General features: G+C 35.0%; 1 protein-coding gene across 1 annotated transcript; it reads right to left on the reverse strand.

The window, feature by feature from the left end:
* Positions 1 to 34,428: 34,428 nt before the first annotated feature.
* Positions 34,429 to 53,820, reverse strand: LOC142353356 (PAN2-PAN3 deadenylation complex catalytic subunit Pan2-like). Its single transcript, XM_075405591.1, has 3 exons — positions 52,592 to 53,820; positions 48,331 to 48,549; positions 34,429 to 38,118 (listed from the first exon to the last, which is right to left on the reverse strand). Exons 1-3 carry the CDS (start codon positions 53,467 to 53,469, stop codon positions 35,217 to 35,219), a joined length of 3,999 nt encoding a protein of 1,332 aa, XP_075261706.1. The 5' UTR covers positions 53,470 to 53,820; the 3' UTR covers positions 34,429 to 35,216.
* Between the last annotated feature and the right edge of the window lie 18,269 nt (positions 53,821 to 72,089).

A 72,089-nucleotide genomic window follows, 5' to 3' on the forward strand; every position in this document is an offset into this window, starting at 1 on the left:
TACTTAGCCAAATTTTTCTACCTTCTATAAATAACGAACAAAATCTAAGGATTAAACCAGATAACAGCCTAACTACAAAATATATATCAATACGGAAACAAAATATTAAACAAACTGTTTGTAACAAACTTTTTGTAACATAAATATTAATAAACAATAAACATAATCTAGATTAGACTAACCATGTTTGAGTTTTAGCATTCAACAATGGCATCGAACATGGACTACGAATCACCATATAAATCAGACTCGCCATTCTCATACGAAGTAGAGGACGGAGAACTAAGCTGTGAATCAAGCAGATCCAGCCCCGGAACAATTCGGGACTGTGCGTCTGAATGTGGAACACAGACTGAAAGCAACATGATAACAGATAACGAGAAAGTCACCACATTTAGAGTCGAGCTGGAAAACAACCAGGAACACGTACAGACACCACAGGAGATAGCACGGAAAATAAACAACAAATTTGGTAATAGACGAAATCTTCAATCCTTTGATACCAGTAATAATAGTACTAGTAACATATCAGAACAAAGAACAAACATAGCTGTACATAGTTACCAGAACACAAGACCAAGACAAAACTATAACCAAAATACTAGCAACACATATATGGCACCACCTCTACCAAATTACCCCCCGCAAGTACGACCACCCCCACCATCAGACAATTACCCACCACAAAGCAACGTTGGACAACGTTTATTTACAAGACAAACAGTTCCAAATACTAACAATCTACGATTTCCATATGCGGTGAAACCCCGCTCAAATAACAGAAAGTCTTTCTTCCACCAGTCGACAAATGAACAAACTCCGACCGAAACGGTAATGGAGACGGTCTGGTTTCAAGATAAAGACCCGAAAACACTAAGTAATCCACACGGAATAAATTATAATCCACTTTTATCGTACAGAAATTGGTCGGAAATGCCTTTTGATTCACGATCATACAATTTCTTCATCGCACCATTACATACACTGAAAGACCGTGTATCAGAATTTTTTCCACCACTTCCGTCGGAAAATACAAACACTGTAAAAAGGAGCACGAAAAATATGGGCAGAGATAAAATACATCAATCTCTGTACCCCAAACTTAAGCAATTTTACAGTCTTACGGAACGCTTCCTCTATGATTACGATTATGAGTTCCGTTTACCAAGAACTTGTAATTTTGATTTCCTAGTGGCAAAAGCCTCTCAGGACCTTTCGGCGTATAGCGCATTCACACAGCAACATCAGATTTTTCAATTAAGCTTCAACCTACTCCACCCTACGCCAAAAGATGTACAAAGTAACAATTACAGAGTACATGAGACAAAGTTGATACATAACTTAATATATTATACATTCTTACGAGACAAACAATATACAGCTTCTAAAAGTTTCATACACATCAATGATCAATTGACTTCCCCGTACTTTTTAAACTACAGCTACAGAATAAAATGGAGCTATACAATAGGGACGTTGAGAAACTTCGATCCCATTAAAAATTATTACGTATTTCAATCCAAAGACGAACCAGAGCGACAGCTCATGGTTCCCTTAGAAGCACTCGAACCGTGCGAAGAATATCACGTTTACCACCTGACAGGGAGCGTGACCAATAAGGCGATCACGAATCGTTTAACCTTCAATAACGAAAGAAAGATACCACAGACAGAAAAAGAGATTTGTAACGCACTACAAGCATCGATAACGGAAACTCCTTTACAAGACGTAATTAACTTACTTGGATACTATCTTTCCAAAGACGAATATTTCCTGAAGGAATACAACCATTATTGTGAAAGGGGTAACTATCCAAAACAAACAGAGAAACTGTAACAACAAAAGGAAAGTAACAAGTAACAATTCCCGGACTCAGTAGGTAATAGACTTCAATCTCCATCTATAACAGACTTTAATATTGATTGTTTGTAAATCCTTGCATATGTTTGTTAATCTTTATTATCCCAAATCTATTTCCCCAACTATTCAATCCATATTGTAGATCACTGAATTTGAATCATAATCTTTCAATTATAATACCATTAACCAAATTTATTTCTATCACTAGATATTAATCAGTTTGAAATAAACAGTATAAAACCAAAAATATGTTTTTACTTATACAAAACCTAACCTACTTTTTAAAACTGTACATGTAAATATGCAAAGATTTCTCCATAGTTAGTTATATGCAATGCAAACAGGCAATTTTGTAAATAAAGCAAATAGGCAAATAAAATAAAAAAAAAAACAGAACAAACAAAACACATGAATAATATGCATAACATTTGAATAAATGACTCATAAGCCATGTTAACAACACTGTAAGTAACACAATACTATAGGACATGACATTTTTTCATAAAACAGATTATAACATATTGAATACCTTAATACAATTTACAATCTAACCATACAAAAGGTACATTACAAATTTATTATTTATAACAAACTCTAAATTTAAAATAGAGTAACATATACGAAACAGTCAGGTTAAAAACAAAAGAAAACAGAATTTTCACTCAAATCGAAATTTTCACATGCAAGTTTGTAAAAGTGACAAAACAAAATACATGAAATATATGTAACTCAAGCAGCTACTGTACGACGTTAGCTATAGTAACAACTAACAATCCAATATCATTGTAACAATTCACATAGAAAACAGTACTCAGATCTCGGGAAACGTTGATCCTTAGATCGTAAGCGCGCAGACAGAGACGTTAAATTAATTCATGAAGTTGAAGAAATAACTGTTAATTGGGATTAGGAAATTGTCATTCGTGTGCATACCCATTGCAAACTACTATAAGCGAGATCTGTAACCCTTTAAAAAATTCATAAGAGACTAGCAGCTAAATGAAAAAATATAGCAAAGTGATAAGCAGCATTTTCACAATCTTACAGACACGGAAAATGTTTCCTCAGTAACAACTCACAAATGGGCAATCGTAGAAGTATGACAAAACAATTGTAAGAACTAAATAACTCATGACTTTAAACAGGGGCATTAATTAATACATGTTCAACTTCTATAACAAAATTAACAATCAGCATGGTCGACAAATCACATGTCACTGAAAACAAAAACGTTATTCGCCATTTCGTTGACATAATCTCCTTTATGTCACCACCAAAACCATAGCTTGTTAAATAACAATTAACACAAAAACATATAACATACATCTTTAAGTTTTCTTTCCAACCGGAAGGGATACTACGTATATCTAGAACATATAGTGAATCTAAAAACGATTCTTAACATCTAACAGCTAACAGAAACAAACTAAGCAAACCAGGTAAGTCAGGTAAGTCGACGCCGGACATCAGGACGCCTACAACATCAACGACGGGCCTACCCAGAAGGATCTCCGCCCACTGGATAGTGTGGTGGTGGAATAGATACTTTTGTGGTTGTTGATGTTCACTCCTTGCTCTTTGGGTAACCGATGTTTCGGAATCGACTCACAGACGAGCCGATCTTCAAGCAACACAACCAAAAAAGAAAGAAAATCCTTCAGAGAGACTACAGAGAAATTAATAAACTATATTCTACTATATTCGATTGGAAGACTTTCAAAACAACTCTAAACCCCGGAAAGATGGAGTCAGGCATGACTTCCAAAAAGGAATATTTAATATTTGAAAGACTTTATTCAGAAAAAGACTGAAATACTCTTTCCTGATTGGATAAAAATGATATATTATTTTATCCTCCTTTCCCTTTATGTGTTTACCCATCTACCCTCTCTCAGCAGAAGAGAAAGTAATTTAGTCAGTACCAGTCACCATCCTGATTTAATAATAGAGTATATTTCTCTCTCTCTACTCCGCTCTTGTTTTGTATTGAGATAAATGTTAGACCGTAGCATTGGGGCCCGTGCACCGTCTACTGAAGCTCAGATAGAAGAGTAACAGACTAGAGGAATAGAACTTTAGTTAGTCAGGTAAGCCTTAAGATTAACTAGTATTCTTGAGACAACCATAAGACAGTTCAGGAAGTACCCTAACAAAGGTAAGCTCTAGAACACGTCTTATCGGCGTGAAGATATTCACCAACAAAAGTCAGTCGAAATCTGGAATGTCTACAGACCACCTGTAAAAAGCAGCCACGTAAGGGACGGCGCCATATACAGCAAACTCTGGCCCAACAAAGCAGACTTCATTGGAGATTTAAACGCCCATGGATTCTGGTATTCAAGGGGCGCGGGAGAAGACGAACACAGCCTCGAATTAGAAGAATGGTTGGCCAAATTAGAAGAATGGTGGAAAACCATGGACACGTTAGGCTCCGATCATCTGCCCCTTCCGATCCCGCCTCAGCTACAACACAGCCCGAGTACAGACCAAAAGAAGACACATTTTCATGAAAGTAGACACGGAACAGTTCAAATCTTTCACCAAAAGACTGGAGGAAAGGACCAGCTGAATGAAAGTTGACGGTGAAACCAGAGTCGAGGAAGATGTCAAAATCTTCACGGAGCTGATCTTAGAAGCCGGGAAGGACGCAGCACCCCTAACCAGTTCCACACCGAAACGCACCTGGTGGAACGAGGAATGTCAGGACGCAAGAGCAGAGATGAAGAAAGCCTTCAGACGAATGAGGAGAGACCCGACTGCAGAAGCTCTCCAGGAATACAAATCCAAGAAAGAGCTATTTTAAAAGATCAAAGAAGGAAAGCGCAAAGCATGGAGAGAGTTTGCCACAACATTGCAGCTAAAAACACCCGCGAGCAAAGTAAGGAGCACCATGAGAAACATGGACGGAAACAAGAAGTCCAATCTGCCTGATACACCGATAAACGCAGGGCGCAAAATGGCAATAACGGCGAGATAGAAAGCCAGCTTGGCCGTGAAAACATATGCCCCTGTCAGTAGAGTGCAGGTTAGTCGAGAATAGTCCAAAAAGGCCTATATGGATGTAATGAAAGCCCTGAAGGAGAACGCCACAAACTGTCTCGACAATCGCATTCACAATGAACAGTAGACCTAGACTAAAATCAAGAGGAAAACAGAACTACAGGCCAGACTGGAGACAATCAGGCAAAAACTACTACAGGACGCTGAAACCACAACCAGGCCAAAGGAAAAGTGCCGTGCACGCGAACAAGAAGAAAAGAATGCACGAATCATGGTGAAAGAATGCACCAAGACAGACCCTCTCTCAGACTACCACAAGTTCTGCAAAGGCTGCGAGCCCCCAGTTTATAAAGAAGCCGTAACGAGACACATGGAAACCACGGTCTTCAGGCTGAGGACAAATAGACTGACAGAACTTCAAGAATGCAGATATCGCTTCGGAAGAGAGCACAGGAATATGCCCACGCTGCGAAGAAGAGGAAGAGACAGCAAAACACTTCCTTCTGAGATGTCCGAAGTGGGAATCAATCAGGAAGAAATGGGGAATATTCAAATCCGACCCTTTTGGAGACCCCGACAAAATCATCGGATTCACAATCGACATCGATTTCTCAGCATACCAATAGCTGACCAGTACAAGAACAAGAACAGGGTAGCCTAAGTTTAAAGCTTCGGATCCAGTTTTTTGAGAGTCCAATAGAATAATGGAAAACTTATTTATGCAGTTGTCGAGATTTGGAAGCACCCAAATTCCTAAAACTTAGCGGAAAGAATTACAGAAACTGCTCGAGAAAACAAAAAACAACTCCTTCAGAAAACTAGCACCTGCTCAAACAGCTAAGAAGAATTCAAGACAATAAGTCAATTCATGAAGAAATCAGCTCGATGAAAACGAGCTAAAAACCTATAGAAAAATAAAGAATTATTTCATTTTACAAGGGAACTGAATGCCAAAACAAAACTGTTTAGAGCAAATAAGTTTTAAGATGTTCGCAAAACAGAAGGCAAGTCATAATAGGCCAAGAAATTCGTCTAAGACTAGAGACAAAACGAACTGCAAAAAAAAACATAGCTAAAAATTCTCGATATTTTGACTTATTTTTCAACCAAAAACCAACCAAAGTGTAATCTTACTGTATCAAAAAACCGCGCAGATAATAGGCGTCTACTTTAATTTCCACTAAAGCCAAAACAACCGACTAACATCAGGCACGTTAATCTCAAACGACCTGCGAGCGGGTGGCTTCGTCAGTACCTTGCTAAAACTTAGTGAGGCTAGCTTTATCTTAATTGAAGGGAACGTGAGGTCAGCGCAGCCAGGGGTATTTGGCACGGGGCCACGTCCTTACGGCCTGAAAGCTGTGCAGGGGTGGGGATTGGCGGTGGAAGTGAGGGTGGACAGAAGTGAAGTGCGAGAGAAACCAAGTGGAGAAAAGGGGTTAGGTTGTGTGTGTGTGTGTGCGCGTGTGTGTGTGTGCGTGCGCGTGGGGGGGAGGGGGGGGGGGTTGAAACTCTAAGAACCGCCCTTCAAAATATCAGTATACGTCTTGTTGTTTTGGTCTGGGCTCATTTCTATCTTTTATCCACAGTTATACAGAGAACACACACACACAATAGAAGAATACGATTTCAAAAAGCCACCAAAATAAAAACCTCTCTTAACAGATTGCTTTCTTTGCCAATCAAAATTTTTATATTCGGAAGATCTCTTAAATCGTTTCGAAGAAGCACAACCAATGATTTTGAATACCAAGGTAAAAAAAGCAATCGGAAATTTTGACGCTGAGTTGAAACATGATACCATCAGTGTGAAAATTCAGCTATTATTGCGTCCCCTCTGATTCTCCAAAACCATGTTTCCAAGTGTAAAATTTTCTGGTAATTTTTTTACACAGCAAAGTGGTGTCACGAATCATGTTTAAATATATCCACCAACGAAATTATTTTCAGTCGTCGTGGTATCCCGATAAAAAGACGGCAGAGAAAACAATATTTGTCTCATTTTTATTAATAAGATTTAAATTTCACATTTAAATTTTTTATCTGAATGCTTGGCATTATTTATCCAGGCACTTAACTACAACTAAATGAAAGTTCTCAGTTATCGCCACTGTATAATACCGAGCGTCTACGTTTTGGTGTCATAAGAGTATTCTTTGAAGATAAATCTGACATCACTATTATTGCCTACTTCACTTTCAACTGCTTCCAAAACAAAAGAATTGTCAAGAATTGTCAAGCACAAGAAATTGCGTAGGGCTCATTCCAGTTGGTCAAGCAAAAAAAAACGCATTCAAAAGAACATAGAACTAAAATAATTGCTACAAACTTCGTGTGAGCCTTTAAGCAAAACAAAAAAACAAAAAGCAAAAAATGGATAAAATTCGGCTAAAAATCAGCAACATAACGATATCACTGAATAACCTCCAGCTGAGCATGCAAATAATATTAACTACCAGAAGCCAAATCATTATCAAACATCTTAAACCATAAAAAAACTGCTTCAAAAACCGCACGTGAACAAAAAAATTTTGCCCATTTACTGAAATTTTTTTTCGCACCTCAATACATCGCTCTCTCGAAAACAACGGTATGAACAAAAACCATATTTTTAATTTTGTTAAGCAACTAGGAAGTCGTGATGTGTCTCCCTGCGAAAACTACGGGGGGACAAGTGTCTTCCCGTAATCACTAAGCAGTGGTACACTTATTTTTTCCTTTCTCCCCTGCCATGCAAGCACTAATCTCTGGAAACTTTTCCTACCACTTGTGTGACCGGTTTGTCGCTTTCTCCTTTAAACCATCTTAACTACTACCGCTTTTGCTTTGTAAATTCGTCATATCTCCGCGCCACAGTACTTTGGTCTGGGCTCATTTCAACCTTTTACCCACAGTTATAAAGAGCAGACACACATAATACAAGAACACGAATTCGAAATGCCACTAAAGCGAAAGCCTCTCCGGTTAGATTGTTATCGTTGTCACTCAAAATTTCTAAATTCGGAAAATCTTTTTACTTATTTTGACGAAGTACACCCCAACGATTTTAAATATCAATGTATATATTGCAATAGGAAATCTGGGCGTTTAATTGACACACGATACCATCAGTGTGAACATTATGCTATTACTGCGTCCCCTCTGATTTTTCAAAACCCTCTTTTCAGGAAAAAAATTGCCTGAAAACATTTATACAGCAAAATGGTCTGACTAATCATGTTGAAAGTCATTCCCCAACGAAATTGTTTTCAGTCGTCGTTGTATACCGATAAAACGACGTTAGAGAAAACTTTGTCTCCTTTTTATTATGAAGCTTTATATTTTACATTAATTTGAATTGAATTTATATCAATGCTCTGAAAAATTTAACTCCGCACCAAAGTATAACTAAATGTACGTTCTCAGTTATCGTCACTATGTCTTGGGGAAGCCTTCTTTTTTCAAGGGTAAAATTTGCTGGAAAACTTACACAGCAAAATGGTCTGAGTAATCATGTTAATTCATTCCCCAAACAAAACTGTTTTCAGTCGTCGTGGTATCCCAATAAAACGACCGCAAAGAAAAGTTTAATTGTCTCCTTTTTAAAGTGAAGTATTAAACTTTACATTAATTTCGAATTAGCTTATGTCAAAGTTTTGAATAATTTATCCAAGCATTTAACTACAACTAAATGTAAGTTCTCAGTTATCATCACTATGTCTTGCGCAAGAAGTAGACCCCAACGATTTTAAATATCAGTGTATATATTGCAAGAGGAAATTTTGGCGTTTATTTGACACATGATACCATCAATGTGAACATTCAGCTTTAATTGCGTCCCTTCTGATTCTCCAAAACCCTGTTTTCAGGTGTCCAATTTGCTTGAAAACTTTTACACAGCAAAACGGTCTGACTCATCATGTTGAAAGTCATTCCCCTACGAAATTGTATTCAGTTGTTGTAGCATCCCGATAAAACGACGGTAGAAAAAATTTTATTTGTTTCCTCTTTAATGTAGTTTTAAATTTTACATTATTGTAATTTAGTTTATCTGAATGCTTTAAATAATTTATCCCAGCACAAAACTAAAACAAAAATAATTTTCTCAGTTATCGTCACTAGGTCTTGGGGAAAAAGTACACCACAACAATTTGAAATATCAGTGTAAATATTGCAAGAGAAAAATTTGGCGCTTGTTTGACACACGATACCATCAGTGTTAACATTCAGCTATTATTGCGTCCCCTCTGAATCTCCAAAACCCTGTTTTCAGAAGTAAAATTTGGTTGAAAACTTTTACAAAGAAAAATGGTCTGACTAATCATGTTGAAAGTAATTACCCCGACGAAATCATTTTCAGTCGTCGTGGTATCCCGATAAAACGACCGCAAAGAAAAGTTTAATTATCTCCTTTTTAAAGTGAAGTATTAAATTTTACATTAATTTCAATTTAGCTTATGTCAAAGTTTTGAATAATTTATCCAAGCATTTAACTACAACTAAAGGTAAGTTCTCAGCTATCATCACTATGTCTTGCGCAAGAAGTAGACCCCAACGATTTTAAATATCAGTGTATATATTGCAAGAGGAAATTTTGGCGTTTATTTGACACACGATACCATCAATGTGAACATTCAGCTTTAATTGCGTCCCTTCTGATTCTCCAAAACCCTGTTTTCAGGTGTCCAATTTGCTTGAAAACTTTTACACAGCAAAACGGTCTGACTCATCATGTTGAAAGTCATTCCCCTACGAAATTGTATTCAGTTGTTGTAGCATCCCGATAAAACGACGGTAGAAAAAATTTTATTTGTTTCCTCTTTAATGTAGTTTTAAATTTTACATTATTGTAATTTAGTTTATCTGAATGCTTTAAATAATTTATCCCAGCACAAAACTAAAACAAAAATAATTTTCTCAGTTATCGTCACTAGGTCTTGGGGAAAAAGTACACCACAACAATTTGAAATATCAGTGTAAATATTGCAAGAGAAAAATTTGGCGCTTGTTTGACACACGATACCATCAGTGTTAACATTCAGCTATTATTGCGTCCCCTCTGAATCTCCAAAACCCTGTTTTCAGAAGTAAAATTTGGTTGAAAACTTTTACAAAGAAAAATGGTCTGACTAATCATGTTGAAAGTAATTACCCCGACGAAATCATTTTCAGTCGCCGTGGTATCCCTATAAAACGACGGTAGAGAAAACTTTATTTGTCATCTTTTTAATGAAGTATTAAATTTTACATTAATTTGAATTGTTTATTTCAATGCTTTGAATAACTAAATCCAATCACTAACCCAACTACAACTTAATGTAGGTTCTCAGTTATCGTCACTGTCTTGGGGAAGAAGTACACCCCAACGATTTTAAATATCAGTGTAAATATTACAAGAGAAAATTTTGGCGGTTACTTGACACAAGATACCATCAGTGTGAACATTCAGCAACTATTGCGTCCCCTTTGATTCTCCAACACCCTGTTTTCAGGCGTAAAAATTGCTGAAAACGTTTAGACAGCAAAATGGTCAGACTAATCATGTTAAAAAATATTCCCCAACGAAATTGATTTCAGTCGTCTTGGTATCCCGATAAAACGACTGTAGAGAAAACTTTGTCTCATTTTTAAAATGAATTATTAAATTTTCAATTAATTTGTATGTAGTTTATCTGACGCCTTAAATAATTGATTCAATCACTTAAATACAACTAAATGTAAGTTCTCACTTATCGTCACTGTCCTGGGGAAGAAGTACAACCCAAGGATTTTAATTATCAGTGTAAATATTGCAAGAGGAAATTGTGGCGCTTATTTGACACAAGATACCATCAGTGTGAATATTCAGCAACTATTGCGTCCCCTTTGATTCTCCAACACCCTGTTTTCAGGTGTAAAATTTGCAGAAAACTTTTAGACAGCAAAATGGTCTGACTAATCATGTTGAAAGTCATTCCCGCATCGAAATCATTTTCAGTCGTTGTGGTATCCCGATAAAAAGACGGTAGAGAAAGTTTTGATTGTCTCCTTTTTAATGAACATTCAAATATTACATTAATTTGAATTTAGTTTATCTGAAGCCTTTATATAATTTATAGATGTACTTAACTACAACTAAATGTAAGTTCTCCGTTATTGTCACTATGTCTTGGGGAAGAAATACACCCCAACGATTTCAAATATCAGTGTTAACAATGCAATAGGACAATTTGCCACTTAATTGACACACAATACCATCAATGAACATTCAACTACTATTGCGCCCCTCTGAGTCTCCAAAACCCTGTTTTCAGGTGTAAAATTTGCTTGAAAAATTACACCGCAAAATGGTCTGAGTAATCAAGTTGAAAGTCATTCGCCCAATGAAATTGTTCTCAGTCGTCGTGGTATCCCGATAAAACGACCGTAGAGTAGACTTGATTTGCCTCATTTTTAAAATGAAGTATTGGATTTTACATTAATTTGAATTGTTTATCACAATGCTTTGAATAACTAAATACAACCACTAAATCCAACTACAACTAAATATAAGTTCTCAGTTATCATCACTATGTCTTGGGGAATTGTTTATCTCAATGCTTTGAATATCTAAATCCAACCACTAAATCCAACTACAACTAAATATAAGTTCTCAGTTATCGTCACTATGTATTGGGGAAGAGGTACACGCCATCAATTTTAAAAATTATTGTAAATAATGCAATAGGACATTTTGGCACTTAATTGACACACAATACCATCAATGAACATTCAGGTACTATTGCGTTCCCCCTGAGTCTCCAAAAGCCTGTTTTAAGGTTTAAAAATTGCTTGAAAACTTACATCACAAAAAGGTCTGAGTAATCATGTTGAAAGTTACGACCAACGAAATTGTTTTCAGTCGTCGTGGTATCCCGATAAAACGACCGTAGAGTAGACTTTATTGGTCTCATTTTTAAAATGAAGTATTAAATTTTGCATTAATTTGAGTTGTTTATCTCAATGCTTTGAATAACTAAATTCGACCACTAAATCCAACTACAACTGAATGTAAGTTCTCAGTTATCGTCACTATGTCTGGGGAAGAAGTACACCCCAAAGATTTTAAATATCAGTGTAAATAATGCAATAGGACATTTTGGCACTTAATTGACACACAATACCATCAATGAACATTCAAGTACTATTGCGTTCCCTCTGAGTCTCAAAACCTCTTTTCAGGTGTAAAATTTGCTGGAAAAATTACACCGCAAAATGGTCTGAGTAATCAAGTTGAAAGTCATTCGCCCAACGAAATTGCTCTGTCGTCGTGGTATCCCGATAAAACGACCGTAGAGTAGACTTTATTTGTCTCATTTCTAAAATGAAGTATTAAATTTTACATTAATTTGAATTGTTTATCTCAATGCTTTGAATAACTAAATCCAACCACTAAATCCAACTACAACTTAATATAAGTTCTCAGTTATCGTCACATTGTCGTGGGGAAGAAGTACAACCCAACGACTTTAAATATCAGTGTAAATATTACGAGAGAAATATTTGGCGCTTGTTTGACACACGATACCATCAGTGTGAACATTCAGCTATTATTGCGTCCCCTCTGATTCTCCAATAACCTGTTTTCAGGTGTAAAAATTGGTTGAGAACTTTTACAAAGCAAAATGCTCTGACTAATCATGTTGAAGGTAATTACCCCAACGAAATCATTTTCACTCGTCGTGGTATCCCGATAAAACGACGGTAGAGAAAACTTTATTTGTCTCCTTTTTAATGAAGCTTTAAATTTTAAATTAATTTGAATTTAGTTTATCTGAAGCCTTTATATAATTTATAGATGTACTTAACTACAACTAAATGTAAGTTCTCAGTTATTGTCACTATGACTGAGGAAGAAATACACCCCAACGATTTTAAATATCAGTGTAAATAATGCAATAGGACATTTTGGCACTTAATTGACACAAAATACCATCAATGAACATTCAGGTACTATTGCGTTCCCTGAGTCTCAAAACCTGTTTTCAGGTGTAAAATTTGCTTGAAAAATTACACCGCAAATGGTCTGAGTAATCAACGAGTTGAAAGTCATTCACCCAACGAAATTGTTCACGGTTGTCGTGGTATCCCGATAAAACGACCGTAGAGTAGACTTTGTCTCATTTTTAAAATGAAGTAATAAATTTTACATTAATTTGAACTGTTTATCTCAATGCTTTGAATAACTAAATCCAACCACAAATCCAACTACAACTAAATCACTAGGTCTTGGGGAAAAGTACACCACAACAATTTCAAGTATCAGTGTAAATATTGCAAGAGAAAACTTTGGCGCTTGTTTGACACACGATACTATCAGTGCGAACATTCAGCTATTATTGCGTCCCCTCTGAATCTCCAAAACCCTGTTTTCAGGTGTAAAATTTGGTTGAAAACTTTTACAAAGCAAAATGGTCTGATTAATCATGTTGAAAGTAATTACCCCAACGAAATCATTTTCAGTCGTCGTGGTATCCCGATAAAACGACGGTAGACCAAACTTTATTTATCTCCTTTTTAATGCAGATTTAAAATTTACATTAATTTGAATTTAGTTTATCTGAAGACTTTATATAATTTATAGATGTACTTAACTACAACTAAATGTAAGTTCTGTTATTGTCACTATGACTGGGGAAGATATACACCCCAACGACTTTAAATATCAGTGTAAATAATGCAATAGGACATTTTGGCACTCAATTGACACACAATGCCATCAATGAACATTCAGGTACTATTGCGTTCCCTCTGAGTCTCCAAAACCCTGTTTTCAGGTGTAAAATTTGCTTCAAAAATCGCAAAATGGTCTGAGTAATCAAGTTGAAAGTCATTCGCCAAACGAAATTGTTCTCAGTCGTCGTGGTATACCGATAAAACGACCGTGGAGTAGACTTTATTTGTCTCATTTTAAAAATGAAATATTAAAATTTATATTAACTTGAATTATTTATCTCAATGCTTTGAATAACTAAATCCGACTACAATTGAATGTAAGTTCTCAGTTATCGTCACTATGTCTTGGGGAAGAAGTGCAACCCAACGATTTTAAATATCAGTGTAAATATTACACGAGAAAATTTTGGCGCTTATTTGACACACGATACCATCAGTGTGAACATTCAGCTATTATTGCGTCCCCTCTTATTCTCCAAAACCCTGTTTTCAGGTGTAAAATTTGGTTGAAAACGTTTACAAAGCAAAATGGTCTGCCTAATCATGTTGAAAGTAAATATCCCAACGAAATCATTTACATTCGTCGTGGTATCCCGATAAAACGACGGTAGAGAAAACTTTGTCTTCTTTTTAATGAAGTTTTAAATTTTACATTAATTTGAATTTAGTTTATCTGAATGCTTTAAAAAATTTACTAGAGTACTTAACTACAACGAAATGTAAGTTCTCAGTTATCGTCACTATGTCTTGGGCAAGAAGTACATCCCAACAGTTTTAAATATCAGTGCAACTATTATAAAAGTAAAATTTGGTGCTCATTTGACACACTATAATATCAGTGTGAACATTCAGCTATTATTGCGTCCCCTCTGACTCTCCAAAACCCCGTTTTCAGGTGTAAAATTTGGTTGAAAACTTACAAAGCAAAATGGTCTGACTAATCATGTTGAAAGTCATTCCCCAAAGAAAATGTTTTCAGTCGTGGTATCCCGATAAAACGACGGAAGGGAGAACTTTTTCTCCTTTAATTATCAAGTTTTGAATTTACATTAATTTGAATTTAGTTTATCTAAAGGCTTCAAAAAATTTATCCAAGCACTAAACTAAAACTAAATGTAAGTTCTCAGTTATCGTCACTATGTCTTGGGGAAGAAGTACAACCCAACGATTTTAAAAATCAGTGTAAATATTGCAAGAGTAAACTCTGGCGCTTATTTGACACACTATACTATCGGTGTGAACATTCAGCTATTATTGCGTCCCCTCTGACCCTACAAAACCCTCTTTTCAGGAGAAAAAATTGCCTGAAAACTTTTATACAGCAAAATGGTCTGACTAATCATGTTGAAAGTCATTCCCCAACGAAATTGTTTTCAGTCGTCGTTGTATCCCGATAAAACGACGTTAGAGAAAACTTTGTCTCCTTTTTATTATGAAGTTTTATATTTTACATTAATTTGAATTTAGTTCATCTCAAAGCTTTAAATAATTTATCCAATCATTAAACTAAAACTAAATGTAAGTTCTCAGTTATCGTCATTATGTCTTGGGGAAGAAGTACAACCCAACGATTTTAAATATCAGTGTAAATATTACAAGAGAAAATTTTGGCGCTTATTTGACACATGATACCATCAGTGTGAACATTCAGCTATTATTGCGTGCCCTCTAATTCTCCAAAACCCTGTTTTCAGGTGTAAAATTTGGTTGAAAACTTTTACAAAGCAAAATGTTCTCACTAATCATGTTGAAAGTAATTCCCTACAGAAATTGTTTTCAGTCGTCGTGGTATCCCGATAAAACGACGGTAGAGAAAACTTTTTTCCTTTTTATTATCAAGTTTTCAATTTACATTAATTTGAATTTAGTTTATCTCTTTGCTTTAAATAATTTATCCAAGCATTAAACTAAAACTAAATGTAAGTTCTCAGTTATCGTCACTATGTCTTGGGGATGAAGTACAATCCAACGATTTTAAATATCAGTGTAAATATTACAAGAGAAAAATTTGGCGCTTATTTGACACACGATACCATCAGTGTGAACATTCAGCTATTATTGCGTGCCCTCTAATTCTCCAAAACCCTGTTTTCAGGTGTAAAATTTGGTTGAAATCTTTTACAAAGCAAAATGTTCTCACTAATCATGTTGAAAGTAATTCCCCAAAGAAATTGTTTTCAGTCGTCGTGGCATCCCGATAAAACGACGGTAGAGAAAACTTCTTTCCTTTTTATTATCAAGTTTTCAATTTACATTAATTGAATTTAGTTTATCTCAATGCTTTAAATAATTTATCCAAGAATTAAACTAAAACTAAATGTAGTTTCTCAGTTATCTTCACTATGTCTTGGGGAAGAAGTACAACCCAACGATTTTAAAAATCAGTGTAAATATTGCAAGAGTAAACTCTGGCGCTTATTTGACACACTATGCTATCGGTGTGAACATTCAGCTATTATTGCGTCCCTCTGACTCTACAAAACTCTTTTCAGGAGAAAAAATTGCCTGAAAACTTTTATACAGCAAAATGGTCTGACTAATCATGTTGAAAGTCATTCCCCAACGAAATTGTTTTTAGTCGTCGTTGCATCCCGATAAAACGACGTTAGAGAAAACTTTGTCTCCTTTTTATTATGAAGTTTTATATTTTACATTAATTTGAATTTAGCTCATCTCAAAGCTTTAAATAATTTATCCAAGCATTAAACTAAAACTAAATGTAAGTTCTCAGTTGTCGTCATTATGTCTTGGGGAAGAAGTACAACCCAACGATTTTAAATATCAGTGTAAATATTACAAGAGAAAATTTTGGCGCTTATTTGACACATGATACCATCAGTGTGAACATTCAGCTATTATTGCGTGCTCTCTAATTCTCCAAAACCCTGTTTTCAGGTGTAAAATTTGGTTGAAAACTTTTACAAAGCAAAATGTTCTCACTAATCATGTTGAAAGTAATTCCCTAAAGAAATTGTTTTCAGTCGTCGTGGTATCCCGATAAAACGACGGTAGAGCAAACTTTTTTATTATCAAGTTTTCAATTCACATTAATTTGAACTTAGTTTATCTCTTTGCTTTAAATAATTTATCCAAGCATTAAACTAAAACTAAATGTAAGTTCTCAGTTATCGTCACTGTCTTGGGGATGAAGTACAATCCAACGATTTTAAATATCAGTGTAAATATTACAAGAGAAAATTTTGGCGCTTATATGACACACGATACCATCAGTGTGAACATTCAGCTATTATTGCGTGCCCTCTAATTCTCCAAAACCCTGTTTTCAGGTGTAAAATTTGGTTGAAAACTTTTACAAAGCAAAATGTTCTCACTAATCTTGTTGAAAGTAATTCCCCAAAGAAATTGTTTTCAGTCGTCGTGGCATCCCGATAAAACGACGGTAGAGAAAACTTTTTTCCTTTTTATTATCAAGTTTTCAATTTACATTAATTGAATTTAGTTTATCTCTTTGCTTTAAAAAATTTATCCAAGCATTAAACTAAAACTAAATGTAAGTTCTCAGTTATCGTCACTATGTCTTGGGGAAGAAGTACAACCCAACAATTTTAAATATCAGTGTAAATATTACAAGAGAAAATTTTGGCGCTTATTTGACACACGATACCATCAGTGTGAACATTCAGCTATTATTGAGTGCCCTCTAATTCTCCAAAACCCTGTTTTCAGGTGTAAAATTTGGTTGAAAACTTTTACAAAGCAAAATGTTCTCACTAATCATGTTGAAAGCAATTCCCCAAAGAAATTGTTTTCAGTCGTCTTGGTATCCCGATAAAACGACGGTAGAGAAAACTTTTTCTCCTTTTTATTATCAAGTTTTCAATTTACATTAATTTGAATTTTGTTTATCTCAATGCTTTAAATAATTTATCCAAGCATTAAACTAAATCTAAATGTAAGTTCTCAGTTATCCTCACTATGTCTTGGGGAAGAAGTACAACCCAACGATTTTAAAAATCAGTGTAAATATTGCAAGAGTAAACTCTGGCGCTTATTTGACACACTATACTATCGGTGTGAACATTCAGCTATTATTGCGTCCCCTCTGACTCTACAAAACCCTCTTTTCAGGAGAAAAAATTGCCTGAAAATTTTTATACAGCAAAATGGTCTGACTAATCATGTTGAAAGTCATTCCCCAACGAAATTGTTTTCAGTCGTCGTTGTATCCCGATAAAACGACGTTAGAGAAAACTTTGTCTCCTTTTTATTATGAAGTTTTATATTTTACATTAATTTAAATTTAGTTCATCTCAAAGCTTTAAATAATTTATCCAAGCATTAAACTAAATGTAAGTTCTCAGTTATCGTCATTATGTCTTGGGGAAGAAGTACAATCCAACGATTTTAAATATCAGTGTAAATATTACAAGAGAAAATTTTGGCGCTTATTTGACACACGATACCATCAGTGTGAACATTCAGCTATTATTGAGTGCCCTCTAATTCTCCAAAACCCTGTTTTCAGGTGTAAAATTTGGTTGAAAACTTTTACAAAGCAAAATGTTCTCACTAAGCATTTTGAAAGCAATTCCCCAAAGAAATTGTTTTCAGTCGTCTTGGTATCCCGATAAAACGACGGTAGAGAAAACTTTTTCTCCTTTTTATTATCAAGTTTTCAATTTACATTAATTTGAATTTTGTTTATCTCAATGCTTTAAATAATTTATCCAAGCATTAAACTAAATCTAAATGTAAGTTCTCAGTTATCGTCACTATGTCTTGGGGAAGAAGTACAACCCAACGATTTTAAAAATCAGTGTAAATATTGCAAGAGAAAATTTTGGCGCTTATTTGACACACGATACCATCAGTGTGAACATTCAGCTATTATTGAGTGCCCTCTAATTCTCCAAAACCCTGTTTTCAGGTGTAAAATTTGGTTGAAAACTTTTACAAAGCAAAATGTTCTCACTAATCATGTTGAAAGCAATTCCCCAAAGAAATTGTTTTCAGTCGTCTTGGTATCCCGATAAAACGACGGTAGAGAAAACTTTTTCTCCTTTTTATTATCAAGTTTTCAATTTACATTAATTGAATTTAGTTTATCTCTTTGCTTTAAATAATTTATCCAAGCATTAAACTAAAACTAAATGTAAGTTCTCAGTTATCGTCACTATGTCTTGGGGAAGAAGTACAACCCAACAATTTTAAATATCAGTGTAAATATTACAAGAGAAAATTTTGGCGCTTATTTGACACACGATACCATCAGTGTGAACATTCAGCTATTATTGAGTGCCCTCTAATTCTCCAAAACCCTGTTTTCAGGTGTAAAATTTGGTTGAAAACTTTTACAAAGCAAAATGTTCTCACTAATCATGTTGAAAGCAATTCGCCAAAGAAATTGTTTTCAGTCGTCTTGGTATCCCGATAAAACGACGGTAGAGAAAACTTTTTCTCCTTTTTATTATCAAGTTTTCAATTTACATTAATTTGAATTTTGTTTATCTCAATGCTTTAAATAATTTATCCAAGCATTAAACTAAATCTAAATGTAAGTTCTCAGTTATCCTCACTATGTCTTGGGGAAGAAGTACAACCCAACGATTTTAAAAATCAGTGTAAATATTGCAAGAGTAAACTCTGGCGCTTATTTGACACACTATACTATCGGTGTGAACATTCAGCTATTATTGCGTCCCCTCTGACTCTACAAAACCCTCTTTTCAGGAGAAAAAATTGCCTGAAAATTTTTATACAGCAAAATGGTCTGACTAATCATGTTGAAAGTCATTCCCCAACGAAATTGTTTTCAGTCGTCGTTGTATCCCGATAAAACGACGTTAGAGAAAACTTTGTCTCCTTTTTATTATGAAGTTTTATATTTTACATTAATTTAAATTTAGTTCATCTCAAAGCTTTAAATAATTTATCCAAGCATTAAACTAAATGTAAGTTCTCAGTTATCGTCATTATGTCTTGGGGAAGAAGTACAATCCAACGATTTTAAATATCAGTGTAAATATTACAAGAGAAAATTTTGGCGCTTATTTGACACACGATACCATCAGTGTGAACATTGAGCTATTATTGCGTGCCCTCTAATTCTCCAAAACCCTGTTTTCAGGTGTAAAATTTAGTTGAAAACTTTTACAAAGCAAAACGTTCTCACTAATCATGTTGAAAGTAATTCCCCAAAGAAATTGTTTTCAGTCGTCGTGGTATCCCGATAAAACGACGGTAGAGAAAACTTTTCCTTTTTATTATCAAGTTTTCAATTTACATTAATTTGAATTTAGTTTATCTCTTTGCTTTAAATAATTTATCCAAGCATTAAACTAAAACTAAATGTAAGTTCTCAGTTATCGTCACTATGTCTTGGGGAAGAAGTATAACCCAACGATTTTAAATATCAGTGTAAATATTACAAGAGAAAATTTTGGCGCTTATTTGACACACGATACCATCAGTGTGAACATTCAGCTATTATTGCGTGCCCTCTAATTCTTCAAAACCCTGTTTTCAGGTGTAAAATTTGGTTGAAAACTTTTACAAAGCAAAATGTTCTCACTAATCATGTTGAAAGTAATTCCCCAAAGAAATTGTTTTCAGTCGTGGTATCCCGATAAAACGACGGTAGAGAAAACTTTTTTTCCTTTTTATTATCAAGTTTTCAATTTACATTAATTTGAGTTTAGTTTACCTCTTTGCTTTAAATAATTTATCCAAGCATTAAACTAAAACTAAATGTAAGTTCTCAGTTATCGTCACTATGTCTTGGGGAAGAAGTACAACCCAACGAATTTAAATATCAGTGTAAATATTACAAGAGAAAATTTTGGCGCTTATTTGACACACGATACCATCATTGTGAACATTCAGCTATTATTGAGTGCCCTCTAATTCTCCAAAACCCTGTTTTCAGGTGTAAAATTTGGTTGAAAACTTTTATAAAGCAAAATGTTCTCACTAATCATGTTGAAAGCAATTCCCCAAAGAAATTGTTTTCAGTCGTCGTGGTGTCTCGATAAAACGACGGTAGAGAAAACTTTTTCTCCTTTTTATTATCAAGTTTTCAATTTACAATAATTTTTTAATTTTGTTTAATTCAATGCTTTAAATAATTTATCCGAGCATTAAACTAAAACTAAATGTATGTTCTCAGTTATCGTCACTATGTCTTGGGGAAGAAGTACAACCCAACGATTTTAAAAATCAGTGTAAATATTGCAAGAGTAAACTTTGGCGCTTATTTGACACACTATACTATCGGTGTGAACATTCAGCTATTATTGCGTCCTCTGACTCTACAAAACCCTCTTTTCAGGAGAAAAAATTGCTTGAAAACTTTTATACAGCAAAATGGTCTGACTAATCATGTTGAAAGTCATTCCCCAACGAATCTGTTTTCAGTCGTCGTTGTATCCCGATAAAACGACGTTAGAGAAAACTTTGTCTCCTTTTTATAATAAAGTTTTATATTTAACATTAATTTGAATTTAGTTTATCTCAATGCTTTAAATAATTTATCCAAGCATTAAACTAAAACTAAATGTAAGTCCTCAGTTATCGTCATTATGTCTTGGGGAAGAAGTACAACCCAACGATTTTAAATATCAGTGTAAATATTACAAGAGAAAATTTTGGCGCTTATTTGACAGACGATACCATCAGTGTGAACATTCAGCTATTATTGCGTGCCCTCTAATTCTCCAAAACCCTGTTTTCAGGTGTAAAATTTGGTTGAAAACTTTTATAAAGCAAAATGTTCTCACTAATCATGTTGAAAGCAATTCCCCAAAGAAATTGTTTTCAGTCGTCGTGGTATCCCGATAAAACGACGGTAGAGAAAACTTTTTCTCCTTTTTATTATCAAGTTTTCAATTTACATTAATTTTATAATTTTGTTTATCTCAATGCTTTAAATAACTTATCCGAGCATTAAACTAAAACTAAATGTAAGTTCTCAGTTATCGTCACTACGTGTTGGGGAAGAAGTACAACCCAACGACTTTAAAAATTAGTGTAAATATTGCAAGAGTAAACTTTGGCGCTTATTTGACACACTATACTATCGGTGTGAACATTCAGCTATTATTGCGTCCCCTCTGACTCTACAAAACCCTCTTTTCAGGAGAAAAAATTGCCTGAAAACTTGTATACAGGAAAATGGTCTGACTAATCATGTTGAAAGTCATTCCCCAACGAATCTGTTTTCAGTCGTCGTTGCATCCCGATAAAACGACGTTAGAGAAAACTTTGTCTCCTTTTTATTATGAAGTTTTATATTTTACATTAATTTGAATTTAGCTCATCTCAAAGCTTTAAATAATTTATCCAAGCATTAAACTAAAACTAAATGTAAGTTCTCAGTTATCGTCACTATGTCTTGGGGAAGAAGTACAACCCAACGATTTTAAAAATCAGTGTAAATATTGCAAGAGTAAACTCTGGCGCTTATTTGACACACTATACTATCGGTGTGAACATTCAGCTATTATTGCGTCCCCTCTGACTCTACAAAACCCTCTTTTCAGGAGAAAAAATTGCCTGAAAACTTTTATACAGCAAAATGGTCTGACTAATCATGTTGAAAGCAATTCCCCAAAGAAATTGTTTTCATTCGTCGTGGTATCCCGATAAAACGACGGTAGAGAAAACTTTTTCTCCTTTTTATTATCAAGTTTTCATTTTACATTAATTTTTTAATTTTGTTTATCTCAATGCTTTAAATAACTTATCCGAGCATTAAACTAAAACTAAATGTAAGTTCTCAGTTATCGTCACTGTGTCTTGGGGAAGAAGTACAACCCAACGATTTTAAAAATCAGTGTAAATATTGCAAGAGTAAACTTTGGCGCTTATTTGACACACTATACTATCGGTGTGAACATTCAGCTATTATTGCGTCCCCTCTGACTCTACAAAACCCTCTTTTCAGGAGAAACAATTGCCTGAAAACTTTTATACAGGAAAATGGTCTGACTAATCATGTTGAAAGTCATTCCCCAACGAATCTGCTTTCAGTCGTCGCTGCATCCCGATAAAACGACGTTAGAGAAAACTTTGTCTCCTTTTTATTATGAAGTTTTTTATTTTACATTAATTTGAACTTAGTTTATCTCAATGCTTTAAATGATTTATCCAAGCATTAAACTAAAACTAAATGTAAGTTCTCAGTTATCGTCATTATGTCTTGGGGAAGAAGTACAACCCAACGATTTTAAATATCAGTTTAAATATTACAAGAGAAAATTTTGGCGCTTATTTGACACACGATACCATCAGTGTGAACATTCAGCTATTATTGCGTGCCCTCTAATTCTCCAAAACCCTGTTTTCAGGTGTAAAATTTGGTTGAAAACTTTTATTAAGCAAAATGTTCTCACTAATCATGTTGAAAGCAATTCCCCAAAGAAATTGTTTTCAGTCGTCGTGGTATCCCGATAAAACGACGGTAGAAAAAACTTTTTCTCCTTTTTATTATCAAGTTTTCAATTTACATTAATTTTTTAATTTTGTTTATCTCAATGCTTTAAATAACTTATCCGAGCATTAAACTTAAACTAAATGTAAGTTCTCAGTTATCGTCACTGTGTCTTGGGGAAGAAGTACAACCCAACGATTTTAAAAATCAGTGTAAATATTGCAAGAGTAAACTTTGGCGCTTATTTGACACACTATACTATCGGTGTGAACATTCAGCTATTATTGCGTGCCCTCTAATTCTCCAAAACCCTGTTTTCAGGTGTAAAATTTGGTTGAAAACTTTTATTAAGCAAAATGTTCTCACTAATCATGTTGAAAGCAATTACCCAAAGAAATTGTTTTCAGTCGTCGTGGTATCCCGATAAAACGACGGTAGAGAAAACTTTTTCTCCTTTTTATTATCAAGTTTTCAATTTACATTAATTTTTTAATTTTGTTTATCTCAATGCTTTAAATAATTTATCCGAGCATTAAACTAAAACTAAATGTAAGTTCTCAGTTATCGTCACTATGTCTTGGGGAAGAAGTACAACCCAACGATTTTAAAAATCAGTGTAAATATTGCAAGAGTAAACTTTGGCGCTTATTTGACACACTATACTATCGGTGTGAACATTCAGCTATTATTGCGTCCCCTCTGACTCTACAAAACCCTCTTTCCAGGAGAAAAAATTGCCTGAAAACTTTTATACAGCAAAATGGTCGGACTAATCATGTTGAAAGTCATTCCCCAACGAATCTGTTTTCAGTCGTCGTTGTATCCCGATAAAATGACGTTAGAGAAAACTTTGTCTCCTTTTTATTATGAAGTTTTATATTTTACATTAATTTGAATTTAGTTTATCTCAATGCTTTAAATAATTTATCCAAGCATTAAACTAAAACTAAATGTAAGTTCTCAGTTATCGTCATTATGTCTTGGGGAAGAAGTACAACCCAACCATTTTAAATATCAGTGTAAATATTACAAGAGAAAATTTTGGCGCTTATTTGACACACGATACCACCAGTGTGAACATTCAGCTATTATTGCGTGCTCTCTAATTCTCCAAAACCCTGTTTTCAGGTGTAAAATTTGGTTGAAAACTTTTATAAAGCAAAATGTTCTCACTAATCATGTTGAAAGCAATTCCCCAAAGAAATTGTTTTCAGTCGTCGTGGTATCCCAATAAAACGACGGTAGAGAAAACTTTCTCCTTTTTATTATCAAGTTTTCAATATACAATAGTTTTTTAATTTTGTTCATCTCAATGCTTTAAATAATTTATCCGAGCATTAAACTAAAACTAAATGTAAGTTCTCAGTTATCGTCACTATGTCTTGTGGAAGAAGTACAACCCAACGATTTTAAAAATCAGTGTAAATATTGCAAGAGTAAACTTTGGCGCTTATTTGACACACTATACTATCGGTGTGAACATTCAGCTATTATTGCGTCCCCTCTGACTCTACAAAACCCTCTTTTCAGGAGAAAAAATTGCCTGAAAACTTTTATACAGCAAAATGGTCTGACTAATCATGTTGAAAGTCATTCCCCAACGAATCTGTTTTCAGTCGTCGTTGTATCCCGATAAAACGACGTTAGAGAAAACTTTGTCTCCTTTTTATTATGAAGTTTTATATTTTACATTAATTTGAATTTAGCTTATCTCAATGCTTTAAATAATTTATCCAAGCATTAAACTAAAACTAAATGTAAGTTCTCAGTTATCGTCATTATGTCTTGGGGAAGAAGTACAACCCAACGATTTTAAATATCAGTGTAAATATTACAAGAGAAAATTTTGGCGCTTATTTGACACACGATACCATCAGTGTGAACATTCAGCTATTATTGCGTGCTCTCTAATTCTCCAAAACCCTGTTTTCAGGTGTAAAAGTTGGTTGAAAACTTTTATAAAGCAAAATGTTCTCACTAATCATTTTGAAAGCAATTCCCCAAAGAAACTGTTTTCAGTCGTCGTGGTATCCCGATAAAACGACGGTAGAGAAAACTTTTTCTCCTTTTTATTATCAAGTTTTCAATTTACAAAAGTTTTTTAATTTTGTTTATCTCAATGCTTTAAATAATTTATCCGAGCATTAAACTAAAACTAAATGTAAGTTCTCAGTAATCGTCACTATGTCTTGGGGAAGAAGTACAAACCAACGATTTTAAAAATTAGTGTAAATATTGCAAGAGTAAACTTTGGCGCTTATTTGACAGACTATACTATCGGTGTGAACATTCAGCTATAATTGCGTCCCCTCTGACTCTACAAAACCCTCTTTTCAGGAGAAAAAACTGCCTGAAAACTTTTATATAGCAAAATGGTCTGACTAATCATGTTGAAAGTCATTCCCCAACGAATCTGTTTTCAGTCGTCGTTGCATCCCGACAAAACGACGTTAGAGAAAACTTTGCCTCCTTTTTATTATGAAGTTTTATATTTTACATCAATTGGAATTTAGTTTATCTCAATGCTTTAAATAATTTATCCAAGCATTAAACTAAAACTAAATGTAAGTTCTCAGTTATCGTCATTATGTCTTGGGGAAGAAGTACAACCCAACGATTTTAAATATTAGTGTAAATATTACAAGAGAAAATTTTGGCGCTTATTTGACACACGATACCATCAGTGTGAACATTCAGCTATTATTGCGTGCCCTCTAATTCTCCAAAACCCTGTTTTCAGGTGTAAAATTAGGTTGAAAACTTTTATAAAGCAAAATGTTCTCACTAATCATGTTGAAAGCAATTCCCCAAAGAAATTGTTTTCAGTCGTCGTGGTATCCCGATAAAACGACGGTAGAGAAAACTTTTTTTTCCTTTTTATCAAGTTTTCAATTTACATTAAATTGAATTTAGTTTATCTCTTTGCTTTAAATAATTTATCCAAGCATTAAACTAAAACTAAATGTAAGTTCTCAGTAATCGTCACTATGTCTTGGGGAAGAAGTACAACCCAACGATTTTAAAAATCAGTGTAAATATTGCAAGAGTAAACTTTGGCGCTTATTTGACACACTATACTATCGGTGTGAACATTCAGCTCTTATTGCGTCCCCTCTGACTCTACAAAACCCTCTTTTCAGGAGAAAAAATTGCCTGAAAACTTTTATATAGCAAAATGGTCTGACTAATCATGTTGAAAGTCATTCCCCAACGAATCTGTTTTCAGTCTTCGTGGCATCCCGATAAAACGACGGTAGAGAAAACTTTTTTTCTTTTTATTATCAAGTTTTCAATTTACATTAATTTGAATTTTGTTTATCTCAATGCTTTAAATAATTTATCCAAGCATTAAACTAAAACTAAATGTAAGTTCTCAGTTTTCGTCATTATGTCTTGGGGAAGAAGTACAACCCAATGAATTTAAATATTAGTGTAAATATTACAAGAGAAAATTTTGGCGCTTATTTGACACACGATACCATCAGTGTGAACATTCAGCTATTATTGCGCGCCCTCTAATTCTCCAAAACCCTGTTTTCAGGTGTAAAATTTGGTTGAAAACTTCTATAACGCAAAATGTTCTCACTAATCATGTTGAAAGCAATTCCCCAAAGAAATTGTTTTCAGTCGTCGTGGTATCCCGATAAAACGACGGTAGAGAAAAGTTTTTTCTCCTTTTATTATCAAGTTTTCAATTTATATTAATTTTTTAATTTTGTTTATCTCAATGCTTTAAATAATTTATCCGAGCATTAAACTAAAACTAAATGTAAGTTCTCAGTTATCGTCACTATGTTTTGGGAAAGAAGTACAACCCAACGATTTTAAAAATCAGTGTAAATATTGCAAGAGTAAAGTTTGGCGCTTATTTGACACACTATACTATCGGTTTGAACATTCAGCTATTATTGCGTCCCCTCTGACTCTAAAAACCCCTCTTTTCAGGAGAAAAAATTGCCTGAAAACTTTTATACAGCAAAATGGTCTGACTAATCATGTTGAAAGTCATTCCCCAACGAATCTGTTTTCAGTCGTCGTTGTATCCCGATAAAACGACGTTAGAGAAAACTTTGTCTCCTTTTTATTATGAAGTTTTACATTTTACATTAATTTGAATTTAGTTTACCTCAATGCTTTAAATAATTCATCCAAGCATTAAACTAAAACTAAATGTAAGTTCTCAGTTATCGTCACTATGTATTGGGGAAGAAGTACAACCCAACGATTTTAAAAATCAGTGTAAATATTAAGAGAAAATTTTGGCGCTTATTTGACACATGATACTATCAGTGTGAACATTCAGCTATTATTGCGTGCCCTCTAATTCTCCAAAACCCTGTTTTCAGGTGTAAAATTTGGTTGAAAACTTTTACAAAGCAAAATGTTCTCACTAATCATGTTGAATGCAATTCCCCAAAGAAATTGTTTTCAGTCGTCGTGGTATCCCGATAAAACGACGGTAGAGAAAACTTTTTTTTTCTTTTTATTATCAAGTTTTCAATTTACATTAAATTGAATTTTGTTTATCTCAATGCTTTAAATAATTTATCCAAGCATTCAACTAAAACTAAATGTAAGTTCTCAGTTATCGTCACTATGTCTTGGGGAAGAAGTACAACCCAACGATTTTAAAAATCAGTGTAAATATTGCAAGAGTAAACTTTGGCGCTTATTTGACACACTACACTATCGGTGTGAACATTCAGCTATTACTGCGTCCCCTCTGACTCTACAAATCCCTCTTTTCAGGAGAAAAAATTGCCTGAAAACTTTTATACAGTAAAATGGTCTGACTAATCATGTTGAAAGTAATTCCCCAAAGAAATTGCTTTCAGTCGTCGTGGTATCCCGATAAAACGACGGTAGAGAAAACTTTTTTTCTTTTTATTATCAAGTTTTCAATTTACATTAATTTGAATTTTGTTTATCTCAATGCTTTAAATAATTTATCCAAGCATTAAACTAAAACTAAATGTAAGTTCTCAGTTATCGTCACTATGTCTTGGGGAAGAAGTACAACCCAACGATTTTAAAAATCAGTGTAAATATTGCAAGAGTAAACTTTGGCGCTTATTTGACACACTACACTATCGGTGTGAACATTCAGCTATTACTGCGTCCCCTCTGACTCTACAAAACCCTCTTTTCAGGAGAAAAAATTGCCTGAAAACTTTTATACAGCAAAATGGTCTGACAAATCATGTTGAAAAACATTCCCCAAAGAAATTGCTTTTAGTCGTCGTGGTATCCCGAGAAAACGACGGTAGAGAAAACTTTTTTTTTCTTTTTATTATCAAGTTTTCAATTTACATTAATTTGAATTTTGTTTATCTCAATGCTTTAAATAATTTATCCAAGCATTCAACTAAAACTAAATGTAAGTTCTCAGTTATCGTCACTATGTCTTGGGGAAGAAGTACAACCCAACGATTTTAAAAATCAGTGTAAATATTGCAAGAGTAAACTTTGGCGCTTATTTGACACACTACACTATCGTGTGAACATTCAGCTATTACTGCGTCCCCTCTGACTCTACAAAACTCTCTTTTCAGGAGAAAAAATTGCCTGAAAACTTTTATACAGCAAAATGGTCTGACTAATCATGTTGAAAGTCATTCCCCAACGAAATTGTTTTCAGTCGTCGTTGTATCCCGATAAAACGACGTTAGAGAAAACTTTGTCTCCTTTTTATCATGAAGTTTTATATTTTACACAAATTTGAATTGAGTTTATATCAATGCTTTGAAAAACTTAACTCAGAGCCAAATTATAACTAAATGTACGTTCTCAGTTATCGTCACTATGTCTTGGGGAAGAAGTACAACCCAAAGATTTTAAATATCAGTGTAAATATTGCAAGAGTAAATTTTGGCGCTTATTTGACACACTATACCATCAGTATGAACATTCAGCTATTATGGCACCCCCTCTGATTCTCCAAAACCCTGTTTTCAGGTGAAGAATTTGCTTGAAAATTTTTACACAGCAAAATGGTCGGACTAATGAGGTTGAAAGTCATTACCCAACGAAATTGTTTTCAGCCGTCGTGGTATCCCGGTAAAACGGCGGTAGAGAAGACTTTGTTCGTCTCCTTTTTACAATGAAGTATTAAATTTAATTTTAATTTGAGTTTAGTTTATCTCAATGCTTTAATTAATCCAAGCACTAAACTAAAACTAAATGTAAGTTCTCAGTTATCGTCAATGTGTCTTTGGGAAGAAGTATACCCCAACGATTTACAATTTGTTTGAGGGATATTAAACATAGCCGACTTATGTCGCGCGAATTGCTCTCAAAAATGGCGCGCGGTTGGCTTCGTTAGCGGGAGGGGCGAGGTTGGCTTCGTGAACTCGCGGGGAGGGGTAAGGCGTGCTGGGTTACGGAAGGACTGATGCGCAGGGGTTGGGGAGTGCTGAACTGGAGAGGAGAATCTAAGACTCGGACTTCAAATCATCAGTTCATTTGTCTAAAAAAGTTAGGGTGAATCGCACTTGGTGTCTGGAAAACCGAAAAGCAGCCTTCCGAGCGTTACCTGTTTATCGCCTTTTTGAGGATGAAAAGTCAAATCGTCCGAAAAAAATAGCTCCAACAAAAAATTGCACAACAGCTGGCAGGTTGTCAGAAAAATCTGTCCAAGTTAATACTGCTTCGATTAGCTGCCTTCAAATACCCTTCAATTTTAGATGCACGCACTCACTTGGCCTTCTCTGAATTAAAGTACAAAGTCAATTTCAGCGTTAAAAAAATATTTGAGACTGAGGTAAGTCACGTATGACCAAAAGTTTAATGAAGCAAAAGAACAAAACACTCTCCGCAAAGAGAAAAAAGAACGTCAAGCACGCAATTCAGTAGAAATTACATAAATGAACAAAAAGCAGACATGAGGTGATCGAGACGTCATGTGACTGTAACAAAAAAATTTACGAAAAAAACATAGGACGACAGGTCTTTAATTACAATCCAAGGAATTAAACGAAAAACTTAGAGCTACTCCACTGGACAAGAATATCAATAGAACAAAGCCAGCCAAAAAGAAAAACAATCTCATGAGAAGCTACAAACAAACAAACTAAACAGATAAAATCATTGCCTACTCTTGAAGCTTTTACCCTGAAGACCACATTCGATCCATTTAAATATACCCATTCATCTACGCACAAACCCTGAAAGCAATATTGGCTGACAAAGAAAAAATTGAGAAAATGACGAAAAAGGAAGTTTGCAAAATTGAAAGGTTCCTAATTCTGAAAAAAAGTTGAAACCACATTTTTGTCTCTGCAATCTCCAGTAATCCATTTGCAAGCTAAAACTATACTTAACTCAGTTTCTGAATAGAATACTATTAGGCTTAATACAGATGTAAGCTAGCAAAGGCTAAAGAAGTTCGATAATCTAATTCACTGTGATTTAAAGCACCGGCTTTCTCGGTTTATTGTTTCTTTTGATTTTCTTATTTTGACATTGACCGTATTCACTACATTGCGCACTTTAATGAGTCAAACAATCAAAAATCCAAGCAGTTCAAAGTAGTGAAAATAAGTCACGAGTCAAACTTGGATATCGTGACGTCTGCGAAACAAAACGTGATCAAAAGAAGAAAATTTTTAAAAACATAGCCGGACAAGTCTTGAAATTCAATAACAAAAAAGATTGAAAAACTTAGAACTACTGTAATATAATAGATGAATTGAATAATGAGAGCCAAAAAACAGTTTCAAAAGTTCAGAAACTGCAGTAATCACAGAAAATAAACAAAAACAAAATAATTGCGAAAACTCTCACAGCATTTACTCCAAAAATAAGAACAGATCAATTTAAACACATACAATGACGCACACACAAGCCTTGAAAGGGGTTCATTGGCCATCAAGTACAGAAAAACTCGCGAAACAATTAAAATGACGATAGCAAAACTCATTGAAAGGTTCTAAATTTCTCATTATCAAGCAGAAAAACAGTTTTTTCTCTTTAACATGTCGAGTAACTCGTGTGCAAGAACTAAAAGAGCTTTATATAACCGTAAAGATCGATAAACGTAGAAAATGAAAAAAATCACAAAATTTGAAAACAATTGCAAAATTAAATGAAATGTGGCGAAAATTTGTAATATTACTTTCTTCAGAACTATTTTATGGTCTCCAAAACCTATTGTAGGCAAGAGAGAGTTTCATTAGCTCATAAAGATCGATAAGTTGGATAATAACAACAATTTTTCGGATATTAAAATTTTTTATCAAAAAAATGCCAATCAGTGATATTTAAATGTTGAAAACTAATCCATAGGCAATAAAATCTATGCAGCAACCTATTATACGACCCGAAAGGAGCTATTTTGTCCCCTTAGACTGAAAAAAAAACTTAAAATTTGAGAAAATATATAAAAAAATTGCAAAATCTTGCTCTTAAAATGATTAATCAGATAATAGGCTGCTGCTTGCTATTAAGATACAGCAACCTATTATCAGACCCTAAAGGAGCTATTTTGGCAAATTCATGAAATAAAAAAGTTGAAAACTAACCCGTCGCCAAAAAAATCCATGCAGCAACTTATCAGATCCTAAAGGAGCAATTTTTGCCACAGACTGGAAGAACTCAAAATACGACTAAAACTTTACAAACTTAAAAATTGGAGGTGTTAGAAAATAACCGCCAAAATTTGCATCGCTAAAATTTTGAAAACTATTCCATGCCACCAGAAATCATGCACTATCCTAATATCAAACCCTAAAGAAAGTTCTATGGCTAGGAAACTTTAAAAGAAAAAAAATGCCAGGACTCGAAAAAACTGCAAAAACTAGAATCATTCGTATTTGTTTGAAATACCACAACAGATAGCTCACAATATGGTCATAAATTAAATCTTGTAATAGACCTTTAGCAACTTTGCCAAATGTCAACTTAAGACTAATCAAGCAAAGAAATTGTGACTCCACGAACAAAAAAAAACAAATATTTCACCATTTTGGGCACAGAATTTCATAAAAATGACATTTTAACCTTGAATTAAGGCTTTCACAGCACCCGCACAACTCTAAGCACTTGAGGGACTACTAAAACTAGCGCTGGGCCTCTAATAAAACTTAATGCCTACTGCGCTTTACAAGTTTATCCCGTTTTGAAAGACCAATGTCACTAAAAATGTATGAAAACATCTTATAAAAAAACATAGCCCCAATATATTCCAATTCTCGGATTGTAAAAGCCAAGAGAAGGCCAAGGCCAATAATAACCTCAGCTACCAATTTTCGGTTATTAAAAAGACAGCAAACTTATATAATTGCTACAAACTTCGTTTGAGAGCAATTTCTACTGTATTAGAGATTTATATGCAAAGAAACTTAATACACAAATCCTGCGTTCTCAGGAATTCTGGACTTTCGTGAGTTTTCAAAGCCTAGCTAAAAACAAATGTCAATTCTCTATTTCAAACAAAGCGGCTAACGTCGGATGAACTCGGCGTAGCTTAGATAATTAGAAGCGGCGTAGCTTAGATATTTTTATGGGTGAAAAAAACTTCCACACTGGGTTTCGAACCCGGCCCTCCAGGTTGATCGCCTGACATCTGAACCACTCAGCTACCATCGCTCACAATCCCTTCAACCAACGAATTTTAGTTCAGAACCAGAATCACACACGTTTACAATATCTGCTTCAAACTTCGTTCCAGAGAAATTAACCTCTCCATCTTGTGACTCTTTCTTCCCTGACTCGACAATCTTCAAGTAGCTGTTAAATTGTCTGATAACGTGCACGAAATGTAGTTAACACAAACCGTTGATAAAAGCTTTTAACTTCGATGTCTACCATCATTATTGCTACCTCCTGAACTATCTTCTGACCTCGTTTCAATCACTAGAGCAAATGAAACTTGAATTGGGGCACGGTTAAGTTAGGTCAAGTTTAATGCGGAGGTCAATGGTCACTTGGTTTACATACAAACATGAATCGAAAAGGAAAATTGGTACGAATCGTTTAAATAGCACTCTTATCGAGGGTAAACAGCGAGTGATACGATAGACATAGTAGCTACACATCAAATGAATTGATAATCACCCAGCGTTTACAATTGATAATTTACAAATTTATATTTTACTTATTCCTTTACATTTAAGTCTGTCTATTCGATCCATTAGCAGCATCAAGTTAATCGTACATAATGGCTGATCAGAAGGTTCATTGCTCCAAAACCAAAACCCCTTTCACATGATTCAATCGAGTTTGACGAAAAACAAACAAAAATTACAGCAATATGGAAGATTATGAGAGATACAAACTAACTCCAAACTTGCTAAGCCAGGAAAAAATTCAACACCTATATCTTGGATTAAAAAGTAGTCGAACAGTTGCCACCAGAAATCATGCACTATCCTAATATCAAACCCTAAAGAAAGTCCTATGGCTAGGAAACTTTAAAAAAAAATGCCAGGACTCGAAAACACTGCAAAAACTAGAATCATTCGTATTTGTTTGAAATACCACAACAGATAGCTCACAATATGGTCATAAATTAAATCTTGTAATAGACCTTTAGCAACTTTGCCAAATGTCAACTTAAGACTAATCAAGCAAAGAAATTGTGACTCCACGAACAAAAAAAAACAAATATTTCACCATTTTGGGCACAGAATTTCATAAAAATGACATTTTAACCTTGAATTAAGGCTTTCACAGCACCCGCACAACTCTAAGCACTTGAGGGACTACTAAAACTAGCGCTGGGCCTCTAATAAAACTTAATGCCTACTGCGCTTTACAAGTTTATCCCGTTTTGAAAGACCAATGTCACTAAAAATGTATGAAAACATCTTATAAAAAAACATAGCCCCAATATATTCCAATTCTCGGATTGTAAAAGCCAAGAGAATGCCAAGGCCAATAATAACCTCAGCTACCAATTTTCGGTTATTAAAAAGACAGCAAACTTATATAATTGCTACAAACTTCGTTTGAGAGCAATTTCTACTGTATTAGAGATTTATATGCAAAGAAACTTAATACACAAATCCTGCGTTCCCAGGAATTCTGGACTTTCGTGAGTTTTCAAAGCCTAGCTAAATACAAATGTCAATTCTCTTATTCAAACAAAGCGGCTAACGTCGGATGAACTCGGCGTAGCTTAGATAATTAGAAGCGGCGTAGCTTAGATATTTTTATGGGTGCAAAAAAACTTCCACACTGGGTTTCGAACCCGGCCCTCCAGGTTGATCGCCTGACATCTGAACCACTCAGCTACCATCGCTCACAATCCCTTCAACCAACGAATTTTAGTTCAGAACCAGAATCACACACGTTTACAATATCTGCTTCAAACTTCGTTCCAGAGAAATTAACCTCTCCATCTTGTGACTCTTTCTTCCCTGACTCGACAATCTTCAAGTAGCTGTTAAATTGTCTGATAACGTGCACGAAATGTAGTTAACACAAACCGTTGATAAAAGCTTTTAACTTCGATGTCTACCATCATTATTGCTACCTCCTGAACTATCTTCTGACCTCGTTTCAATCACTAGAGCAAATGAAACTTGAATTGGGGCACGGTTAAGTTAGGTCAAGTTTAATGCGGAGGTCAATGGTCACTTGGTTTACATACAAACATGAATCGAAAAGGAAAATTGGTACGAATCGTTTAAATAGCACTCTTATCGAGGGTAAACAGCGAGTGATACGATAGACATAGTAGCTACACATCAAATGAATTGATAATCACCCAGCGTTTACAATTGATAATTTACAAATTTATATTTTACTTATTCCTTTACATTTAAGTCTGTCTATTCGATCCATTAGCAGCATCAAGTTAATCGTACATAATGGCTGATCAGAAGGTTCATTGCTCCAAAACCAAAACCCCTTTCACATGATTCAATCGAGCTTAACGAAAAACAAACAAAAATTACAGCAATATGGAAGATTATGAGAGATACAAACTAACTCCAAACTTGCTAAGCCAGGAAAAAATTCAACACCTATATCTTGGATTAAAAAGTAGTCGAACAGTTGCTTTCGACTACTTTTTCGATTTTGGGGATTCAAAATACTTTGAGGGTATCTTTGCATTCTTTTCAGTTCCCTCTCGACAGCAGCGGACCAGCATGAAGACGCTTTCTCCGTTGACAAAAGCATGCATACGATAACAATTAAGCACTCTAACGATGACTTTTCACACCACCGAAAAGGTTTCAAAAAAGAACTTGAGAGAATTAAAATTTAGAGTGGGATTGAAAACTGTTCAGGCTTTAGTCTGGAGCATTCTATAACGTATTAGACAATTTATGCTCGATTACGATACGACCAATTACTTATTGCTGATAGCAAGATTTGTGAGCAAAGGAGAATGACTTTTCTCATGATTGGATCTAGAACTTCCACCGCCAATAGTTGCAGCTTCTGTATTGTAAATCTCTTGCAGTGACATCCTGAACGCTTGCATTGTTTTGCCTTCGCTCGTCAATTTTAGATAGTAGTTGTACAGCTGCATCGCAACCAGACAATCCCTCAATACGTCACTTCTGGCGTATGCTATTCCAAAATAACTGGCCAGAAATTTCAGCGACAGACTTTTGTGTCTGGACAACTTGTACAGTACAGCCGTATCTTGTATCTGTTCTTTCGGTACATAGAGATTAAACATTTTTAACTTTTTCTCAATGTTATGTCCGATAAATGTAACTTTTTTGCTGACTAAATATTTCAGTTTCAGGAATGTCTGTTTAAAAGTCGCCAAATGTTTTCCACTCGGCATTTCCAGAGTCGGTAGTTTATTGATATACTCGACCACTGTTTCCTTGCTTTGTGTGTGATCATCAATTAACGGAATCGGAGCGAAAGTGTCAAACTTATTCCCACGGAAACATACAACCCTAGTCACAACAATAGAGCTTTCAGATGAGGTAATTAGTTTACAAGTTCCATCCTGATTAATGTCAGTTTCTTGCTTGCAATTTGAGACAATGTTCATGTCCAGGCCGAAGAAATCTGAGCTTGAGAAATCTTCTTCGGAGCCAATAGGAGAGAATATTTTCTTGAGTCCGATGTTCATTTCGATCAATTTTCGTTCATGAGACAGAAACTCTCGTTTCACAGGAACCGGGAGATCAATATCGGTCAATGACTGGGCGACGTCCATACTTTTATAGAACATCACACAGGGCACGACCCAGTTCAAGTTGAAACGATTGAAGTCCATTTCGGATATTTGGTGAACAGTTGTGTCATTCACCAAGTAATACTTTGAGTTCATTTTCACTCTAGCCACGACATGTCCCCGAGAATTTGCAGCCGGAACGTGTAATACTACAGCCACCAATTCGTACTCTTTAGTTTGAGGACTAGGGTTGTTTTCTGCGTTTGGCTCATTCATTGTGGCATCTGTGGAAAGCCGTAACCTCATTGGAGCCCATTCATAGTCGCGAACTCCCGTGCTCAGAAACTTCTCAATGTTCGCTTGAATGTCTGAGTCTTTCTCGTGGCGAAATTTGCAGTCCTTCCTAGTACATGTATTCCCAAATCTACACATTCCCACAGAGGTGTTGGGTGCAATTAGCTCAGATTGGGATGCTGGGTTGAGGGCCAGTTTCTGTTGCACCCTCCAAAACGATATCTCACGTTGCTTATCAAGTTGGCAATTAAGACTTAGCAGTTCAGGAAGTTCGAGTGTCTTTTTTCTCTGACTTGTAGGTTGAAATTTATGGCACTTGTTACACCACGACTGGGTAGTAGACTCACTTGTTAGACTGTATTTGACGACTTCTTCAAACGAGAAGATCTTAGACGTTGAACCTGAGCTGAAAAGATCTGGGTAGATTAGTGGGGTTGTAAAGTTAGTAGACTTTCGGCTGATTTCGTTTCCGCATTTGCAAACCGACGTTTGTTGAGTTACGAGTCCCATCAGTTTATTAATAGCACCACTCAAAGAGAGTTTAGGACTCTTCACACTTTCTTCCTCCGCAACGTTCGGTTCCACCTTGATATCGGGTTCCTCGGTCAACGCCGGCTGCTGAACCTCTTTGGGTCCCCTGGTTGGGCTGTCATTCGATCCTCCACCCGAAATCTCTTCATCCCGCTGAAAATCCTGGTACAATTGCTGCAAGAGGAACCGATTAAAGCTCTGCAGCAATCTGGCGTATGAATTGGACGAATTTAAATTATCGTCAAATTCGCTTATCACTAATCCAAGAGCAGTAGTTTCCGGCAGAATACAGAACACCCGGAGAAAATTATGGGGCGTGAACGAATAATCGGACGGTGCCGTCTTGAGAGTATCAAATATGCAAGAAACCTCACAAGTGAGGCAAAGTTCTCTTTTACACAGATGAGATCGGATATATCCCGCAAGGGGCTCAATACACGATATGGCGTACATTAACATACTTGAGTAGCCATTAATCGAATTGTTCTCAATTGTGGGAAAGCAACGCGGTGATGAAATAATGATTGATGATGCATTTGATAGCGTTTGTTTATGCAATGACATCGAAGTAGCAGTTATGTCATCGTTTAGTGGATCGATAACCGTTGGAGTGACAACCTTATGGTATATCGATGGCAAGTCTTCCGGGTACAACTTCGATCCATTTTCCTCCAGAGGTGATCCGTCTCGACTGGAAACCGATTCGGGCAAATGCTCCAAGTATTCCTGCCGCTTGTAAGGAACGCGGTTTCTGACCCAGCCCACCGGATACGGTGCGTACCCAATGAAGTCCACATACTCAATTTTGCTAGAGATCTCCTCGGGTACCTTGGGTGCTTCGTAGTAACGAGGAACAGTTAACGAATGAGGCCATTCAGAGGCTAGAGGCTTCGGCGCTGCAGCGTACTGTAATGGATATGATGCAAATGGCACAGAATAATCGTCATATGAGGCAAACAAATTTGTAGCAGGCGGGTTCGGAAACTCAGTCGGGTTCGCATACTCATTGAACGCAGGTTCCGCACTATCCCCGTACAGTTGAAGTAATCCTGAGCTGTCACCAAACACGATAGCATGCGAGGTCGAGGAAAGATCACAAGCTGTAACCACTGAGTCAGGAGAAGGCAAGGTAATCTTGTGTAGAATCAGAGACTCTGGAATCGCAAGACCACTCGGATCCACGATTTGGAACTGTCCAAGCTGCGACAGAACGAGGGCGCGGTTGTTGTACATTGGAAAGAACCGAACCATCAATGGATCGACGTTGAACTGGTGTGAGAATATGAGCCTAGAACAAAATTCTATATTTCTAGGGCAAAATGACAATTTCACGATCAAACAGCAATAATCATCATAGCTCGCAGCTTGCCAGAAAAAAAAGATGCGATAGATTTGTAAAAAAACAAACAAATTGTGCTGTCTCACCTTAATATAGACTTAAGTCTTGTCTAGCAGCTGCCCTCAAATAACTTCTAATTTGATGAGGCAACCTTTTCTGACCTTAACTTCTCAAACTAGAGGAATTATAGTCCATTTGACAACGAGGAAAGTCAATTTATTGTGTGAAGTCAGTAATGCGTGACCAAAAATTTAATCACTTCTACGAACAACAAGCTGCAATAGGAATGAAAAAAGACGTCACGCACGCAAGGCAGTTGAGAAATTGAATGAATGAACAAAACCTGAAGTGAGCGTGACATATGGTCGCAACAAAAATTTTTAACAAAATTAAAAACAAGAGCAGAAGAATTCAAGAAGCGATCTAAGTGTCGGACTATCCCGAACAACCTATCGCACCACCACCGATCTGGGACAAAGTCCAAATGACAAAAAAACTGAGCTCCAACATTTTTTTCACTCGACTTTCTTTACTCGATTTATTTCGATGAAAACCAAAAATTATAATTGAGAACCTAAAGTAAATGTCATTGATGCCAAAAATTTTTGTCCCGAAACAACAGCAGCTCTACGCCTCACCATAATTAACTACAAGACTTCATGTCAAAAAATTGACATCAAGAGAGCAAAAAAAATAAACATGGTTGAAGCAAGTAAAAGTTTGAATTGAACAATAATTACTTGGTCAATTAGAAAACATACAAACAACGGCAAACAGAGCTACATCATGAGAAAATACTACCCAAGATTTCAAGGAGGAACTTATTGTGAAATTCTGAAACCTTAATCATTGCATTATTCGTCAATTAAAGTTGAAGTTGAAGAATAGCCAAAAGTTTAAGATGGACGAAAGACAAACTCAAAAATTATGACCGGTCTAAAACTTGTACAGATAACCAATCTCTGGGGTTCACTTTGCAACCCGAAAAACAGATAAAGAAAGCACAGAGCACACAATCATGAAGATGAATTAAAAAAAAACAAATCTACAAGATCGCAACTGCTTCTATTCAAAAAAATGTAACAGAAAAACTGTTTGATTTTAGCATCAAAGAATATAAAAACTCTTATGATTGTTTTCTCTTGTAGAGAGAACTTCGATGAAACAAACTCAATCTTTAAATGAAAAAATTTAAATATTAGGAAAAAGGACTAACTAAAAATCAGAATTTATTTCAAAACACATCATAGCACCAAGAATCCATCAAGAAGTATATCATTCAATACTTGAAATTAAGTTCAGCGGACTCTAAGAATTGCATCAATGAAAGAAATCAACAGTAAAGAAAAAAGTAAAAATCAAACAAAAAAGACCAATATCTTCAAAATTTCCGCACAAAGGGAATGCGATAACTCAAAATAATGAGATTATCAGAGATTTTCTTAAATATTTACACGAAACAAAAACAGGTCCAAAACAAGAATTAGGAGGTAACGAACGGAGTTAAAATAGGAAAACTTCATAATTTCGAAAAGACAAAAATTCAAGTAGAACAAAAATAAATGGATTTCATTTTTCGCCCTTGGACGTCAATCAGATTTATTGAGTTCTTTTCCCTCCCAAAAATGCAAACTCAATATGAGAAAAAAATAGTAAAAATAGTTATAAAACTACGATTACCAAACAAATTCTCGTTTAATTTCAAGCACTTAATGCCATAAATCAAATCAAATACAAATAAACACCAATTAATTTCCTTTACGGCGCACAAAAAACTTGTTGCAAGAGAACAAAGTGATGTCCAGCAAAAAACGTCAAAGAGAACTAGACAAAAACTCCCCAAATTAATTTACTTTAAAAATGTAAGATGATGTAGTATATAGTTTTATAAAAAAACAACACCTCACGTCAAAAAACAGAAAGAAACGCATTTACAGCATTTTACCATTTACAATGATCACATGATAGTCCACTGAGATGCAAAGTTTATTGCAATTTATTGAAAAAGAAATTAGTGAAAGAAGCCAAAAAATAATAGAAAGGAGGCCTGCAATAGCACAAAAATGGCCTCCAATAGCACGGAAAAGGTAATGAAAAAATGTTTATTATTATACAATTAATATAGCGGATGGAGAAAAACATTAAGTGGAAGGAACTAATTCAAGAAATTGAACAAAGAATCTTTATAAACTTAACAACTATATCTCTTCTGAAATAATAGCCCGTGTAAAATATATAGGTAAAACAAATCCCGTTAAGACAAAATCGGGTCTGAAGTATATAATAATCGAAATTGTTAAAAATTTAATATAGCCGCCAGACTGCCGAAATAGCTGCGAAGTAGATTTATAATACAGATACAGAAATGAGTTGATAAAAGTTTATCGCGGTCAAACAAAAAACTATAATGCAAAACTCTAATTCTGTAATGGACATTTTTTTGCAAAGTATTGACAACGCAGAAGTTCGAACCCTAATACAGGCGTAAGATTGAGACGCATTAATCAATTGGCTACCAGTCCCCTTCATACAGTTCTTCTTACATTCGAAATTGTTTTCGCAAAACAATTTATGATTGCACGCAACTTAGGCTACGCAAAGAGCAAGAAACAAACATGACAATTTGACTGAAAACGTGAAGCGGCAGAGAACAAATAAAAAGAGAGCGTCAGACGATGAAACAAAAACCATGAGCACCTCATTATAGCTACGCTCAGCTTACAGCTATAATTAGGTTTAATTATACAACGCTGTATTTCAAATTTCCAACTACGTTCTCTAGTTACTTCTAAAAACACAGTAAGTTTTAGCAAGCACAGAAGAGCAAGTATCAAATATTTTTGGGAAACTTGATCTGCGTCTATAATGAAGCTCAAAAATTGAATCATGGAGTTCAAGTAAAGTTCTTGAACAAGGAAGCAAGTTTATTCATAAACCTGATATATCATCGGAAAAACAAATTGAGGCAAAAGTGCTCTCAATTAATTCAACTATGCGCTCATTGGAGATTCGAATAAAATATCAGCTCATATATGGACAACAAACATTTTTAAACATTTGTTCAAACAAGCGTATAAACTGTACACCTTTCTAAAAGTAGAGCCATCTGATTCTCCTATTATGCCTATTTATAGTTGGAAATTAGACACAAAAAACTAATGAAGTTTGTTGCTACTTGAAACCTAAAGCCACCAAGAGAACTTTTAGTCCTTGCATGCAAGTCCTATGAAAACAAAAACTCGTCAGCCTCGCTATCTAACCAATATATCATATACTACAGCGTATCTTTAGTGTCAATGAAAAGTATTGATATTTCAGAAATTCGAGAAAAATGGTAGAAAATGGTAGCTAAAAATTGCTTGAATCGCTACTGTTTTTCGATTAATCGCAAAACGGTTGCGAAAAATCCAAAATCTAGCAAGCTAACTTTTAGGGACGCTAGCTTTAGCTTAATTTCAGGCGCGTGACGTGTTTGCATGTGTGTGGAGGGGATCAAAGAACCGTTTGTCTTTGAGAAAGTCAGACGAGAAATCGGTCAAGCAAAAAATAGGATTAAAAAGAACGCAGGACTAATATAATTGCTAGAACCTTCGTTTGAGAGCAATTGAACGTTTAAAGAAACAAATGAACAAGCAACAAAACAAACACGCTCTTACGCACGCAAAAATTTTGTCAGAACTCTTAGGTTTTTTGACCCAAATGTAATCCATTGGGAACCCAATCTTATTTGCTGGAATATTCGCTACATACCAAATGCAAATTATTCAATGCAATAGTTCACACTGTTTCATATACTGAATCGCTTTAAAGGATGCAACTGATATAATTATCAAAAAAAATAAATTTTGATCAGTTTTGGTGACAAATCATTTGATAATACCACTATTCAACAGGAGGAAAACGTGCATCAGGAGGAAAACGTACATGACATCAGCATTCATTAAACCTGACAAATAAACAAACAAAAAGACAAATAAACAAACACGCAAAAAAGATAGCGCATTCACACGCAAAAATTCTGAAAAGCTGGAAGGTTATTTTTGATCAAAATATAATCCATAAAATACTTGAGTCACCCCTAGTTGATACAAATCTAATCAAAATTTTGAAATCTAGCGGCATAAATTAAAATCTAGACCCCAAATCCCGGAACAACTCATTCTCGTATAAGCTTGAATGGATGCTATTGAATGAAGCATTTCTGGACTACTACCAAGGTTTGAACTGAAAAGTGAGATTTGGCTTTAAAATTACACAAAAAATATTTGCGTGACATTTTGATTGGATTTTGTAGACATACTCCTGTTTCTGACTCACACTATATATCAATTATTATCAACGTCACTAAGCATTAGAGATAACGAAGTCCTTCAAGACCAAAGTTCAAGCAGCTGGCCTCTAAAATTGGGTTTTATGGGTTTCTCCAGTTTCTGTTTTCGATTTCATGTATTGATATTGACTCCGTTCAACTTAGATGGCTTTGCTGAGCAAATTAGAAACGCACTTTGAGCAGAATGAGCGAACAATTAAACTAGACTTAAAAAAATCGAGATTTTACGGAAAATGTTGGAGAAGGGGAAAAACGATGTGAAGCAAACCTTTGTTTGGATAAGTAAAAACATTAAATCAGGACAAGAAAAGAATTTAAATCCACAGAATTAAACAAACAAAACATTGATGGTTATACTCCATAGACGAAGAACTTTCAATGAGTCGAAATAGCATTTACAAATACAAACATAACCGCCTAACGTCGAAAGAATTGCTCTCGAACGACTAGTGAGAGCTCTTACCAATTGCACCTTGTTTCACTTGGGGGGTGTAGACTGAATGGGACTAAGAAATTCACAGCGTGTTTCAAATAACCTTATGAGGTTAAAATATAACACTATGCAGATTTAAAGTGGAAAAAATGGAACCAGTTTTGGCGCACTTATCATTTGACTTTTGGTTTTAAATCGCCGCCAATTGCGTTAAGCTGCTTGAAATTGTGAATGAGAAAGCACTTTGGATCATGCAAAAAGTAAAGCGCGTAAAAAAACTCAAAAATTTTGCATAAAAAACACAGCCGGCAGAATACCAGAAACGACTCGAAGAGTCGTGCAATAACAACTCGAGTCTAACCCTACTTATTTGGGAAATATGAAAAAAGAAATAAAGCATTATAAAGTCAGAAAATTAATTTTAGTGAGAAATGTCGTTAAATAGATGAAGAGAAGGGGGTAGGTTGGTGGGGATGAGGAGTAGGCGTGGGGAAAATTGGGGTGCGGGCAGGTTAGTTAGGTTGGAGTGATTGGGGGGGGGGGGGTAGGTTAGGTAGGTTGGCGTGCTATGCGATCAAAAATTCTCAATGACCTTTTCACCTTCAATATTACTAGCACTTCCTAATTAATTAACATTATAGACTATGCTACTGTTAAAGTCCAATGTTCGAAAACAAAAATCAAAGTTCTAAATCAGAAGTCAATGTTCGAAAACAAAAGTCAGAAGTACAAGTCATGAACGAACTTGCGTCAGCTATAAAAAAACTGTATAATCTCAATACTTCTTTTTGAGTCGTAAAGACACGTACGTTTACAATATTTGATTCTCTTCAAGAACAATTAATTTTTAAAAAAAATTATAAAGAAATCTCTTGACATGTAAAAGGACTAAAGACAAAATTAGACTTCAATTTAATTTAACTCTTTAAAGTTAAGCGGCTTAAATTTCAATGAAACCATCTAAAACTGCAATATTAGATCATAAAACAGCTGCTCATTAGAAAGCACGTAAAAGACATTAGAGGTAGAACCACAGAAAATAATTGCTAATTTCTCAAAAACAAATACTCTCAAGCGGAGAATGACTATTACATACTAACTTAAAATATAACATAAACCGACAAATGTCGGAAGAATTGCTCTTGAACGACAGGCGAGGCAATTTAATTCAGGGGCTGTAGCCTAGATCGATTTTTCTTTATGGGAGCAAAAAACCTGTCCCCCAACGGGATTCGAACCACTGACCTCCCGAACCACAGCCACAAGCACTAACCACTGCGCTACAGAAAACTTAACTCTCTTATTCTGCAACCGATTTTACATAAGCTTTACTTTGGAGCAATAGAGATCTCTCAAAAATGAAGAACGAAAGCGTGAAAAATTCACTTGAGAAGTCAAAGAATGTTCTAGAAGAAAAGTTGTCAAGCGAAAAATTTGCATAAAAAAGACACACATGTTTACAATAATTGCTATGAACTTCGTTCAAGAGCAATTATAAATATTGTATAATTGTTTTGTGTTCAGATTAAAAATGACAATTTTCATTACTGACACTAAGTATAAAGACAACAAAAAACAAAGTATGCAGAAAAATAAAACATTGCTTTCTTTTTTTAAAACAGTCAAAAACATAGTGTTCTAAATTGGTGTGCAATTTCATTTCGATTCAAAAAATCTAATCTTTGGATTCTAAAAAACTAATCTTCAACGCATAAGGCTATTAATCTTAATACTAATGAGAACTAATACTCGCTACAATGAACTTCAACTAGCAGGCCCGCAAAAACATAAGAAAATCATTTACACGAAGGTTCAAAAGAAGTAAAGGTTTCTGCTTCTCACCAACTTGGGCTCGAACCCACAACCCTCGTTTAACAGCCATAGGTCTCACCACTTAAGCAATCTATGTGTATTGCACTTTCTACAGCAAATTCCTGGACAATGGCGTTATAACTTGCTTGTTTTTGCTATACCGTATGCTTAATCAGCGCAAAATGTGCATATTCGAAGCTTAAAAATGTTAAAGCGCGTCTCAAAACGCATTTATTACGCTAGGTTGCATGACTAAGGACCCCTAAAACATGTTACGATAGGAGTGCTGTTGACCATTGTGCTCAATTCCGACTGATATTTACTATAAAAAGGAAGACTGGAATATACGATTAAAACTGCTCAAAACTTAATTTCATAGCAATTTTATGGATAAGGGTAATAGAGAAATACTTCAAACTTCAGATTAGCAGTCCTCCATCTTACGAACCGCGCCATAACCACTTTAAACCACCGTTTCTCACAACCGCTTTTATCGTATCAATGAACATAATTCAGATCAAAAGCATTTGAGATCACGCAAAAATAAAAAATTAAAGCGTGAAAAAGTTAGCTGAAAGCTAAGGGTGCTCTAGAATAGTGCAGTATCGGTACAGCTAAAACTTTGCAGAAAAACACACTTTTAGAATAAGAACTTCGAACTTAGTTCGGGAGCAATTTAAAAACATGCAGTACCCAGGACTAAAACTCCTCCATCTGGGCGAGCATATTTTCAAGCCCCCATGGTGACAGCCCCTGAATAACAGTCTTTTGTCCCAGTTTCAGTTCTCACCCATCTACTTTGAGCCCTTTAGGTCATTGACCTCTCTCGATATGTTCGCTTAACCATGCTGCTCAATGCGGCTCTTAAACATTCGCTTCGAGAGGCCCCTTAAACATGCAAAATTTTGCCCAGTTTTAGAGCTCACGCGTTTAATATATAGGATTAGCATTTTTCACCCCCCAAACACACACAGGAACATAAAAAGACTCAGCGTCGGACCCGATATGGGTACCCGATACGGGTCCGAATCCTCGACCCCCAGAATAGCAGTCCTCTATCTTACCAGCTGCTACCCGCTACAACCACTACATTCCACCGTTTCTCACAACTGCTTTTATCGTATCAATAAACATATTTCAGATTGAAAGCATTTGAGATCACACAAAAATCAAAAAGTAAATCGTGAAAAAGTTAGTTGAAAGCTAAGCGTGTTCTAGAGTAGCGCAAAATCTGTACAGGTAAAACTTTGCAGAAAAACACACGTTTACAATAAGAACTTCAAAATTAGTTCGGAAGCAATTAAAAAAGACGGAGTACCCAGGACTGTAAATCCTCCCTCTGGGCGAGCACACTTTCAAGCCCTCTTAGCGTCTTGGGAACAGCACCTGACTAACAGTCTTTTGTCCCAGGTTCGGTTCTCACCCATTTAGTTGGAGCCTTTTAGGTCATTGACCTCTCGATATGTTCGCTTAACCATGTAGCTCAATGCGGCTCTTATGCATGCGCTTCGAGAGGCCCCTTAAACATGCCAAAGTTTTGTCGAGTTTTGGAGCTCACGCGTTTAATATATAGGATAACCTTATGCACTATGACTTAATGACCGGGCTTCATTGGTTTATACCGTTTCTTTTGAATTCGCTCTTTTGACATTGACAGTATTTACTGCATTGCGTAATTCAATGAGCGAAAGAATTTGAAATTCATTTAGCTGAACCAGTGAGCGAGGTAAGTCATGAGTGAAATTATGAATTATGTAAAAGGTAATGCGCAACTAAAAAAAATAACAGCCATTGAGAAGCTGACAGCGGCTATTAATCAGTAAAACTTACATATGAATAAAAAAACTTCACTAAAATTAACAATGCCTCACTAGACAGCGCGGTACACTGTCATCAACAAGACTAAGTCACGGGAAAAAAAACAGATGCAACGACGGTTGAAACTCAAAAACCTTTAAAAAAGAAGTTTTAAAAATGTTATAAAGGATATGTGAAATGAAACTAATAAATAGCTTCAATAATTCGTCAGCTGATAGCCAATGAGACATTCCATTCATGTGACAAGAACTACATAACGTGGTAAGACTCAAATAAACACTGATAGTTTCGGAAAGCAAGTTGTTAGAAAGTAGTAAAAAAACATTTCGATCTGAACTAAACTATTAAGTAGCTTCTATAACGATCACTTATAAGCCCAAGAAACTCGTCAATTATTGAAACTATCTGACAGAACAAAAACTACTAAACTGGGTAACTCATAAAATTACTGATATTCTTTGAGAACAAGTTGTTTACAAAGTAGTTATGACCTTTTGTTGTCAATTAAACTATCAAATAGCTTCTATAACGCCTCATTATAGAGCTAAGAAAATTTTTCATTTATGATAACAGAGGACACCAAGAAGAACTGCAAAACTCGGTAAGACAAATCAAATCTTTTTAACGATGTGACAAAGCAGTTAAAACTATTGGATATCAATTAAAACTACTAAATGCCTCCGCAATCCTTAGCTAGCTAATAACGAATTCAACAGTTCTTGTTGGTTATTTTTTCTGTGCTGTTTCTTAATTTCATTAATGACTGGTATTATTGTTCCTCTATCAGGCAGCATAATTGCTACAAACTTCAAAAGAACAATTAACAAAAACGCGCAAACTTTAAAAAATTGCTATTTTACAAAGTCATATAAACCATTAACTGCCCTTTGATCCATTCAAAAAATACAACAAAGAATTGTTAGAATGTAGGAGCTTTCAAAATTATTATTTAAAATACGCTAACTCTTACTCCACTTTATAAGCAGTTTGAAAAAAATTTACAGCGTCAATTAATCAAGTAATGTGCTATATTACAATTATTGCATTGTTATATAGCACATTGTTGTGTGAGAAATTAGCATGGGCTCATGAGGGCGTAAAACTGATACGTCCACTTAGTCTGCAGAATGGAGACAACAAAGCAAGTCTCCAACATTCATTGATAGTCGAAAAAGAAAATTATACGACAGCACCTTTGGAGTTGCTAAGAGCAGGCCAATGAAGAGACCCCAAAAAACGCATGCCGCACGATACGTCGGACGCCAGTATGATATTTACCACTACGCTGTGGTGCCGTGGCGTCCAATCGCAGCTCCACAGCACACAGTCAAAATTAACTGATTTCGGAACGACCGCACATACGTTACGCCAGCTTTCAAAATTACGTAGCGTACGCATAATTAATACATTCGCTTACAAATTTTTGAGAGCGCAAATTTCAAGATCAAGAGCGCAAATTTTAGATCACGCAGATTTCAAGAGTTCAAGCTTAATAAAGTCAATCGAGCATCAAATAACTCAACCGATCGAAAGAATAGTCTAGAATAAACGCAAAATTTCGCACCAAAAAACGCCGGTTTACAATAATTGGTTCGAACTACATTCGAGAGCAATCAGTAAGTCACCATGGGCCTCAAAAATAATGTCAGAATAATACTCGAATCACTTAGAGAGTTCGAAAACTGATTTGATTAACACGATCAACTCCAGGGAAGACCTTAATCAGAGCCCACTTAATAGTTACGAGCTAAGGAAGAGCATTGATTACCTGAAGTTGCGGATGTCAAAGACGTTGACGAAGGTGTCCAGCATGAGCTGGTCAGAGAGTGCTGAGAATCCACAGGAGATGAGAGAGTTACCGGATACAGAGAAGTCGGAGAGGCTGCCTGTGTGGCATTGGAGGCACTTGACGGTGTTGAGGGTCGACGGGTCCACAATTGAAACGTTTCCATTCGAGTGGCCAAAAAAGTAACTTGTGTCCGAGTACCTGCAACAAAGTACCTCACATCAAACGTGACCAAATTATTGCAAATTGAACAACTAGTCGTTTCAGTTCAAAAAATCGTCCGCAACAATTTCTGTACTAAACAATAATCACAAAAAAAACGTCTGCGGGACATTGCTAGGTTTCTGTAACTAGTTAGTTTAACTGGTACAATTCGCTTATCAGGGTAAAGTTAAGGTCCATGCAAACAAGTCAGGGCTATTACTATACGTTAAAAAATAAAAATGACACCGTCAAGCTCTCCGGTCAGATCCATAACACAGCCGACTAGTCGGACGAATTGCTCTCCAACTACCGACGACCGGTTGGCTTCGGTAGTATCCAGCTTGGGATTGCGGATGGTAAAAGAGCGCGCAATATGAGGGGTTTGGAGCGACAAGCGGGGAGGGGTGGGGGTTGAATGTGGCCCAAACCGCCAAATAACTGGTTTTGCACTATGATTTTTTGTCTTCCGATCGGCTTCAATTAATTGCGACTAGTAGAGCACAAAGAGAACTACTCGCTGCCCACAGGACTTTACCTGTTTATCCCGTTTTTGAGGACGGAAAATCGATGAGGTCAGGCAAAAAAATCGGTAAAGCAAAAAATTGAAGCATAGCTGGCAGATTGCCAGAATAGCCGCAATAGCTTCGTACATCTGCAGTCGCAAAAAGTAGAAGACAAACCAAAGAAGTTTACTCAGTTCATTAAGGGCTGAGATGTGTTAAATTTTGATTAAGAATCTGCATAACCTATTGGTGTTTCTTTTTAGCTGCTCTTAGATAACATTCAAATAGAGTGATATACGCTCACTTGAATTATCTCTTTGAATTAAAGTAAAGAAAACTCAATTTCAGAGTGGGGAAGTAATTTCTGAGAGTCAGGTTAAGTCGCGTGTGAACAAAAAACTTAATCACGCGAATGAACAAAAAACTCGCTTCACTAAGAGTGAAAAATGACGTCAGGCACGCAATTTAGTTGAAATCACATGAACGAAAGAACAAAAGGCAGAACTGAAGTGATTTGTGACGTCATATGGACAAGTCCTGACGTACAACAAAGAATTTTCATTGACTAAACAAAAACTGAACCGAGAAGGGACTATGAAAATCCGATCCAAAAATTGAAAACAGTAATAAAAAATCAAAGTGAAATTGCCGCGTGTGAACAAAAAACTACTAGCGAGAAAGCGAATTTTTGTTCAAACACCTTTTTCTCACTCTAAATCAAAATTAGAGCGAAAAAATTTTACGCCGCGAAACCACTCGTTTTTTAGCTCCACTTCCTGCTTCGCTGTGAGCAAAATCACGACTCCAAATAGACTCAAAGAATCATCAAAATGTGAAAACAGATCTTAAAAAAAGAAAAAAAAATCAGGACAAGTCCTGACCTACAATTCAGAAAAATTTTCAATTGATTAAAAAAAAACTAGACCCAGAAAGGACTATGACTAAATTGGGAAACCATTTAAAAAATTCTATCAAAAAGATAGAAGAAATAGTTAATATCAAAGCGGAAATGCCACAAGTGAAAGCGAATTTTTGATCGAACACCATTTTCTCACTCTAAAATTAGAGCAAAAAATTTTCACGCAGCAAAACCACGCGCACCACTTCCTGCTTCGGCGTGACCAAAATCATCGCTTCAATTTGACTTCAAAATTCGCGAGTGAACAGATCTTAAAAAAAGCGCACCAATACTTAAACATAGCCGGCAGATTGCCGGAGTAGCTGCGAAAGAATAGGCCTGCGTGCCATATAGAAGAGAGAAACAGATACAGATCTAAATTGAAAAAAAAGAATCGACGCCGCTCAAAAAACTAGGTAAAAAACATTCAGCGATAAATTAATAAAGCTTGTTAAAATTCATTCCGCAGAAGCCTCTCATAAGGGACCTTTACTGCACACATGAGTTCCCTTGACCTTAAACAAATTTAAACTAATTTTTAGTTTTAAAGTGCAAAAGTCATTTTATTGAGTGAGGTAAGTCACGTATGATCAAAATCTAATCACGCAAATAACCTAAAACTTTTGTTAAAGCGAGTCAGAAATGACGTCACGCGCGCAAACGCCGTTAGTGAGAGGAAGAAGTCATTCAGAAAATCATACTTTTTCAATTTTGCTGTGTGAACAATTGAAAAACGAAAAAAGAGGGTCAGACGACCAATCAAAAAACATAGCCGGAAGAATTCCGGAAGCGACTCGAAGCGTCAAAACTTCTCTAACAAAACCGTAATTGCAGCGGAAGCCACTACCTTTTGTAATAAACCATTAACTCACTACCTCTCCAGGTCTGCTCTAAAAATTGGTGAAACTTAAACCACTGTCACCAAGAGAACCAAAATTCACCAAAATTTTATATCATTGAAAACGTTTGGTAACGTTAAAAAAACCGAAATAATTAAAGAGGTCAAAAAAGTGATAGACTGAAAAAGCTGACAAGTTATCAATTGCCCTCAAATAATTTATGATTCTAATCTGAAAAAGATCGCGATCGCAAACGGCAGATAATCTTAGAAACTAAATCAAATCTTTTCAAAACAGAAGGCTCAAATTTAACACCTACAATTACACTTCTAATCACTGCAATTAAGACAAAAAACAACACACACTTGTTCCTTGTTGTACATATGCTAGACAACATGGTTGCATACTAATTCAAAAATTAAATTGATCATAGAAAGACATAAGCAGCAGAAGAATATTCAAAAGCAAAAAATAGTTTAAATTAATACCAAGGCCGGAAGAAAGTTGCAGTAAATAGTTTTAAGTGAAATTGCGGAACAGGCTTGCTATCAAACTCTCAGTACTGCCTTATGTTGAATGAAATCAAATGCAAACCAAAGAAATGACGAAAATCTGAGAAAAAGCTGAAATCATTCATTTTTAACAACTGAAAAAATCAATATACCGAAAACAAAAGTAGGTGCCAGGACAAAGATAGAACGATACTAACTAGAATGTGAAGAATATGGACACAATGTAAGGAACACCGTAACAAAACACATTCTTGATTTTTGAAATTTAAAAATCAATAAAAAATTAAAGAAAAACGAATACATTTCATTGTTCAGCATTCAAGACATACAAAAGATAACTAATCATCCGATACAAAGATCTATTCTCCTGAAGAGAACAAAAAATAGGAAAAAGCAGAATTCATAAATACGAAAATTGAAACATTTTGCAAAAAAATGGTCAAAAAACTTTTAAGACTGCATTTATGAAAAAGTTCTAACTGTTTTTCAAAAACCTAACGCCAAAAAATGATTGAATTTTTATTGAAACAAAATTAAAGTCCCTCATGTTGCACAAAAAGATTTTCTAACAACGAAAAACAAAAAAAAAAACTACCAAAATCGGATTAGCATATGTAAATTTTATAAAACAAAATTACATCGAGGTAGAAAGAGGCGTTGAGTATATGAATTATCAAAAAGAAGTTGCCATATTAACTGATTTTTGACAAAAGACGATTAAAAGATCCAAAAATGATGAAATTAATAGAAAAAGCCAAGAATTAACTAAAAAATCAAGATATGTGCCAATTTTCAACTTGAAATGCATTTTCAGGCTCTGCAAAACACTGTGGAATCAATTTCCGAAGTTGACATTTCAATATAGTATCGAATAAACTTTATTTCAATCAGAAACCAAATTAAAAGCAAAAAAATTGGGCCACTTAGTCCAAAAAACGGCTAAAAACGGTTATCTATATGTGCCATTCAGTCAAAAACTACTTTTCAAAGTCAAAAAATCATTCACTAAACGAAGCGCATGATCAAAAAACTTCTCTCGCTTAGCGAAAATCTGTTCACCAAGACAGCTTTTCTCACTTTTGCTTTAAGGTCAAAATGCCGCGTGAACAAATCTACTTCCTGTAAAAAAAAAGGACCGAGAGAAAATCAATACTCCTCTTCGAGTCTTAAAAAAAAGCCAGGAGCACCGCAATATAGCTTCGCTCAGCTTACAGCTTCGCAGCTATAATAAAAAGACCGCGGGACTATCACAATTACAAACTTTGTTTGAGAGCAATTAACACTTACCTCATTAGCACTACGTCATTCTGCATGTTAGGAACCCTTGTCACGTTCTGAGGTGCATTCAAGTCCACAAACAGCGTGTTCGCCTGGTGTCCCCCCAGTAAGACGTTGCTCTGATCCAGCAACAACATACATTGCAAATCGCAGTCATAGAACGGAGCATCAAACATAGTGATTCCTCCTCGCTGAGATACCCGAATAGCATTTTGTGTCAAAGATATGACTGCCGATTCCACCGTCTCAATTTGTCGAATCGGGTGACTTTGATGCACTTGGAATGATGAATACTTTCTCAGCTGTGATCCGTAGTAACTAGTAACGTGTCCCGCAGAATTCCCTTGCCAAATAAGCTGTTCATGGTGATCAAACAGCACTGAGACTACGCCAGCTGAAGCATGTCGAGATCCAACGTCAACTGGAATCGAGTTCAACTGGTTATAGTAAGTGTTGACAACCTGGTTATGAACTGTTGCACCATTCGCAACCTGGCTGTGACCGTGTGCTGCCAATGCCCCAGTCATCGGATCCGGTACCAGGTACATACTTGACGGATCCCCAACCATTGGCACTCCCATCCCCCCATAGATATCAGACGATACGTCCAACATCACAGCTGCCTCTTGCTGTTCCTGAAGTCTTTGCTGCTGCACACTGTGCGGAACAAACTCGGGAATGCCATTTGATAAAGACACGGAATCGAAACTAGAAGTCGAGGCAATTGGCTGCTCAGTTTCTGTCATGACGTCACCCGACCCACTCTGAACCCCCTCTATGAACTCCACCCCATCGCTGGCACTGCTCATTATACCATCGATAACTGGAAAACAGTAGCAACATTGACAAAAGCCATAAATGTACTCCGGTGCTGAGCATTGAGCCATAATGGTACTGTTTCGGAGAGCTAATTCAACCGTTTGGTAATATCATAAAATGCCGATCGATGTCATAACTTTTCTCGATCATACAATCGCATCAATGCGCCCACTAATCAGGCTTCAAAAAATAGAAGCTCAGTTTATAGAACTAGATCGTAATTTGGTTCAAAAATGTGTATGGGCCAAGGCCTTGGAGGAATTTCTGAATTAAAATCTTCTTTTAGTACACGTGGGTTTTAAAAACCAACCCGCAAAATTTACACCCAATCAAACGCAAACTCGGTTCAAACACGCACGGTAATTTAATCAAAAAGCTGCTTAAAAGATCTTGACTGAACAGTTTCAATGTGGCACCGATTAAAATACACAACGTGTGAATAAATTAATTACTCAAATGCCAATTTAGATTACCTTTACTTATAAATCATTAGCAGTAGAATGCTAATCATCTGTTAGACTTGTGAGTCGAATTGGTCACAAAAAGAAAGACTTTTCAAGCATTCAAACAGAATCACATGCAAAACGGTTTAATTTGATTTAAAAACAATGAGAAACATCTTTCAGACATCTCGCGACTTCATTTATACTGCTCTAAAACCACAACGTAAAAATATTTGGTCAACATAAGAAAAAACTCGCGACCGCTGGTTCATTTGCATGAGACTGGAAAGATCTTTTTTTTTAGGTAAGGCGCGTTCGCACAATGTTCGGACCCCACACACCTACAAATTTGACTTAATTGTTTTCCAAGTTCCAAGTGATCAAAAGTTAGAAAACTCAAAATTCACAGATTTGATCGAAAAAACTGGTGCATGAATAAAAAACAAAATGAAATAACAAAAACAAACATTACGACCAAAAATCGGATGTATTCTGTTTGCCCCCCCCCCCCCCCCCCTGTGTTTTTTACACCCCCAGTTATATAGCACGCTACTATGCAAAAAATAGCACGTGTGCCTGGGGGAGTAAAAGATAAGCCCACACTAAGCGGGGGGGAGGGGAGGACAAAATAGATCCCAAAATTCAATGTTTTTTTAAAAAAAATATTTACTAACAAAGTCAAACTAACAAGATATAAACGCTAAATCAAACAAATTAACTTGAACTTCACTGCAAAAAAACATGGACCTGTCCATAATGAAACTAGGTAACAAGTAGGCAATAAAATAAGAACTGAAGAGTTAAAGTTTAAAAAACCTTTAAAATTTATTGAAAACAATTAAGTTTCAAAGTCATGCAAACTATTAGCTACCAATTGAAATCATTAAGGCATTCTGTACCTCCATATGAACCCACAATAGGAAGCCAGAACTTTGCAATAAAACGTTGTCGAAGCCGTTAAAACCATTATCTATTCACCAAAAACATTAAAAATGTTAATTCCATACTTCCTTTCAAGTCATCAGGTAATATTGGACCTGTCAGTAATGTCAAAACATGACAAGTCAGCAAAAACCTCAAAGATGGTCAAATAGAATTCGTAGTATCATTCAGAAACAATTACTTAACACATAAAACTGAACAGAAGAATAAATTTCATTTCACTTAAAGGAAACTACCTCTTTTGGCTGAAATTAAGCCGCAAGTTGGCAGAAATAAGACAAAAAAAACAGTCAAGAGATCAAAAACCCATCGTTCTTTAAAAAAATATATATTTTTAAACATACAACAATAAGCCTTCAACTAAAAAATATAGATAATACTAGATAGATTAACTTGTTCTTCCTTAGATAGCCAATTAGACCTGCCGTTACTGATGCTAAGTCACAAAACGGATAAAAACAAAAACGGATAGAAAACTAAAAATTTCACTAACAATTATACGCTAACACAGCGTCGAGGCCGTAAAAGCATAAGCTTTTCGCAGAAAGTATAAAACAAGTACGTAAAAGCGACCCATTTGCACGTAAGTGGTATCTGTCAAAAACTGAGCTTGGATTAAAAATCATTCCGGTCAGTACTTTAAATTCAAATGTTTAAAGACAGCGTGAATAAATTTTCGATTGTAAAAAACCGGGGAATAGATGAAAATTAGCCTTGCTAATACAGCTCGTCCCTAAAATAAAGTAATCGTTCCAGATGTTCACAAAATGGATAATTCGACAAAATAATCAATCAGAATTGATGAAATTTCAATAAATATCGAACTAATTTACCGAAAAATAGCAAATAAGATTCAAACTACAGGACACTCTCGTTGGAAGCGGAAGTAAAAGTAGCTCTCCTTGAGCTTTGAGAAGGTTGTATCTGCAGTTTTTAGGTTTATACGGAGCAGATTTATACAAAGCGGGCTAAAGAAGTATATTTGGTGCCATTTTTGACAAGACAAAATGATAAGGCATTTTAAAAAAAAATGAGCGGAAATTTTAGACAAAAAGTCGGATCAAACAAGTTAAAAACTCTTCCATGTCTTTAGTTAAAATCTAATAATCCTATCGTTAACAAATTTAACGTATTTTTAGCAAAACGACAAAACTTGAGCAAAAATACAAAAAATTTTAAAATAATAGAAATCAGTCAAATGTTAACTAAACTCGAAACACCGGTAACTCTATGGGAAAAACGAAATTAAGAAAAAATCTTTTTAATTCTATATTCTGCACGGGACTGACTGGCTCTCTAATCGTACCACTGACAACTCTACAATTTACATCGATGAGCCAAAAATTATTGAATGAAAAATCCGGTTGAGCATATGTTTGTTCCCCCACTAAGGTAGGTCGGAACAATTAACAATCAAAAAGATTTCTTAATCGGAAAGGCATTGAGCATGAAAAAAACTGGGCACCAATTTTCAATCTGAAAATTAAGAATTGTCAGGGAATCCATATGATAAAAAGCAGCTTTCGTTGTTACAATTTCAACACGTTTCTCATTACATGAAGAATGAAACTCTCTATTGCCAAAACGATCTTCAAAAGCAGGCTGACTTTTTGTTTCTCCAGCTATAATTAATAAAATTTCCTACGCTAGATAAAGATAAGGACGCTAGATAAAGATAAAGGTGACATCGTTAGAAAGCTTAAGTGTAGAATACGAATCCAAAAACAAAAATTTTAGAACCAAAAAACTTTTTCCACCTTTTCTCTGTCTCTATCACACTCTCATTCTCTCTCCCTCTATCTATCTATATCTCCCCCTCCCTCGCTCTCTCTCTCATTCTCCGCTAACAACAATTTGTTTGTTTTTTTCTTTCGTTACAAGAACTAATCTACTAAGGTCAGTAATAATACTTCATGAAGATCTCGATTGTTCGAAGAGGTTTTGAGGACATGATCTTGAGGTGTCTGTATTGAAATTTTTAGTAGCTTTAAAGTGGTGAAATTGTAATTTCTACTTAATTTTAAACGGGGGTATGATCCACCCAATGGACGGAACAGTGAGCCCCCACAATGAAATGTCACAGCATCGTATGTAAATTTACCGCAAAAATACATGCTCATAGCATGGTCAAACGGAAACAAGGCACTATAAATCTTTTAGAGCTGCGTCATATAATTTGTAATGAATCTAGTCTCCACTCCCGCACTATGGCACTGCAAGAACTATCAATGTCAGTCGGGAACCACGTTTGGAACCACACCCTTTGAGGCAGAGATAGCGCTGCACAGAAGAGCATAACTTATTCTCGTGCGTATGTGCGTTATTGTGATGATAAATTTCTTCGAAAACTTTTGTTTTGTTTTCTGGGCTTAAATATTATTATTACTATTAATATGATTAGTTTAAGCACCGTTTACATTATCAATCGAGAATATTAAAACAGATGCCTCTGCCGAAAAAAGTTCAGATTGTATAAATTTCAACGCAAAATGTTACGCCAAGAATGTACGTGAGACACCAATGGATAGAGGGGTTAAAAAAGATAATGATTTTTTGAAAGATGAAAAGCTATTAGCTGTACCATTTGATAAAGGTTGCGGTTTTAGTGTTATGAAACAGACAACATACTCGGACAAACGAAATGAAATCCTCAGTTCCAGTCAGTTTGAGCCTCGTAATGGAGAAATTGATGATCTAACAATAAAAATGGAGAAACTGATAAATAGCAGTTTGCACTAATTAATGAAACAGGGAAACATACGTGAAAAGATTTATCAAAGGCTCCGGAAAACTTGATTGCAACCGGCCAGGCTTTACGGACTTGCTAAAGTACATAAAAGCAGTACTCCGCTTCGGCCTGTTCTGTCAAAACCTTGTAGCAGTTACGAGAACCTCAATAAAGTTCTCTCTCCCTTTTTCGAGAGGTTACCAGGTGCAAATATTGAGACTAACTCGAATAAGCCAGATCCACTCTGTAGGCCATTAAATTAGATGAAGATGAGCTAGTTGTATCTCTCGATGTTCAAAGCTTATACACAACTGTACCGGTTGAGGAGGCAATTGTAATTGCGCTTAAAGAACTGTACTCTAGTGACGAGATACCTGAGATTCCGATGTCAGCGATGAAGAGCCTTTTGAGACTAGCAGTAACTAATGTTCAATTCAAGTGTAATAAAATGTGGTACACTCAATCGGACGGTTTAGCACTGGGTACTTCGCTGTCTGTAATGTTGGCAAATTTGTGGATGAAATCTTTGAAAAATCCTTACAGAAGTAATATCCGTGCAATGTGTACGTTTACGGTTTGGGTTTGGGATTTTTTTAAAGCAATTTAAAACGTCGGGGTTACTGATGAAAGTCTTCTATGTCGAAGCTGTAAATATTAAAGCTGTTCAATATAGACTTAGACTTATTTTTCGGAAATACAATAAGTTTCAAAAGATTACCAAATCCAAAGCTAATAAGAGAAAGGCTGCTCAATTATATGGGGTTTAGTTTTGAATATGGTCTTCGGTTTCGGTCCTATCAATGTTTGATGAATCTTAGGTTATTTTTAACCATTTTTTTAAATCTCTTAGGGATTTTCTCAAAATTATTTTCTACCGCACGGGTCCCTGTTAGTTAAACTAACAGATAACAGGTGTACCTGCCTAACGAATCCCGTCAAGAACGAACATTCCTTGACGTCTCCCGTCAAGATGACATTCCGTGACGATTCCCATCATTATTTATGATGCTTTCTTTATATTGTTATAATCCGGATTACTCTTAGTAACCATCTCTTTTTGTTCTCCCATTTATTGTGAAAATTTCGAATTGTGTGTTCACTATGTATTTTATGAGCATATCATACCTTAAGTACTTTGGTTTACTACACAGAATTCAAATGGAAGAAGGGAGAACAAAACTCCTGACACAAAGGTGATATGCATTGACTGTAACCAACGCGTTACTCTCTCAAGAAAAGAGGTCGAGTGAGAATCAAGCAAAAACTGGTTTCATGCAAAATACCAAGACATTACTAACACAGAGTATAAGACAATGAAGTACATTGTTTGGATTTGTTCCTGTTGAGTGGAAAAAGGTACAAAAGAGGACACAGAGCAATTGAAATTATTCAAGATGTATGTAGATGACATAGTGTGCACCGTGATGAGGAACCCTCTAGATTACCTTGAGTATTCAAATTCTCTTCACAAGAATTTAAAATACTATCTTGAGACAACAAATGGTAGTGGAGACTGGTCATTTCTAGATCTGAACATAAACGTAAACGAAGATAGGAAAATTAGCTGTCGTTGGTATCAAAAAATTACCGATACCGGCATAATCCTAATTTTCCGTAGCTGTGCACCGTTACAACATAAGAAAAATGTGATTTAACGGACTGTGCATAGGATTTTTAATGCGACCAGTGACTGGCAATCCTTTGATGTAGCTCAAGAAAAATCAAAAGATCTGGACTGAGAATCAATATCCAACGGAGTGGTCCTCCAGTATTGTAAACGAGACGTTGAATAAAATAGCCACGAGGGAAAAGGTCACAGCAAAACCCCCTCAATATGAACAACATCAAGAAAATAAAAGTCTAAACAATAAGGAGCTTAAACCTAGGTTTTTCGTACAATACAGAGGAAATATTACTCAAAATTTTGCAAGTAGACTGAAAAATTTGTGTGATATTCAAATCAATTTCATAACAAGAAAGCTAAGAACTTGCTTGCCCACCCTGAAATTATCTTTTGATAAGGAAATCCCATGTGGTATATAAAGTTACATGTAATGGATGCAGTTCCATCTATACTGGCCAAACCAGCCGACATATTACCACTAGAATTTCGGAGCATCAATAGGATTCACCAGTGGGACAACACTTCGTTGAATGTTGTGGTACAGCGCATAATATTGAATGGGAGATTCTTGATACAAGTCGCAGGGTTGAAAAACTAATGACAATAAAAGCGATCTACATCAAAAAGCTGAAACCGTGATACCCGCGATGAGTACCGGGGCGGGAATTGACATTGAAGTATTAGTTCAAATGCAAAAAATTTGACTCATGAAATTCAAAAGTTATTCTGGTACATGTTAATTCGAAATTTTGTCAACTCCAACAAGTAAAAAAAGAAAACAGATAGATAGAAATGAAAGTAAAAATCCCTTTTCAGGAATAGAAAGCAATATACCCGGGATTTTCAAAAACTCCGGAATAAAAATTCAATTGATTTTAGTGTAATAAGTGTAAATAAAAGGTTGTAAATGTGATTTTAGCTGTAAATAGTTTCAAAAAATTAATGTTAATTTAACTCATTACTTAGAATTAGAGTCAAAGACAAGTCTATACACTTTGTAAATGATTTCATTTAATTTTTAAACCTAACGATGAACGCAACTTCTTCTCTACATCAAAAGAGGTTATGCAACTCATCAGCCACGAATCGTCTTCCAGAATTAATGGGCTGCCTTTTTAACTTTCCAATTTTGCAGATAGGCTATTGGGGTCTTTCCCCAGCCCAATGGTCACATACATATAGCCAACCCATCATGGTAAATATACCATAATGGGGGGACTATAATTTCATGGGGGCTATAATGGAAAAGACCCGACTATTGGTTTGGTGTAAGCGACCTATTGTTTTGAAAAAAAAACACGGAGAACTAGAACTTTCAGCATAAATCGCTATAAGCAGCAGCAGGAAAATATAGCCTCGGAGAATCTTTATTTGAAGTTAAACGTAACGTTAGTGAATTTTCAAGTTTCATTTTATTCATTGACATTTATATTGCGATATGGGTCTGAACGACTAAAAACGATTTTTCAGAGCGGTATTAAATCTATTGAAATAGCAAGTAGAGCAGAAATATGATGTTAAAAGGTCAGTTTTTAAGCTCTAGAGTTAGATATATTTTCATCTTTTTGTTTAAATCTTGAAGTTTGTCAGTTTAAATTCTTCTCTTTTAAATTTCTCTGTGGCACTATATCGAAAAACTTCTTTTAAATTCTCTGTGGCACTATATGCAATGTCAATTTCTTCAGTTTTTAAAAATTTTTAGCATTTTTCTATATATAGATTGAATAAATATTTCAGAGAAGTAAATGGTTGATTTATAGCAAAAATTAAAAGAAAACGACGAAAAATGATTATCTACCACGATAAAGATATTTAGTCATGAAAAATTTGGGTCTTTCCCATTAAACCCCACCCCCATGAAATTATAGTCCCTCGTTATCTAAAAAAAGGACCGTGTATACCATCCGGCAACAATGGATGTGGGTCGGACCATAAGGGATGATGAGTAGCACTTAACCGGATGCTGCACTCCAAGCTATTCCCCTCCAGACAGTGTAACGACGGCCCAGTAACAAAAATAACTAACAAGTGGAGAGGAAAACACTTATATATATAATATATATATATATATATATATATATATATATATATATATATATATATATATATGTATATACATATATATATATATATATATATATATATATATATATACATATATATATAAATAGCACACATAGGGAGCTGGTATGGAAGGATTAAAATAAAAATAGGAAACAAAGGAATAAGCAAAGGAAAAAGTTAAGCTGCCAAAAACTCAGTGCAGCCTTCCCTCCTCCACGTCGGCGCTAATCGAAGTCCTGCTGAGAACACGAGGCTTGAGGGCGCGACATCCCCTCAAGCAGAGAAAACAGCTCCTCAGAAGTGCGAAGCTGATTTTTGTTCGGATGTAGCTTATAGTGTCGGCGTACGGCTCTCCGCATTTTTCGCTGATCTTGGTTGCGAGTTGTTTCATAACGCGCGATGCTGATGGCCCAGCGCCGCCTGAGCAAGCAAAAGCAGTGTGTTGAAACTGCTGTGTTCGGTTTCGCGGATTCGCTCTTCGTGCTTATTTCGCTTGATGCTCTCGTGATATTTGTATGCATCTTTTATGATCTTAGGGCAGCTCTTCGCTTGAGGGTTGACAATCTTAACATCGAAGAAAGTGCGATTAAAACGGGAGCCCAACAGACCGTTTGCCTTGATGTCCAGTCGAGCGTCATCATCAGTAGTGGTGGAATTACTCGTGAAAATTTCTCCATCGAGCGACTGTGGAGTCAATCTTGATTGACATCCAGAAAAAAAACTTGAAAAAACTATTTATTCAAAAAAGAATAAATTATTTATTGAAACTCAAATACTCGTTTCTGATTGGATAAAATTATATTTATTATTTACCCTCTAGAAAAACGCTAAAGCCTATCATTTCACTCTTTAGTTGGTTCCTTCGTCAGACCTGATATAACAATAAAGTAAATGAATCTCTCTCTACTCCTCTCGTGATATATATTTGAGACTAAGTCTAGATAGCAGCGTTGGGGCCCGTGCTCTATCCACTATTACTCCCATCGAAAAATACTAGACTAGAGTCATAGAACTTTAATTAGTCAGGTAAGCCTTAAGATTATTACTATTCTTGAGACGAGCATAAGACAGTTCCTGAAGTATCCGATTAAAGGTAAACTCAGAACACGTCTTATCTGGTGCGACCAGTGTTGGTAGCATTCAGAAAACCAACCAATAATCTTTTCATTCTATTCTTAATTTTCTTTCATTAATCATCTGTATAGTGCAATCACCAGTACTATATTAGTTAGTATTAACCAATAGTATGGATAACGATATATCGTTAACACCTTTTAGTATATCACCGGAATGTACACCAGAAAATAAACAGATAATACAAAATACAATAAAAAATTTAAAAATTAACCTATTTCTAGACACCAAGCCAGTAACCCACCAACACACCTTAAATAAATGCCACTTATCACACTATATACCCGCAATATGCCTAACAACTGATCAACTAAACAAACGTTATATATTTCATTTAACCGACGAAAATAATAAAACAATAACACAATATAATAACCATACAGAATATTCCTTAGAAGAAATAGTGCGAATTTTCTTACATAACCACGAATTAAAGCAAGACAGAAATAAAATCACAACTATAAACCAAACAACCTACAAATTACTCAAAGATAGCACACCGTATCTTAAAATAATACCGGAAACAAATAACCCATCGATAAATGAAACACTCTGATCACACTTCAAAAGCTTTGGAAGTTGGTTAGCTAGAATAATAGAAATCCGGAGAGAAATCAATGAAGACACAGCAATAGATGTGTTGAAGATAGTATCAGAAATATGCTATTTATTTTGGCCAGACAATATTGAATATATTAATAATACACGATCCCTAATTGGAAAAGCATTCGAAAATGAAATCCCTTACCTAGAGAAAATAGAATTAAAACAACTCTGGGATCAAACGCACACATCACCCTACTACGAAAGTATACTGCAAATCAGCTCAAATAGTATTAATTATATCAAAGCACAATACAAAAAAGTTAATATTTATGATAGACAACAAACTGGATCACTATCAATGACAACACCAAAAAATATAACGTCCCCTTCAACACCAAAAGAAAACTTTACAGTACTATTGGAAAAACTGAATTCAACACTTATATCAGACACGAATCTAGGTGCGAACCTATTCACTCATAAAAATAACAGTCGTGAACGCCTAAATGATACAGACGATGAAAGTGATTCATATCCACAAGTTCCCATGAAAACAGATAGAAACAAAAAACAGAAAGCACAACAAAAGCACAACAAATTCATTTTGGATTTGGAAACAATAGCAAATACACCTATAACCCAGTAATACATAACGATACAAATAACCACATTGCGACATCAAGCTTTAACGAAAACCAAAGTACAAGACTAACAGAAGCAAATTTTAACAAACTACTAGAAAACATGGAGAACAAGTCTAACAGAATGAGTGCAAATCTCCAAAGGAGACACGAAGCACAACTGAACGAAGCTTATGATCAGATACAACAGACGATAATTGAATTCAATACACAACAAAATCAAAGAAATACAATAACTACACAAAACAGAAGAAGAACTGAAATATACGATCAGAGACAACAACAGTTTGAAAACACCGAAATCCAAAATAACTCTCTAACGGAACCTTCTTTACCATTTTATAAACAATAAACCTCAATGAGTATAAACGAAGAACCACGAATAGAAACCTTGATCTCAAATGGATCAGTACCCACAACAATTAAACCATTTGATGGCACCGATCCTGGATATACAGTTGAAGAATATCTCAACAGTATCATCGCAGCACTGATATTCAGTAACGGTATAGAACCAGTAAACAAACCTGGGCATCATCAGTGGAAAGTAAAAAGAGCAGCACTGATCCTACACACCTTACAAGGACCAGCTCAAAAATGGCATTCCACCTTACCAAGTGAAACAAAATTAGATTGGGAACTATTCTGCAAAGAATTCTCGGATATGTTTGATTCCGAAAAATCTAAACAACAAGCTAAAAAAGTGCTCCAACAAACTCAAAAACATACAAATGAATCATTAAGATCACTAGCACTAAGAATTGAAACATTAGTCGAAACAGCATATAGTTTATACACTGAAGACTACAAAAATAGTGTAATGAACCAAACTTTTACACGATGCTTAGATAATGAACTAAAAACGGCAATGTTGAAAAAACACGCGAATCACAAACCAACACCTCGAGAACCTGAAATGCCATTTAAAACCTTACTAGATAAAATTGATGAAATGGACTTAACCAGGACTATCACTAACAACCATAAACGATTGCATGAAGTAAATCAAAGCACCAGTAACCAGCAAATAGATATTAATCAGGTATCAGATATATGTAACAACGCAGATAACCTAAATCAAAACAATCTTGATCAATTCGAAGATGCAGTCTGTAATGTATTGAATGGAATCAACAATACAAATGATAGAAAAAATTTCAAAGGCAGACCAAGTTTTCCATTATTTTGCAGTTATTGTAGTTCACACGGTCATACCAAAGGTAGATGTTTCAGAGAGAACAACAAAGTAAACCAAGAGAAAGATCATTCTACGGTCACATGAAAAATAACCAGAATTTATCTACACACAAATAAGTTCAAATAACGTCAACGGTAGACAAATACCTTCAACGTCACCTGTTTACAGCAACCACAGGAGTAGAACACCTAACAGACACAGTAGATACCCGAGTAACCAAAGTAATCGACCCTAAAATAATAATAATAATAATGGCAGATACTCGGATAGACCACACAGTAATAATAGATCATACAGCAACCATCGATCTTATAGTAATAATCTATCACAAAACAGATATAACAACAATAACTGAATCAGATCGCAGAGTTATAACAGAAACAATAATAACCGAAACTATTCAAATAACAGAAACCGTAGTAACAACTACTACAGAAATTCCAACCGTTCCAATTCGAATCATCGTAATAACCAAAGATATAATTCACGATCACCATACCAACATTCACGATCACCGTATCAATCCGGATTACCATACAATATAAATAGAAACTCAAATAACAATAACGGAAGTAGATACCACAGCAACGATAGACATCGAGGATCAAATAATCAAAACTATAGACAAAGTAGTAATAATGGAAACCAAAATAATCATAAACCACACTATCGACAAAACGGAAAAAGAACCAATAATTTTGAAGACAAACCACAGGAAAATGAACAAGATCCACCTGGAATTGAAGAGTGCAATTAATCAACAGATTCTTCGGATGAAGATCAGCAGATATTGGAAAATTTCTATAACGCCCAAGAAAACGCTTGCAACTCGATAAACACAATCGAATCAAATCCTACATGGATACTACCAATGTATCAATGTACAAGCTTAGAAACCAATTTTATTAAGCAGAAATTGATACTCGAAATTGATTTTTTTTGGATTCAGGAGCCACACTCAATCTCCTAAACGAAGACACATGGAATGAATTAAAACAAAATAATCCTCACCTCCAATTATCCAAATCAGTTAGAACGCTGACTGCTGCAAATAATACAAAAATCGAAACTTTGGGAACTATAAATTTAAACGTGACACCGGAAAGAATCTCTAATAGTAGGAGTAATCCTCACTCAATCTTTAATATATTTTTCTTTGTCACACAATGTAACCACAATATTCTTGGAACACCTTTCTTTAAAGAATATATTGAAACAATAAATGTGAATATAAATAAATTAACAATTAACATACCAACAGACATTGAAAAGGAAGTCCATTTCTTCCAAAACACAACCAAAGAATATCCATATTACTCTAGAAAATATCCTGTATACAACAAGGAAACCCAGTACTTCGAACCACACGAACACAAATGTTTAACCTTCCCAATTCCCATTTTCAAAAGAATGGAAAAATCAAACGGAAAAATTCTGTGCGGATCATTACATTACTTTGAACCTATTAATAAGTATCATAACCTATCATTCACCGATATTAAAGATTTAACCAAAGAAAACAAGAATTTCGCAGACATTTACTTAATTAACAAAAATAACCATAAAATGAGACTCAAAAATGAACTAATTGGATTTATATATATGAAAAGACGACATTCAAAACGTTTCATATGGAAGTTTATCAAACAAACTCATTAGATCTTTTCTCGGCATGATATCACCTCACCTACGAAAATGAAAACGATATCAACGATATTCTTCAAATAAACAACGACGAAAGTGTAAACCAAGTTGCAACATTCGAAAGAAAACCTAATTTCAAATGAAAATTTTATATCGCCAAATACAATGATAAGGAAAAAGAATTTATACAAATGTTTGATATCCAACATTCTCACCTAACACTAGAAAAATTTGACAAAATAGTAGACATAATTTTGAAATACCGAAGTGTATATGCTACAACAAAATTTGATGTTGGAAAAACAAAAGTAAAACTTAACCTACCTATGAAAAAGATGCAATCTTCAAAAAGCAGAGAATCAGCAAAGAACCAATTCACTTAAGAGACAAAATTCAAAAAGTACTTGACGTATTGAAAAAATACGATATAATTTCACCAGTCAACAGAGAACAATTGTCCACAGGCAACACATTCACAAACCCAGTGATCATCCTACAAAAAGGAGAATCACTAAAAATTTTCCTAGACGGCAGATACTTGGACAGTATGATAGACGAATCTAAGTGCAATTGGCCAATAGAACCAGTAGATGTAGCATTAACCCGAATAAACGGTACAATTTTCACGACAGCAGATCTGAACGGTACATATAACCAAATTCCCTTAGATAACGAATCGATGAGATATACTCATTTCACAATTGGAAACGAACAGTATCGTTTTAAACGATTATTCTATGGAATATCAATTGGACCAGCAGCATTCGCCTCCATCCTTACTGATTTCGTATATCCCCTAATTCGGAAAGGAACAGTAATCACCTACGTAGATGATATCTTCATTCAAACAACAACATACGACCAAATGTATGGAACATTAGAAGAATATCACAAAGTATTACACTAAGAGAACCTTAAAGCAGCACCTGATAAAACTTACTTCATGTTGAAGAATGTAAAATTCCTTGGACACATAATTGAAAATAAGAAAATAAAACCTTTGACTTCACGAATTAAAGGATTCCAAAAATTAGAGCCACAAAATAGCATGAAATCACTTCAACGATACCTTGGAACCATAAATTTCTTAGCTAAATATGTCTATGGAGTGCAACCCATATTACAACCACTCTACAAACTATTACATAAAGAAATTGAATTCAAATGGACAAAAGAACACCTAACAGTATTTGAGAAAATGAAATAAACAATAAACAGACAACTTGAAATTACAATGCCAGACACTAGTAAACCATTCTACATCATTACTGACGCCTCCAACACCGGAATGGGAGCAGCATTACTGCAACAACACCCAACAGAAAATAAAACGAATCTAATATCAGCAAATTCACGATTATTTACACCTATCGAAATGAGACTATCAACTCTCATTCGCGAATGTAGTGCAATAATATTTGCATTAACAGAATATGAATTCCTCTTAACAGGATCAAAACACCCAATAATACTATTTTCTGATCATAAACCTATTAAATACCTATTCACCCAGAAAAATAAACCTAATCATAGAGTTTACAGATTCCAACTAATTCTAATGAAATTCCCAAACCTCCATATTATATGGACAGAAAGAAAAAACCTAGCATTGCCAGATCTCTTCAGCAGAACCATTAACGAAGAACAATTCGCTAAAACTAGAGATATCACAGTTGAAATACCAGAAAACATTAAATTTTACTTTGCCAAAATACCGTTTGGAAATAACATAGAATGCCATTATAGCATCTGCTATAACAACGTAGAAAAAACAGATCAAACACACTACCCTTTATTAGCTAATATCCACAATAATTTCTTTGAAATTAACATCGACAAAAGCAAATACCAACCAATTTCATATGAAAAGTTTAAAAATGTGACAAAAACAAACCTGATACCAAAATATAAACCGAAAATGAAAAAACGGAATTCTCCAATAATTGAAAAAGATAACTTAATAATATCCAAAAACCAAAACGGACCATACATTAAACACCACGATGATGACTATCTTCGATTATTAATAATTGTACAAGCATCCAAACAACAATTTGACAATGTTAAAATAAATGGCATCTTCTACGACGAAAATACAAAAATCAACAATTTTTTACTTAAAAAAAACAAAAATCCTAGACCCAGTACTGCACAAAGTAAAAATGTCGAAAACACATAATATTAAACCACATTCAGTCACACCAGAAATTCGAGGAAATAAAGGACTATTCGCATATTACAGAAAATTTAACTCAATTGTGATAGACGAAAACACCTCACTAATGACAATGCTAATTACAATTAAGAAAAAATCACTAATACGAATATGCTTATCACTCACGCTACTACTATGTGCGTTCTTTGAAAACCACTGCATAGATACAGTTGGTCACACAGGATTAGAAAAAACAAAACAGAACATGATGGAGAAATATTATTTCCCTAACCTCAATACTTGGATCAAGATCCTATTAGCAGATTGTATCAAATGTCAAACAAATAAAATATTTGCAAGCAACCATAGCAAAGCAAACACAGATCACCTTGCTTCAACAAAAACACATTTCAACGAAATGATCATGATAGATACGAAAGGACCAATAAATCCACCTTCTGATGGACATCAATATATTTTCGTAATAGTAGACGCATTTTCGCACTTTGTCACTATTATGTGTGCACCAAAAAATAACGCTTACTATGCATATACAGGATTATTCAAACATTGGTTCATGAAATTCGGACTACCAGAAGAACTACGATCAGACAACGGGTCAGAAGATATTAACACCGAACTTACACACCTGTGTAAACATTTTGAGTAAAATTTAAACCAAGTACTACCTACGCATCCTGGACCAACAGTCTAGTAGAAGGAACAAATCGTATTATTGGACCGTTCATAAGAACCTTAGTAGACGGAAAATTCAATATTTGGTCACCAAAAGCAAAATTCTTCCCATACGCCTATAATTCTCAATACCAAACTAGAATAGGAACGTCACCCTATGAAGTAATATTTAACCAGAAACCACTTAAACCAACGCAAGTTAAATTAGGAACAACAACTGATAAACTTGGAAATTGTAATCCTTCAGATAAAAGCATCTTTAAGACGCAACCTACACACACTCACCTAGAACAACAATTCAATCACCCAAAACTTGCAAAGATGCAAAAAGGATCTTTTGCAAAATGGTTCTTAGATAAAAAAAACATTTTAACGAAACCTATCAAACAATAACACGAATTCTTACAGAACCGCAAAAAATTAACCGATGAAATGAATACGAGATTTCGAACAGCCAAACCTTTACCAATTCGTACATTTGTACTCCTAACTAACCAACAACAAATAGATGGAGTATCGAAAAAACTAATACCCCTCAGAACAGGCCCATATCTAATAATTGAGAAACCAACTGATACAACATACATACTACAGGACAAGGGTAAAGACAAAATTACAATCCACAGAAATCATAAAGTACCATACTATCCCAAAGAAAAACATATTAAAGAGGAACTTAACAATTACTTATTTGATAAAAATGTACCAACATTAAAACAACCAGAAAAAACAATAATAAAGAAAAACCGCATGGATCTTGCACCAGAAACCGAAAAACCGGAAGACAATTCACCATACATTTTAAGAAAAAGAAAAGTCAAAATAAATTCGAAATAAAAGAAATTAATTCAAAACGGATTAATAAATGAAAAATAAACTTTGAAATAATTTCCTAACCCCTTTTCTATATATTCATCACAATTCCTTAACTATAATTATTTCACTGAACATATTGAGTCACACCTTCAGTCTAAATTGATCTACATTCTGTATTTGTGAAGACCAAATACTTTTTCTTCATTCCTTTAAACCCGAGTAATAACTCACCATTTAGTTCCGAGACGATAATAAAATTTGCACCTAATAGAATAATACAAACAATATCACTTCATCAATGAGTATCTTAAAAGATAAAAGAACTCGTATTTATTTCACATTTGCATTCACTTCATAACACACTGTCCTATCACACTATCCTATCATATCACACTAACCAATTTTCACCATTAGTATACACTGATAAACTAACCAAGGCATAAACTAACCAATGCAATATACCATAATGCAAACCTATGAACTGTTTTGCAGAATGTTTAGCCGAATGAACTAATTAGCCGAAAATCCAGAAAATCATGTCTTCATAATATCTAATGACATTAGTGTCAACACTAAAAGCCTGTATTAACATTCAAATCAGTATTAAAAGTCTGTATTCAATGACACATTCCACCGAATGGTCACCTAGTCGAACGGTCATCTCGCCGAATGATTCTTTAAACAAATTGAATACACTATTATCTGTAATACATACTCTTTTCATCACCCCCATTCAAAATCTATTTTAATCACATTATTAATCATCTATTCTCACCTTCAGAACATCTATTATCACCTTTTCTTCCCACCTTTTTTTTCATCCGCGTGTTCTTTAATCATATTATTCACCTATTTTCTTCACATTTCAACTATCCCCTTTATCAACTTCTTGATCTGGTCTCGTCATCACCCATTTCACCATCTATTTGCATATATCATATGCATATACTATATATATATATATATATATATATATATATATATATATATATATATATATATATCTATCTATATATATATATATATATATATATATATATATATATATATATATATAAATTTGCATAATACATTCTCATCCTCTTCACCTATTCCAACTTGTAGAATCCAAATATCACTTATAAAATCACTTCCTTTTTATGACTTATTTATTTTAAAACAAAACAAAGAACTTTAATTCAAAATAATATAATACTACACACTACAACATAATAATATAATATAATACTCCATACTACAATAAACTAAAACACAGAAATAAATCAATAGTCTAAAATGTTTCAAAAGTTCACATCATCAAAAGTTCAAAAAGTTCAAAACGTTCTTCAATGAGTCAGTCATCAAAACATGTTTCATCTTTTATCCTCAATTGTGAACTTGAACTCAGATTGTGAACCACTCTGCACCATCTGCAGATACACCATCACACACCAACCGTTTTACACATCAGCCACTTCACATCAGCCACGTGAGATTCTATCGGCCACGTCGTCTCATATCGGCCACATCGTTCACTTCTCGCCAGCCGCATCATCAGCCACACAATAATAAGAATTGTTGATCACTCGTCACTAACTGCATCATCAGTTGTATAATAATAAATGATAACTAATAACTATAAACAAAAATGATAACTAACCTACGAACAAAACCGAATCTACAAACTAATCTACAAATAACTAACTATAAGTATAAATAACACAATAGATAACCTATTAGATAAAAGCTAACAAACAATAAAGCAAATCAAAAAGCAATACTATTATAAACTAAAATAAACTAATATAATCTAATATAATCTAATCTAGTACTCGAACTAATCAAACTAAACAAATGAAAAAGGTAAACAACTGATCTCTTCGTTGGTTGCCTTGAAAAGTCACGTATAAGAAGTACAATATCAAATCTAAATCGATACACAATTTCATGTCAGCGAAAAGACAATCAGTAGAACACCTCAGCTAGACATACACCAATAGATACAAAGAATCCAATTAATGACGGCACCGGCAATGGCACCGTCTAACGCCGGCACCGTCTAATTTATAACCATCACG

The sequence above is a fragment of the Convolutriloba macropyga genome, chromosome 14, assembly GCF_964194025.1.
Source record: "Convolutriloba macropyga chromosome 14, txConMacr16.3, whole genome shotgun sequence".
Lineage (NCBI taxonomy): Eukaryota > Metazoa > Xenacoelomorpha > Acoela > Convolutidae > Convolutriloba > Convolutriloba macropyga.

Bases quoted from the DNA above. Each gene is read 5' to 3' on its own strand.
- LOC142353356 (XM_075405591.1), bottom strand. From the start codon at position 53,469: ATGGCTCAATGCTCAGCACCGGAGTACATTTATGGCTTTTGTCAATGT. The intron at 48,550-52,591 runs GTAAGTGTTAAT...ACTTTGTTGCAG, and splicing joins AATGACGTAGTGCTAATGAG to GTACTCGGACACAAGTTACT. The intron at 38,119-48,330 runs GTAATCAATGCT...ATTTTGTTCTAG, and splicing joins TTTGACATCCGCAACTTCAG to GCTCATATTCTCACACCAGT.